Below are 72,089 nucleotides of genomic sequence, written 5' to 3' on the forward strand. Positions count from 1 at the left end.
CCAGTTCCAGCATCCCTCAAGGACGTCCAACGGTTTCTGGGGTTAGCCAATTTCTATAGAAAATGTATCAATCACTTCTCTCAGATTGTGCTTCCCATCACCGCCCTCCTGAAGAAGGATGCCAAGCCTTTCTTTTGGTCGGAATCGGCCAATCACGCCTTTATGGATCTGAAAGGAAGATTTTGTTCAGCGCCGATCCTGTCTCAACCGGATCAGGATCAGCCTTTCATTGTTGAGGCCGACGCTTAAGCCAACGCTTTGGGAGCGGTTCTCCTTCAACTTAAGAATGGCAAGGAACATCCTATCGCCTATCTCTCTAAAACACTTTCAACTAGTCAAAGAAATTATTCGGTAATAGAAAAGGAACTTTTAGCTCTCAAGGTCGCTTGTGAAGAATGGAGACACCTACTTCAAGGCGGTACCCATCCTTTTGTGTTACGCACTGACCATAAAAACCTGAAGGTACTCGGAAGTATGGATTGTGTCAACTCCAGGCAGGCCCGGTGGGCACATTTCTTTAGCCAGTATGATTTCAGAATAACATATATACCAGGCACTCAGAATCGCCTGGCCGATGCCTTATCCAGAAGTCAGTCTTCCGAGTACCTCATACATCCTGTCGGTAACCCTCTGTTTCCCCGAAACAGGATTGTGGGAATAGTTTCTTCCTTTCTGCAAGAAATCAAGATGGTAACCAGACCGGACTTAGTCACCTCAGTACCCGGAGTCTGCGTCCACAGATCAGTTGGTCGAAAGGACTTTTGCTAGTGGGACAACGTTTATATGTTCCCTCCAAGACCCTACAGCGGAAGGTCCTGGTCTGGGGCCATAACCACGTGACCGCTGGACATAGAGGAGTTAAAGGAACCACGGAATTGATCTCTCGCTCATTCTTTTGGCCATCGCTCTCTCAGGATGTGAGGCATCACTGCAGGACATGTATGGTGTGCGCACAAAATAAGTCTACAACCTGCAAACCATATGTGTTACTGACACAACCGGAATTACCCGACAGACCGTGGTCGCAAATCTCTACAGACTTCATTGTAGACTTGCCCGTATCCCAGGGGTCGACTTGTCTCATGGTTACCATAGACACATTTACTAAATTGGCGCATTTTTCTGCATTGCCGGGAATACCGTCGGCCACCCAGATGTCGGAAGTTTTTCTTAAGGACATATTCAGACTCCATGGTCTTTCCGATAAAATCATCTCTGACAGAGGTACTCAATATACATCTCGATTTTGGGGAGCCCTGTGCCATCGACTAGGGATAGAAAGGGCCTTATCGTCTGGCTTTCACCCCCAGACCAATGGTCAGACGGAGCGACTTAACGCCTCCCTCGAACAATACCTTAGGTGTTACATCAACAAGAATCAGGACAATTGGGTTGGCCTTCTGCCCACAGCAGAATTCGCATACAACAACGCAGTGCATTCGGCGACGAGTCTTAGCCCTTTTTTCTGTTCCTATGGGTTTCACCCTCGTGGTATACTTCCTGTAGTTTCCTCACCCTCAAACATACCTACTATTGAATCTACCTTGGATCACATAACTGCCGCACATTCTACTGCTCAACGGAGTTTGGCTTCCGCTAGGCATAAGTATAAGGTTTCTTCTGATCGGTCTCGCTTGCCCTGCCCTGATTGGAAGGAGGGTGATCGAGTTTGGTTATCAACCCGATTCTTGCCCAGATGGGTGCATTCGACTAAATTGACCCCCCGATTTGTAGGGCCCTATAAGATCATCAAGAAGATCAATCCGGTTGCTTATAAATTACAGCTTCCTAAGTCCCTGCACTGGGTACACCCGGTCTTCCACTCCTCCCTCCTTCGACCTGTTGATCCCCATGTTTCATTTAAGAAGGCTTCTGGATTGTCGAGTAAAGCCAAGGCCCTGCCCGAAGAATATGAGGTATCCGCTATCCGGGATTCCAGATATCGCAAGGGCAGGTTGGAATACCTGGTTTCCTGGAAGAACTACTCCAGTTCGGAGGACTCTTGGGAGCCTAACTCCTATATTCGTGCTCCCAGGCTGATCAGGAGTTTTCACCGGGCTCATCCGGGTAAGCCCGGGGGGTTCGGCCTTGGAGGGGGGCATACTGTCACGCTCGGCCGCCGATGGCGGCTGTGGAGACGCTGGCGATGGGGCGGCCATTGATTTGGCCGTCACGCTGCCGACGTCCGCTTGCAGCGGTCTAGTTTCTTTCGCCCCGCCTCTGTGGAGCCTATTTAGCGTCATCCAACCCGGAAGCCCGCGCGTTGCAACCCTCGCGTCAGGCTCTGGGTTGGTACGCTGATGTGTTTCCTTTCCGTGGCTTCTGCCGCCACATTTCCCCCTTGTGCATCGCTTCGCTTCCCTGGTACTTTCCTTCCGCTCCTGTTTTCTGTCCTCCTAGTCCTTCTCTTTGTTTTGTTTTCCTCTTCCTCGCTTATAGCTACTTGTGTCTTCTTCCATTGTGCCTGCTGGCTTCCGTATGTGCTTGGTCGCTCCGACCTTCCGATGCAGGCTCTCCTGCCTTGTTCTGTTTAGCGGACCTTCCAAGCTTCGCTACCGGCTTACCTCTGTCCTGCCCGGCAGTCCTGCCACATCCTTCTACAGAGACCTGCAAAAGAGGGGTTTTTTGTGCCTTCCGGGCTTTTTCCCCTACACCGGTTTACCCCGGTTCGGGGGCCCCCTTTGCCCCGAGTTCAAGGGGCAGGGTGGCTTCCTCTCGGGGTAGACCTTGTCATCAGTCCAGAGAGCAAGCTGTCTGGAAAAGGAGATTCGGAGCAGAATCGGAAGGGACATCTCAAAGTGAGCAGGAAGGAGGTAAAGAAACACGGGGGACAGGAGTGAAGTCAGAAGAAGGTAAGAGTTCACCTGACAGATCCTGGGAAAAGGATCTTCTCCTTCAGAGAGGGGGGAACTCCTCCCAAAGAAAAATGGGTCCCAAGGGATTCCAATCCAGACTGGGGAGATATGGAGACTGAGCTACCGCCGCCCATCATCTCATCCCAGAACCCACAATACCAAAATCCCCTGGTTCAAACCCATCCTGATGACTGCCTCCAAAAAGGGGGGGGCGGCCCAGAACCGGAGCCAGGGGAACCCACAATGGCTCTGATCTCCAGTTGCCAAATTTTTCTTTCAGATTCCCAAGGCTCTCCGCAGAATTCTGCCCAAATCTCTTCGCTAGCGATGTCCAAAACCAGAAAGTTAGCCCACCAGTTGTCCAAAAATGTGCATTATCTGTGCCCCCTTGAGGAGAAGGAGGGAAGATACTACGCCCCGGTACAAGTACAGGGGCAGGGTACAATTTTGGCACTGGTGGACACTGGATCTCAAGCTACCCTTCTGTCCAGAAGGGCCTTTGACGAACTGAATGCAGGAAGGGGAGAGAATTACCAAATTTCTCTCACCTCTCTTCCTGGACAACTGCAGAATTTTGACGGGAAGGAAATTCCCGTTGAGGGGAATGCAGACTTGGACATTAAGATCGGGCGACACAAGGTGAAACACCCGGTCATAGTAGTGACTCCAGAGGGCACCCCTTGTTTACTGGGGAATGACCTCCTGAGGAGGTTGTCACCCTTAATAGATTGCGTAAACAGGGTCCTCTGGACCCAGACTAGCCGACCAATAAAATTAAAACAGAGTGTCAACCATGTTAGTTTAAACGGCACCTGCCACATGGTTGAACAAAAATCTGACCAAGTAGAATTTCACTTCCAGAATAGCCAAATTCCAGACGTGACGGTAATAGCAGTAGGACAACAGACTGGTGATGGAGGGTCCTCTCTATTTCTGAAAATCAACCTGCCTTCCAGTCTAAAGTGGTACTCCACGCTGGAAGGAAACACTCTGAGATTCTATACTAATCCACAATCAGAAACTCCCACTCCTATAGTCCAGAAAGATGTGAAATCAGCTCAGAGCCTGGCTGATATTCAGCAAATTGGAGAGCAGTTGTTCATCCCTGTTCAGTTAAATGATGGGAAGGACTCTGTTCTCGCTCGAGTGTGTGTGAACAACGGTAAGAGCTTCATCAGCGAAGCCATGTTTCGCCAACTCCCAGAAGATCCAGCCATTCCCACATTCAAACTGATAGACAAATGGGAAATGGACCTGGAAGCACCCAATTCCAAACATCTCCTGCCAAGCAGGTGTATGCTCAAAATCTCCATTGGCAACAAGAGCATAGTCCACAATTGTTGGGTCGTGCGAGACGTCACTGCCGCTTTTTACTTAGGCAGTGACATTCTCAATCGCTTTGCCATTAGTTTGGACCTAATAAACTTCAAAGCTTGGTCCCGATTAGCGGATAATCCCATGGGCTTTGATGATCCAGAAAAAGCATTTAGGTCAGCTCAATTGCTACCTTATGCAGTTGAAATTCAGATCAAAGAGGAAGTCACCATCCCAGAAAGGACCCGACAATTGTCCCTGGAAGTGAAAGCTAAAAGAGGACAACATTTGAAAAACCCTGATGCTTACATACATCTAAACGCTTATCTCCAACAGCAAGGGTTGGGGGTAAACCCAACTCCATTAGTCAACATAGAACATGACACCATTCTAATAGAGGTGGATAACAGCGACTTAAAGAGTATTACTCTAGCCGCAGGCACCATTATTGGAATGGCGGTTGATGACCGACATTTTTCCATTGATTTAGGTAATGAACTGTTAGGGCCAATCCCCAAGGACTGCGTTGACAGTGACAGTGAGGACAATACAACACCAGACAGGATTTTTACCCGGCATGGGGGGAACCTCCTGGTGTACACTTCTTGCCCTTATGGTAAGGAAGATGTGACTTGTGACTTCAGGAGGGATGAGGTGATTTTCCAGGTCCATGAGGGCTGCCTTTCCCACCTGAAGCCTCCGGTCCAAATCAGCACTCTGACCAGGGACTTCTCCACCCAGCTGGAGGAGGCCGCGGAGATAGCCAAACCAGAAGTCTTTCGAGGCTTCAGGCAGATGGTGGAAGATAGAGTCAACCTAGCTGATGCCTGTGTGACTCTGGAACAAAAGCAAAAGTTGAAACAAGTTTTCTTGGATTTCCAAGATCTCTTTGCGGTAGACTCATATGACTGTGGTCGCACTGACATCCACAAAACAACAATCCCCACGGACCCTGGCATGACTCCTGTGTTTGTGAAGCAATATCGCTTGCCTCTCGCATCAATGGAGTCCCTTACTGAAATAATTAAGAACCTTGAGTCCCGGGGAATAATCCGTCCAGTCCACAGCACCTTAAATAATCCGGTGCTGGGAATATTGAAGCCAAACGGCCAGTGGAGACTCTGCGCCGACCTCAGGGAGCTCAACAAACGGGTCCATACTTCCCGATGGCCTCTGCCCTACATTGACCAAGGGCTGGCCCAGATCCAGGGGTCACAGGTATTCACTGCAATAGACCTGACCAATGGATACTGGACTGTGCCTGTCAGTAGGGAGGACCAATACAAGCTGGCTTTTACCTTTGGGGGCCAGCAATACACATGGACCCGGACTCCCTTCGGATACCTCAACTCCGGCAATGAATTCAACATTTTCCTACATAAGGCCATGCCCGACCTGGGTGCGAGGGGTAACCTGGCTTATGTAGATGATGTCCTCATCAAAAGTTCATCTGTGGAGGAACACATAGCGGAGATCTGTTATTTTCTGACACAGTTGAGGGCCGCCGGAGCAAAACTTTCCTTTCAAAAAGCACAGTAGTTCAGAACCCGTGTTAATTTCTTGGGGCATGAGATTACTCCTCAGGGTCTCTGTCCCCAGGAAAAGAAAGTGGAAGCACTTCAGAAACTGAAAGACCCCACAACACTGCGGGAACTAAGGAGCCTCCTTGGACTGACTAATTACAGCAGAAAGTTAATTGAGGGCTACGCAGAAATCACCAGACCCCTGATTCATCTCCTGAAGGGGGGGGTCAAGTGGGAATGGGGTCCAGAACAAGCCGAGGCAGTAAGACAACTCAAAAGAAGCCTCTCACAAGCGCCCTGCCTAGCTTACCCTGTCAGAAACAAGGAGTTCTTCCTGGAGACGGGGTTCTCTAATACGTGCTTGACGGCAGTATTATACCAAAAGCATGACAAGGTCAATAAAGTAATCTTCTATGCGAGCAAAACTTTATCCTCTGTGGAGGAAAAATTCAACAATTGTGAGAAGGCACTCCTGGCAACGGTGTGGGCATTGAAGAATTACCGCCCGTTTATCCTGGGGGAACACATCATAGTGGAGACTCCACACCAGCCTCTGTAATATCTCCAAAGTGACAGAATCCGGGCCGGAAATGTGAGTAATTCCCGAATTACTTCCTGGATTCTGTCAATGCAAGGCTTTCCTGTGGAGGTCCGATATGGCCAAAACAAGAAGAGTCCCCTCGCGCAAGGTCTGGCTGACTTGCATGATTGTGCCAGAGAAAACTGTCTCGAGGACGAAAGTCTAAAAATCAAGGACAACATGGAGGCATACCTTAATTCCCCACACAAAGTCTTTGAAGAGGACAAGTGTGAGGGAATGCCCACTGTGTATGTGGATGGATGCTCTTACCATGTTGACAACGACGGGGAGAAAGAACTGGTGGCCGGCGTAGGGAATGCATGGGTGAATGAGTCCCCAGAACCCTCCGCTGGATACAAAATTGGTCCCCGAAGTAGTCAGGTGGCAGAATTGATGGCTGTGCATCAGGCCATCCTCACTGCTGTCCAGCATCAACTCCACGAACTGGTCATAATCACAGATTCGGATTATGCACGGAACGGGTTCGTGGAGCACCTGGTTAATTGGAAAACCAGAGGCATGTTATGTGCTAACAACAAACCCTTGAAACATGGGAAGTTGATCCAAAACATTGATGATCTGGTCACCTCGAAAGGAATGACCATGTATTGGAAGAAGATCAAGGGTCATTCCAAAGTAGAGGGACCAGACAAAACTGGAAATGACTTAGCTGATCAGCTGGCCAAAACCGGGGCCATCCAAGGGGATCTAATTGAGACTGAGTCCCTGTTGGGGGAAATCCAGGTCACTGCTATCACTAGGTCCCAGACAAATGCTCACAACGACCTTTCAATTGCAAAATGGAGTAAGGAGACCCCTGATGCTGATTTGATTACCGCTCAGAAGGGGGATCCAATAATTAGTAAATTTTACCAGCACCTTGAGGACCCTGAGAACTTTCCCCTGACGGATACCGATTATATTGGGAAAGAGGACCTAAGAGTGTTGATGAAATGTCCAAAAATGTTCCGAATCCAAGACGGTTTGCTGGTAAGGAAATCCAAAGCTGGCCACGATCAGTGGGTGGTTCCTACCTCATTCCGAAGCCTGATGTTAAGTCCCGCCCATGATGCGGCCACCGCCGGTCATAGGGGGTTTCACACAACATTGGAAATCTTAAGAGAGGTTGCATACTGGCCACACATGGGGCAGGACCTTGACCAATACTTGAAGGGGTGTCTTGTGTGTGCACAATTTCAGCCATCATCCCTCACGCACCGTGCGCCTCTCCAAAAGAGGGGGATGACACTGCCATGGTCAGATTTAGAAATCGACTTTGTAGGCCCCGTGATTCGCTCTGCTAGGGGGAATAAGTACATGTTGACTGTGACATGCTTGTTTACCAAGTGGGTGGAATGTCTCCCAGCCCCAAATTGCAAGGCAGAAACTGCAGCTGCCCTGATGATTAACCACATCTTTTCCCGTTTCGGTCTACCTCAAAGGATTGAGTCAGACAGGGGTAGCCACTTCATCAGTGAGGTAATGACAAAGATGTGGGAGATACTGGGGGTCAAAAGGAAGTTGCATATTGCTTACCGGCCAGCTTCTTCTGGGGCAGTAGAGAGATATAACAGAACCATTGTGAGCATCTTAAAAAAGTTTGTGGCAGATTCTGGGCCAAGTTGGGATATCCGATTACCTCTTGTCCTAATGGCCATCAGATCTACCCCTTCATCTGCAACCAAAATGTCACCATTTGAGTTGATGACTGGGCGCAAGATGGTGCTTCCTCAGCATTTGCTCTACAGGACCCAAGAGCAGACACTGATAAATGCCTCCACAACTCATGAGTATGTGGAGAATTTAAGGAAACACCATCAACATGCTTTTGCTTATGCTCAGCGGAATCTAGAAAGATCAGCTGATAGCATGAAGACCAACTATGATCTGAAGACTTCTAGGAAGGAATATCAGATGGGGGACCGGGTCTATCTATACAATTTCCAAAGGAACCAGGCCAAACAGCGAAAATTTTTGCCTACATGGAAGGGACCCTTTGAGATTATAGACAAAATCTCCCCTGTGGCCTACAAGATCCGCATCCCCAAAGGCGGTTTGGCAGAGGGGGAAGACAAGTGGGTCCACATTAACCAGTTGAAGTGTTGCCATCCCAGGCACACTCTGCAACAACTGGAGGAATCCTCTGGAATCCTAGAGGGTACTGTCGCAGATTAATTCAGTTCTAACTTAAAAGATCCTACATATCGCCTATCAAATTCTGAGTTTCTCAATGTGGGTGTTTTTGTTTTTGAATGCAAAAAGAAATGTGCATGTTCATATGTTTTGACTATAAATTTATATGCCACCCCACTATATCAATGGTGGGGGAGAAATGTCCATGAATAGGTATTGCCGCTCTTCCTTTGTCGTCCTAGGAGAAAGAAAACCTGGAGACGGGCCAAGGAGGACGATCCGGAGACCGGGAGCAGAGACGCAAGGGGCCCAGGGTACCGAGCAATATTCCCATCAGGACCGGCGAGGAGAACCGATCGATCAGTACCGGATGGAGGAAAAGATGCTGAACTGTGCCATTTGCAGAATTGGAAGAAAATTATGCGGACAGACCAGTGCGTGGGTCAAAACCCTTGTGCACCCGACTCCCCATCGACTCAAATTCAAAGGGCAGTCACGTGGGGGGATCTGTTGGGTGTCCTGACCCACGTTTGAGCTATCATGCTGCAACATTTGGTGCTGTGGGCTTAGAAAATCCAAGATGGCCAAAAAGCCCACAAGTGCGCCAGAATCCAGGAGAACCACGCAGTTTGTGCGCACACCAAAATGGTTACCTAACTTGCCACCCACCAGTGTAAAGAAAGATCTTTGTTAACAAAATCCACTGCTACTGATGTCAAAAAGTTGCTGAAATCGTGACTCATTGGACCACTTTAAAGATTCAACCCTTTTGTGGGGTTCCACATAACCATCTTACTGTAAGGAGCCCCATCAAAACAATGTTTAGCAAGGATTATTTACTACCATGTAAGAACCATTCCTGTTTAGAATGCATTAATCCAAGAAAGATCCCAAAATTGCATGCAGTACCAACAAAATCCTCAAGGCGGCGCTAGCGGTCTAAACTCTGACAGGAGAACTGAGTGCAGTTGCTGACAAAGGGATTTGACTCAGCTGACTTCAAAGGCTGCATTTTAATTAAAAATTAGCCACCTGCTGTTCCCAGAGGCCTGAAGCCTGGGAAACCCTCTCACCTCAAGAGATTCACACCAGGAGTTAGAATCTCACAGGACCTCTTGATTGATAGAAGGCAGACTGGCTGGGAGCCTCCTGGAGACCACACAATAGGCTCTTGCAATTGAATAGGATATGTTGATTTTGACTGTTTCCTGTCAACAAAGGCCTGCCTGCCAGAAGACACATGTGAGTCACCCACCCAAGTCTTGGAGGCGGACTCCAACACTCTGAGAACTGAATTGAAAGCAAAATATATATTTTACAGAAACACTGATAACTCTTTGTAATCAAATGACAGAAATGTATAACTTTGAGAGCCTTAATTTAAAAAATGTACCTTCAATTCAAGCCCAAACTCCAATTTGTGTGATGTTCTGGGGGAAAACTAGCAGTTAAGAGGGTATTACTTAAAATGTCTGCATGTGAAAAGTCTGATACTTCATCAATTAATGCCTGCATGCCTTGCACACATTTGGGTAAATTTGAGTAAGAATCTGATATTGGTAACCTGATCAAAAAGTGAAATATGTTGCCATTTCTGAATGCAAGCTCCCAGGAAGAGCAGATTTGGACAGGGTATACCTCCTGTGATATGTGATGGGTGCATGTAATTTTAAACAAATGTGTACCTGTGCAAATATGTCTTTTGGGTCAAAATATAGATTGTGTGTAATTTGACAGGGCTGGGTTCTCTGTACCATAAACAGACCTCATCATGATGACACTTTATTTCATTCCCCCAATCAAGGGGAAGAGGATGAAGTGGCCAATGACAAGTGGAGAGGGGTAGGGCCTAGGAAGCTAGCCTTTCCACCCATTTTCAAAACACATAAAAGCAGACAGTCAGGACAGATAGGGACATTCTATTCCATCTGCTGCGGGACGCTCTGCCGGGAAAATCCATACTTTACCTCCATCAACCTCCAGAGAGCCAACATAGAGACTTCAATCTATCCACCTTCAGAGACCAAGACTTCACTTCAGAATTTGTAGCAGAGAGGTCAACTACAAGCTAAATCCCTCTTTAGCAGGCCTCAAATCATTGCCATTATCACAGCCAGGCGAGCTGTTTGAATTCTTTGCAAGAACTCTTGCCATTTGCCAGAGAGCAGTGTTGTATCCAGAGAGAGACCAGCTGAACCGGAGACCGCTGTATCCGGACCCACAGACCTGATCAGAACCAGAGACCCAGACCAGACCAGCAGAGTAGAGCTGACCCAGACGCTGTGCGCAGAGACCGTCCGTGGCGAGTGAAGAAAACCTGACCAGATCCATGGCGAGGCCCATTCTATTTCTAAATATATTGTGAGTACCTAGCAGAACTGTGCAGAACCAATCTCTTAGTTAAAATAATATAATTCAATCTATTTTAATCTAACCAGAACTATCTCCTAACTGTCATCTGTCATTTGCAAAGCTGTCACCTGTCCTTTCTAGTTGCTAGCTGTAACCTGTCACTTTGAACTTTAAAATTTCAAATCTGAAAAACGACCTTTACCATATCGCTCATATCTCCGTGACCGTTTGTCTTAGAGACTTGCAGTAACTTTCCTCTGAAAGCTGGGAATCTTGTTTTCCCAACCAACCTAGAACCGCATTGCTATTCCATACACTTTCGCCGCAATCGCGAAAAACGCACTCGCGAAATTACCGCGATTTGCAAATTTCTCCACGTGTGAAAACAGCAGTTTTCTTGCTTTCCTTGCTAAAAATTCGTTTGCCTCTTAAGAACCATCCGTGAATCATTGCTAGAGTGAGCCTGGACTAATATTAACTAGATACCTTTCACCCTGAACCTCTAGGGGGAATTAAAAGCATTTTAGCATATTTTTCACTTCATTGCCAGCACATATAAAAGCATTTTGGGCCTGTGTTTCAAACTTCTATAGTCTAAGCTTGCTGGGGTGAACTGAATTACATTTGATTGCATTTCTGAGAACTGTGTGCTTTCCTTCCATTTCCTGGCATTGCATAAAAGGGAGGGGATTGCCAGAGAAAAGTGATTACATTGTTTTGTTGAAATCATATTGAGTATTTTTTGTATTGCATTTTCATTCAACATTACATCCATCTGAACTTATATAAAGCATTCTCTACCACCTTATTCTTCTGTTCCTATTCACAAGTGTGCCAGTGCCATACTATCCATTATTGATTACTGCTCATATTAAGTGTCATATTCAATTATTAAATTATTATAAAGTGTGATATATATATCTATTGTTTAAATTATCAAATAAACCTTTTAACTTGCAAAACAGAACTACTTCTTGGCTCAGTGGGGTCAGGGGGATTCCAAGAGAGGGGTGTTATATAGGGGTAGTCATCCAGAACGCATGAACTGGACATAAAGATATATCAATAAGGGTTTCCATTCAGTATCCCCGACTAGGCATTGACTTAGCTGTAGTGTTGAATTGAATCCTCTTACAATGCATAACTATGACAAATTTGTCCCAATGGTATGTCAAGTTACCTTACGTGGACCAATCTCAAATATAAGTGAGCTCTTTTTACTAGGCCTAGGCTCAGTTTAATCCACCTGGGATTTAATACAGTCAAATGGCTGAAGGTGGGGTACAATGCTAGTTACTGTCAGCTTTGCCTTTCCAGCTCTGAAGATCTTACCTACATTATATTTGTGTGTCCAGCCTACCAGAAACTGCAGGAAAGTATCTTAGCACCCCTGTTCAACGACTTGGATCTTACATAAAGCAGACCTGTACTGGTCTATTTATTATCGGCTAACACTCTATTGGTAGCTTGAGACTGTATTATGCTGTGTGAGGTCAGCGCTGAGAAGAAGATAATGACTATTGAAGGAGATTAGAAATTAATGTATAGGATAGCTCTGTTTGCTTCACTATGGCTTATTTATTTTATGCATTCTTCATGTTAAATGCAAATGTATATATGGTAAGTGGAATTTTTAAATCTGGAATCATACATTTTGTATTTATTCGCATTAGTGCTTTGATGGATTTTTATGATCCGAATAAGGTTTTACAACAACATATAAAGACTATTCCCTTAGCTGCTTTTTCAAACTACTGCTTCATCCTCGGCCTAACAAGACTTTTACTATTTACAAACAGTTTCGATAGTTTGACTAATTTAGTGTGCAAGGCCAAATCATTGTATTTGAACCACCGATAAAATTCAGAAGAAATCCTTTTTCCAGAAATGTGCAATATTCAATTCATTCTTTTTAAGTACTACGTATTTACGCCAAGCTCAGTAAACAAGCTAGAGAAAACAGTTGAAAGCCGGCATATAGATACTCTCAGGAGAATATTCTTAAATATTACAAGGGCTCAGCCTGTGTTACAGTCATTACAGCAAGTACTTCATCACCATTGCTTGTGGAAACATCGTATGTGTGCATAATCTTAGGCACCACATCAACATAGTAGGACTCTTTCAGGGTAGGTAAGGCAATTATCACAAACTAGGCGAATGGCTGATTCCCAGTTTACCAGCTGATATGTCAACATTAGCATGCATCATATTTGTCTATATTATCATTGTGTATTAATTAATTGTGTGCACAACAATCCCTCCTTTTTTAAAGTATCAATATTATGAGAATTATATTGGGTCTATATTCGGTCTGTTAAATATATGAATATAACAATAGGATATAAACTGTAAGTGGGAGGTGCATGTTCAAATCGTCAGCCATCCAGACATACTAAATGTTTCAACACTTGGCTCTTCACTTATAATTTAAAGCAAGGTAAGTGAAGAGTCGTAAATTCTCCAGCTTTCAAGTTGAAAGATTGAAACGTGACCAGAACCTCTTTGTGATCAATTTAGACTTGCTGTTATTTTAAGAACAATCATGACTGTTACTAACCTTAATGAGCTACATAACAATAAAATAAATATGAAATGGTCTTCTGAAAGATGTCAGATGAGATCATTACTACTGTGGCAATAAGACCCTCGGCTGTGGGCCAATACCGCCCCAGGTAATGCCCCCGGGGCCGTAGTTACAGGCCCGAGCATAGCGAGGGCCTTAACGAATCCCCGGGGGGATTACCATGGGCGGTATTGGCCCGCCGCCCAGGGTCTTATTGCCATTAGTACGCCGGCACGTTAGAATGGGGTACTAATGGCATTTTTTACTGTTTAGAAATGCTGCCATGATTTCCAAACAGAAAAAAAGTGAAAAAAATGGCCGCCGGGAAAGGGAAAACCTAGTCCGTTTACCCTTTCCATGGCAGCCATCGGGAGCGGATGCGAGGCTCGGATCGAGTATTTCCTGATTTTGACAAACATGAGGTTTTAATTTGGATGCCTATTCTCAAGTTTGTAATCATTTTAAGAATGCAGAAAGTTTCTCAAATACCTGAGGCAGTAGAACCTACTCCCGCCATACCCATACAATAGGGCTCAACGTATCTGATAGGTATGTAATATGGATCAATATAGACCAATTTCTCTTCTGACTCAAATGCATATTTAACCAGGAAGATGTTGCATGGGAAACTGTAAGACTGGGCAACTGCTAACGATAATCTTGTCACGTCATCTGTGTTTTCAGAAAATGAGGCATACCACCAAGCAATGCTTAACATATTTAATTTTTTTTAATTGGCCAGACTTAATATATAACAAATAAGATACTGTATTGAGCTTTCATGATCCCCTGGTTTATAACCATGCATCATGGTTTTGTACACGCAAATGCCAAAGTTATGCCATCTCTGGCCAACTATGTGGCTCTTTCTCTTTGTTGCTCCTGCAAGCGACAGGCTCCCTCATCTGCGTGGCTGCACAAGCCAGCACTTCTCTCTCTCAGACTGTGTTGCTCTTCCACTGATGGCATTCAAGCGTCTTTATGTGCTCCCTGGTATGGGGAGGGAGATTACATTGGTTCCAGCTTGCATGACTGGGCAGCAATAAATACAGGTCAGAAAATAAGCAATCCACTTAAAAAGGGCCCTGTATATGTTTGCCCTGTTCACCTCCCATATAAACAACAACACCCTTGGGACTTTGGAGTAAATGGTCATCGAAGACAACCCCTGCTTGGGCATTTCTTGTCCCGAAAGGGAGGGTCACCCAAAGTGAAATCTTGTTTCCCCTGTTTCTCAGGGATGTAACTGCATAGCAGGTTCACCTCGCTAGTCTCCAAGGGAGTGGTTTCCCTGTGGGGAGAAGGGACAAATGATCTGGATTTATCGGAATTGTTATCTGTTAAAAATGGGGAATGTTGCAGTTATTGGACATGCTAATATTTGAGGTGCCAGGTTACCTGTAACAACCTCAATGAAGATACAATTAGTGAAGACAGTAGCACTCTCGGTGAGAAGGTTTCCCAGGGATCAGACCCCTGGAGCAGGGTGCTGACCAGCAGATAGCAAAATCCCTGAGTCTGCCTCTGGGACCCCCAACAGACCATGAGCCAAAGCGGTTCTGCCACCTATAACTGATAGAAGAATGATTTACGTTTCCCCAAGCCTGAGAAATATTGGCCACATACTCCCAGATCATTGTCTTCTACTAAAAAATATTCTGGAAAAACATGAAACCCACAACCACAAGAGAAATAGCAGGGGCATCTACTATACATCCAATCATGGCCAAATCAAGGTAAACCTCTGGAACTTTACAAGATATCTGTCTATTTTTTTTACTTTATTTGAAGAGACAACCCAAAGAGAAGCAGACTTAATAATGCTTCATTTGGTGTCTCAAACATGGCTCCCATACCCGAGCACTCAGAGACAGATTTCTGCTTCTTCAAGCTCATTTGGGTTCTTTTTTATTTTTCTCATTAGCACATTATGTCCCTACACTTGTCTGACCTATATCATGACCCATATCATGTTATTCTCTGTATACCAGTGCACTGCTTTACTTCATGACAAAAATATGTTTGGGTTGTGTTCACCAAAAGCAATGACACAAAATATATGCTGAATTTGAATTCTTTGACCTGGGCTTTATACAAAAGCTGGCATTGTGCTACTGTTGCAATTCCCAAAATCTCTGTATTCTTTCAATGTAGCAACACATTGTTTGATGAGCTTTTCTTATTTCCTTAATTCAGACCTAGTTTGATCTTCTTAGATAAACATACCGCACTTCAATGAAAGGGTTACTTTTTGTGACACTAACCCTTTTCTTGGGATGTCTACAATTTGACAATGTGTTTGATACTTGGCAGGAACGTATGCTGAACTAACATGCAGAAGGAGTGTCTAGTATAGATAGATTTTTCTTCAGATGTAGCAAAAACACAATTGTTTTGCCTCGCTCTTGTTCCCCCTTTTCACCCATTGTACATCCATCACCACAGGCATTATGACAATGTTGTGATGGCAATTCAAAAGTGTGAACTTAAACTGTATGGTGTAAACCTGGATTTGAGAGCCAAATTTGAGCGGCAATCCAAAATCTGTATCAGTTTGAAATGAAAAATAAAGATGTCCCAATGGAGATTGTGAGTACAGGCACACAGGTGCTCCAGATGAAGATGTGTCTCAGGGCGTGTTGGTTGAAAGGTTAGAGCATATGGGTAACCATCTTCAGGAATGTGTAATAAAACTTAGTAATGAACTTAGTAATGAAAAATACTGTGACTGATTTCATATGAATTGGAGCTGTGGAAAATTGATGAAGCTAAGGATGAACAAATAAATGCATTTGTAATATAAAATATCTCTCTGTATATCTCCTTACCTATACCTACATCATCCAACAGTACTTGATAGCCACCCTGATCCTCCAAATTTGAGCCGATCAGAGAATAACCCGTTGGAGGAATGTATTAAGGAACATGGTGGTGGTTCGGGACAGCTCCGCCATTGACTGCCAAGCACAAGCAACATACTCTTGAGAAAGATAGAAGAGTATTCCTCTTATAGTGAAATACATATAGAGCAATTAATCAGAGTTATCAAAGATTATTTTAATCTGATTTGGCTTAACCAAGGAAATAGGCACCTGCAGAATGTGCAGAATGTTAAAGAACATGAAGTAAATAAGTAGAGTAGAGATAGCAAATCTGGTAAAGTTGAAATAGATGAGACAAAGACAGTTGTTAAAAAAAGTTCTGAGTGATTTAGTGGAAAGGGGAGGTAGAGAGAAAGCGAGAACGTGGTGGGGTTAATTGTTAATGGAATTGCAGAATGCAAAAGGACAGAGAGATAAGTACAGATGAAATCCCAAGGAAAGGGGGGATAAAGTCTAGCAAAAAGCAGACTGAACATTTAAATATACAACAAGAATGATTGTATAAACAAGGTCACAGAAACAACTTGTGATTTATCGGAATATGTCAAGGAAATGGGAAGGATTATCATAGTAATATATAAGGAATTAAATTATTGAAAAAAAACTTTTGTTTTGGACAAATGGAACCTAAAGCTTTAGGTGTCCTATAAAGGTGTGGGCTCTGTAGTGAATTATTGCTTTTATGAAGTAAACGAACATGTCTTTAAGTTGGATGAGACCAAACTCGGAAAGGTAGTGTAATAGTGTTCATGTGTTTGTTACATTTCAAATAAAAAGATCCGAATATATATTGTTACATTTCATTAAATGCAAAATCGAGCATTTCTACATTTTCAAGCAAAGCTCAAAATGGCTGAACACAAGAAAGTGTATCACTTTGTCAGCTGATGAAACAGACACTATGCATCAGGAGGTGAAAGGAAGATACAGAGGGCAAAGTGAAGTGCGAGTGACCAGTTACATCGTGTCTCATCTAAACCCTGGGAAGAGAATTGCTCATAGGTGGCCTGAGTTTAAAGGTGTTACCCAATTTGGTCGAGGTTTATTGAGGTTGCTGTGGGGTGCTTTCTGCCATTTTCCCTGCTTACCTGCATTGTTCCCCTCTCACACTTGTGATGACTTTCTTCAAACACCTCTCTCTCCGATCTAAAATTGCAGACATTTTTTTTACCCTATTGTTGAACCAGCACTTCTAACCTTGAATGACAAATCACAATCATCTGCACTGAGTGGGATGCCCCAAGCATGATTTAGATATTGAAACTCATAGCTGTATTCCCAGGTATATTATCCACTGCACAATTTTCAGTGCAGCCCTGCACAGGGCTATTTAGAAGGACTGCACCGATAGTGTCCTTCAGACTTCTCTGGTATTCACTATAGCTCAGTAATTTGTTTGTGACACACCACTCATTTTATTGGCATGCCAACTCCACGTATGGTAATCCTGAGCTCCTGTCTGCAACAACAGGGAAATAAAATATTTCTTGTCTGATTTTAAACCACTGATATAGTTAGCTGGCAATGACTTGACTATGGGTCTTGTTACCACACGCTGATTTCTTGAGACAGAAGCATGCTGGTTATCACAGTTAAAAAAACAGTGCAAGAACACAGCCGGTGTTGCTTCTGATACTGGGTTGACAAAAGCAACATTTAATTCATTGACAATTATTTGGGTTGCTAGCAAACAGGGGTTTGAACATCCTTGGTGGGTGATACCTTTTAAAAGGGAGGGTCTGGTTCACTGAAAAAGCACCTGCGTAAGGGTATATAATGTTTTTTTAGATTGACAGGAAGACAGCTGCTTATCTGCAGCCAGTGTTCTTTAGAAATGCTCAGTTAAGGGAAAGTGTGCCAATTTATATGTGGAGGCACGAACTAATGTTGGGTTCGCTCTAATGGTTTTTCAATTTCAAAACCCAGAACAGTGACTTGCAAGGTCAAGTTAACAAAAGGATGTTGCTGGACGTCCAAAAGTTTCGTCCAAAAGTTTAATTCTGCTCGATCACTTGGTCATAACATCAACACACGTTTTCACCAGTGATCAATTGAGAGTAGAAAATGCACATGAAAGAAGGGTTCAATTCAAGAAACAGCTAAAAGCTTGCCAGCACATGACGGAAGGAATGTCACCATCACACTGCCCATACAGGAGGAGATGATGGAATGTGGCTATACTCTGCAGTGGATGCTGAGGTTCTGACAAACCTTCTAAGGGAGCAGAAGGCCAGTTTGCAGATTCTGCAATTCTGTTTGGCATAACACAGACTAACCATCTGATGGAAACCTGTGAATATTTCTGACGTGAAAACATCTGGTGTATTTTCATTTTGAATGGAGGGATCTCTACTAGTATCTACCGGAATGGATGATCCCATAATTTGAAGTGGGCAACTTTGCAGGCAGTTTCCAACTGTTTCCTGGTGTCTAGGAAGAGGAGGGCCCATTGACAGAGCCAAACCAAGTCCAGCTCATACACGTTCATGCTCTACACTCTCCCAGTTGAACATGGAATCCTTTAGCAGTGCGGTAAGATGTGCAGGCGCATTCCCACTGTTTCCTGGTGTAGAGGAGGAGGAGGACGCATTGACATAGCCACATGCAGTCAAGCTCATAAGATTTGAGGCTCTTAGTTCTACTCTCACCATGTTCAAAACTGCACCATTAAGTGGAGCGGGCAGTGGTGGGGGACGTTTCCCACTGTTTCCTGGTGTAGAGGAGGAAGATGGCCCTTTGACGCATCCAAACACAGCCATGCTCCTATATGTTCCCTGTTGAAAACTGGATCATTAAGTGCAGCTGTAAGCAGCACAGCCTGTTTCCCACTGTTAGCTGGTATCGAGGAGGACCCAGGAGGAGGAATCATTGGCACAGCCAAACGCATCTACACGCATATGTTTTCATGCTCTATGCTGTACGCTCTGCTACTTGAACACTGGAACATTAAGCAAAGCGGAGTGGGCAACGGCACGGGCTGCTTCTTGCTATTTGCTGCTGTTTAGGTAAAGAATGTGTTAAAACAATCTCTGACACTTATGATTGTGCTCTTCCAGTCTGATGCAGGTTATGGTCCATTCATTTACCTCGGATTGATGACAGTAAGTGAACAATTTTCTATGGGAAGTATTGTACACCTGTTTTGTTGCTGGCTGGTTAATGCAGATTGACTGTTTGAAGAACAGCTGTACACACCAACCTTTAGTCAGAAAGGATTAAGGAATGGGTTGTTGACTATGGTTAGCTGTTAGCCATTTAGGCATGTTAGGAATCTACCCACCTGCTACACAGTACCACTGTATGCACCCATTCATAGACTTAGGGCCTCATTACGACTTTGGAGGCAGCCATGGCGCTATTAGCGCCATGGCTGCCTCCAGAATCGTGTCCGGTCCGGTCTGGTGGAGTGGGGACTTACTGGGACATTCCGCCCTAGGCAGACCCGGTAACTTCCCATTCCAAATGCTATTCTCCATTCCTATTTGAGCCCCCGTAGGGCTCAATGGGAATGGGGAAGGCGCTAATTACGGGCCTGCTAATAGCAGGCCCGTAATTAACGCCCTGGTCCCTTAACGGGACCCGTAAAGGACGTGTGGTCCGATCACACGTCCCTTGCGGTTCCTGCTAAGGGACCTCGGAATTGGGCAGTAAGGGATTACCGGCACCGGTCTCCTTACCGGTGCCCGGTATCCCTTACCACCTAACTTGTAATGACACCCTTTGTTTATAGCATAACTGCCATGTGAAAACCCACAAATTGCCATGGCATTCAGTTACCTATTTTACTGCTGCAGTTTTGGACCTACTATCATGTTCCATTTCAGGTTATGGGTTAAACTAGCTGGTGTATTCTGGTAGATGTATGCTGTCCAAGAGTCAAAGAGCTTGGGGAGGCATACTAAATACATTCACCTGCAAGAAGCTGTTACAAGCTCTAGAGACATTGATTACATTCACCTGTTACAAGCTCCTGCAAGCTACTCTACCAAGAGAGGGAGAGGTCTTCATTTCAATCAGTTCCAAGCTACTAAAGCATGGATTGGGCTTAATTGGACACAGCTACCTTAGGCTGCAATCAGTTCCACCGTGTTTGGTGTGGGCTTGGGGGTGACTTCATGAGCTCACTCCGAGGATTAGTAAGTGTTCTATCAACTGCCTTTACCTAGAGTCCCGGTTTTATGACATTGTGAACCTTTCCATGCTATCTTGCTTTTGGCTAATGAATCATACCTGCTGTATCTGCTTTCCAGCTTCTGCCCTGCTTACAGGTAAAAGAGAGTCCTTTTGCTGAAGGTATTAGTGCTGCCTTTCCTCAAGACCATGTTTTGCTGTGAGGCCCCCTCCTTCTCCCCAACCAGGCTTCCTGATTCCCCTTGTTACTAGAAAAGCTGTTTACCTACTATGTCGATCTGCAATCCAAGTGTCAGGCTTTGCTATCAGTCAGCTCCTGCTCCTACAGTTCCTGTGACTATCTGTCTCCATAAGGAAAAACTTGGTATGTACCCATTTTCTTTTATTATTAAACCTTTGTTTTTCAATTGATGGTTACAATACATCACAAGCAAGGTACATGACATTGTTGTGTATATTATAGCAGTACAAGACAGTGTTATCGATTGCAGGTATTTGTTACAGCTCAGATGGGACTGGATGATGAGGAATCACTCTCTGCATCTTCCTGGGTGTCTTTGAGATATCGGCGTAACAGTGCTCTAAATGTCTTTTGGCCTGCATACGGATGCAATTCCTTTAACATAACTATCTTTGCTTTCCTGTATCGAGATCAAGTCTCCAAACCATGTCGGTATAGTCGGGGCAGTCTTTGCCTTTCAGCATTTAAGTATATTCCGTTTGGCAACTGCGCCTGCTAAAGAAAAAAGCCTGTACAATTTAATTGGAACTTTCACGATGTCTCCTAGCAGGTATTTCAATAGGGTGGCCGAGATTTGTACATGCAGTATAACACTGAGCACTGCAGACACATTCTCCCAAAATTGTCTGATAGGGGGGCATTCCCAGTACATATGAAACAAGTCTGCTGCCGGGGAGTTGTATTTGGGGCAGAGTACCTGCTTGGAGTGATCAAATGTTTTAATCTTGCTGGGTGTAATGTGTAAGTGGTTCCGCATCTTCAATTGTATCAATCTGAAATTGGCGCAGAGGCATATGGACTTGGTGCAGTAGCAATATTTCACCCATTTAGTATCATCTATAGTTATGTTCAAGTCTTTTTCCCATTTGCCCCTCATATTGTTTCTGGATGGGGTGTGCGCTTGCACCACTTTATATAGCGAGGTCCCCCATTCCTTGTGTGGGTCCAACATTTCGGAAGTGCTGTGTCAAATGTGGGTTTCATGTCTGGATAATGCCATAGTGGGGTATGTGGCCAATATAGTTCCGAGCACCCCACTCTATGAAAGAGAGACATCCAGGCTTGAGTTGTGCAAGCAACGGGGTACACCTCCACCACATCTCTCTTTGCCCTTGCAAAGATCATAGACTTTAAGGACGCGGGGGATGCTGCAAATTTTTCCGCTTGGATATGGGCATATAGTTCTGTGCTGTAGGACCAGTATTTCGCAAAGTGTGCTTGTGCAGCAAGGTAGTATAGTTGGAAGTCCGGGCGCCTGTGTCATACAGTTCATATAGTTTGGACCAGCTGATCCTCACCGTGCACCCTCCACATACAAATTTGGAGGCGAGTTTCTGTATTTTATAGAAGAACTGGTGGCCCAACCATATCAGAATGTTGCAGAAATAGTATAGCAATTTGGGCACCACAACGATTTTTAGCAGGACCACCCTGCCATACATAGAGATTGGAAGCTTGCCCCAGACGGTCAGTTTGCTATCGAGTATCGATATGTAAGGTTCTTAATTAGTGCCATACACTGTGTGTTTGTCCGTGGCCAGTATTATGTCGAGGTAGCAAGTTGTATTTGCAGACCATCTGAATTGCGCTGTGGCTGCTGATCCGATTGTGACTGGTGTTAGTGGGATAATTTCCATTTTAGTTTGGTTAATTTTGTAGCCTGAGAATTTAGCAAATTCATAAATGTCCTGCCTTCCCGGGGGTAGATTGGTCTCGGGATCTTTCAGGTACAGCAAAGTATCATCAGCGTTAAGGGATATGAATTGCGGAGGGGCCCTATTGCGAAAACCACACCATGAGTGTTTATGTCTCAGATCTGTAGCCATGCCCTGAATGGTGAGGGCAAAAATGAGGGGGGATAGCAGACATCCCTGTCTCGATCCTCTGTGTAATGAGAATTCTGGTGAAAGGGTTTTGTTCGTCTTCATTCTGTCCTTAGGGTCCTTATACAGTACTTGGCTAAATCTCAGGAATCCAGGTCCAAATCCCATCTTACGAAAATGGCGTACATGTGGTTCCAGAAAACAGAGTTTAATGCTTTCTCAGAATCGAGTGCAATTGCCACAGTTTTAACTTTTGGGTCTAATTGAGAAGTTATAGCGAAGAATCTGTGGAGATTCAGTGCTGTGGATCGTGAGGGGATAAAGCCTGATTGGTCTGGGCGAATCAATTTATTCATGTATGGAAGGAGACGGTTGGCGATCGACTTAGCAAATATTTTGGTGTTGGCATTCGTTAAAGAACAGGGGAAATATGATGAGGGCTTGTGTGGGGGCTTATGCGTTTTGAGCAGTACTGTTATGATGGTCTCTCTCATGGAGCCAGGGCGTTTGCCCAATCTCAGTGCCTCTTCCCACACTTCCAACAATTTGGGGGCTAATTCTGTGGTGAAGCTTTTATATAGGTCAGCTGGAAGCCCATTAGATCCGGGCGCCTTGCTGGCTGTTAGGTCTTTGATTGCCTGTAAAGCCTCTTCCAGGGTGAGGGGGAGTCCTAACAGTTCTCTCTCGTCTCTATCTAGTAAGGGTAAATGTAGCCAATACCGCTCAAGTTCATCGTTCGTTACCTGGTATGTGTTCGCGTATAACTCGGTAAAAAACTTTGTGAATACTTCATTGACCTCTTGGACATCCGTATGAACTTTGTCGTCAGTGCCTCTTACCCCCATGATAGGTCTCACTCAATTCTCAAATTTGATAACGTTGTCCAGGGTCTTGCTTGCTTTACCCCCTCCCCGTATCTCCTAGCATGGATCGGCTGTGTAGTGTACAATAACTGCCAGTCTGCTAGTGCTCTGAACCTTGTAAATTGGGCTTGTAATGGCTCGAGCATTTCGAACTCAGGTGAACGGGTGTGTGTTATTTCTAGGGACTTTAGTCTGTCTTCCGTTTGGTCTAGCTCTCTTGTTATTTCATGTATTTTACCCAGTGAAAAGGAAATCAAGTGACCTCTAAGCCAACCTTTAAATGCTTCCCACACCAATGACATCGAACCAACTGAGTCTACATTGTGATAAAAAAAATCTATTATGTCTATCCCTAATGGTTTGAATATCGATTCGTCTTTCAGCAATGCTGGTGGCATACGCCAGTTCCGTGAGTTCTGGCTAGTGTCTGCTGTGGTTATTTCTATTAGGACCGGGGAATGGTCTGACATTGTGTGCAGGAGTATGACGCATTCTTTCATCTGGGGGAAAAAAACGGGGAGCAAAGCCAGTAATATATTTGTGAACTGGAGTTATGTACATGAGAGTGGAATGCAAATTCCTCTTGGATGGGGAGTGCATGATTTGTAGAATGGTCAGGGCAGATTTGATATGGATTCTATGGCCACTTGAAGTTCTCTGTTTCAGCGGGTCTAAGATTGTATTCAGTTCTCCACCCCAGATTATCTTGGCATCCCCCAGTGGAGAAATCTGTGAGACTATCTGTAGGTAAAACTCTGGGGTGTCCATATTAGGGCCATAGGAGTTGACCTATCAACTCCTCTTGGTTCTTAATACTCCCCAAACAAGGACGTATCTGCCTTCTGTATCTATCAATGATTTAATGAGCTGAAAGCCAGTGCAATGATGGATGAAGGTTAGGACCCCCCCTAGCTTGTGATGACTAGTCAGTGCCTATGCGTAACGGTCCCCATTCCCGCTCAAGCGATTCCGTTACTTTCCTTGGAGCGTGTGTCTCTTGTAGGAGAAGGATGTCGATCTGATGTCTTTTGGTGTAGGTGTGCAGTTTTCTAGATTTGATAGGGTTTGCCAGCCGTCTAAGGTTCCACGTTAGGAGTCTAGTCCCCTGAATTGAACTGTGTAGTGCCATTTAATCCTGCAAGCTTTACCATGTCCTTTATATGTACCTGACCGTATATGTCGCTACTTTTGTTACCGTCAGATATTCCAGTTAAACAACCACCCCCCCATTCACCCACCAACACTCTTATTAGGCAACACACCGTCACACCACTGCCCCTCCCTCACCATCTCCCCAACAGGACGGTGTATACCCATAACTAGTGCACAAAGGCTGCAACTGCAGGTGCCACTGTGTAGCCAGAACTGTTTGCTACTTATCAGGCCACCCTTAGGGAGCTGCTGTACTGGTTACTTGCAGTTTGGATGAACTTCAAACTGTGCTTGTTTCATTGTCTTTTGCGGTACAGTCATGTAGCAGATTGGGAGGTAAAGTTACATTGGTCTGATGGGGCTGGTATGTTGCTATCTATGTATTACATAGGGTGTCCTGAAGAAATGGACCCATCCGGCGTGTTGCAGGCGGAGCTCTGCCGGGAATAACATGGAGTATGGGATCAATCTTGATCTGAGTGCCTTCTTGACTTGGTCGAAGGTGCGTCTGGCTGCCTGCACCCCGTTGGAGAAGTCTGGGTAAATGTGAATCCAAGGCAGAGTTGTAAGTTAGGGTGTCTTTCTCGCAGGAGAGGCAGAAGATCTGGTCCCTGTCCCAATAATTGAGGAGGCAAGCAATGACGGTGCGTGTTGGGGTGCCAGGTGTAGGTGTAGGGGTGAAGGATCTTTGAGCTTGCTAGATGAGGAGTTGTTGAGGAAAATGAGCCTCAGGCAACATTGTACTGATTGCCTCCTCTAGAAAGACTTTCATTGTGGTGGTTAGAGGTTTCTCCGGCAAGCCCACCACCCGAATGTTATTACGGCGGGTCCTGTATTCCAAGTCTTCGCACTTGTACTGTACTGCTTTAATCTTTTCTTGATGGTCTCAATTTCTTTGCCATGTGCCATAGTGGTGTCTTCAAGTGTACTCACTCTTGTCTCTGCCTCAGTCACTCTATGGTTGACTCTCTGGGGGTCTACTCTAATGGAGGACATGTTGTTCCTGATATCGTCTAGTCTGCTGTTCACTGCAGCAAAGCCAAACTGTAGTGCTGTCATGTATGGATCCATGCAGTCCACTGATTGTGTTTGGCTGGGTGGCGTGGAAGGACGGGGGACCCGGCTTCCAACTCTCCTGTATTTGTATTGGTGTATGCGTCCATGGGACCTTTATTGTGCCCCTTAGTCCTCTGTGTCATGATTTCACCCCACAGGTCCAGGTTTGTGCGTGGAAGCGAGGTGGCAGGGACTGCTCTTTGTTGTAATTCTTTGGCAATGGCGGAGGCAAGTGTGGCCAAACATTTGTGTGCGTCCGGTTATAGGTTTACCTTATATTCATAGAGGTCGGTAGGATTATTCTTCTTAGCAGCCTGCCATTGACAGGATGTCGCTGGATAGATCCCACTGTTGGACCTGTAATGGACACATTTTGCCTGGTTAATGAAGCCAGGGGGGGACTGAATAACTTTAATTGTTTATTTCTTGGCTTGTACACAGCACTCACCCAGTGCTGACTTATGTGTGTTTTTGGTGGTTATTAGGGTGAGATCGCAGGACCTAGTGAGGATGCACTCAGTCGGCCTTCTCCTAGTGGGAGAGGCCCATCACTGACACATATTTCTGTTGGACAAAACCATTGTTTCGGACCATGAGATTGGGTGAGTAAGTTATGCTTACTAAAGTTGGGCCGGCGCCACCAGGCTGTAATCCGCACACCTCCGTTTGTGGGAAGAGAGGAAGCAGCCATGTTCCCCGCCGCCTCCCCAATGCATGTGATGGCTGCTGTCTTGAGGCTGCAGAAGGCTGTGCAGTGTTGTCCATGCTCAGCGGGCAGGCTGCATGGTATCAGCGGGGTCTCCTTCGCTGCAACCTCATCCCACCCTGATTAATGCCCCATTGATTCAGCCGCAGCTCCCCCTCACTGATGCTCCAGTACAGGCGCATTAAATGAATGGAGATTGTCTGCTGCATGGACCCGAGACAATTTGCAACACCATACCGTCAGGAGTCATCTGCCAGCAGGAGTCGAGCAGCCCCACTCCTCATCATCCTCTGTCGCCAGTGTTTGGGAAGCTCAATCCGGCACCACGTCCTCCCGGAGTGTGCCCAGTCGCAGCCTCACCTCCTATATCTAGTGTACTGTGGTGAACACAATATCTTGTATTAGGTGGTGGTTAGCGGGCCAGTGAGGCCACAGGGGATGTCAGATTCCACTGGATGGGCTGTGCAGGACAAAGAATGGTGCAAAGTGCAAATGCAGGACGATCTTCAGGTTCTGTACTGCATTTTCACTCGGGACTGGCCCTGCCAGATCCACAGATGTTCCGATACCCGATCTGGGTACACCAACCCCTAAACATGCTCCAAACCGCAGAATGGTAGATAAAAGATTTCTGTTGCAGCACAGCTATTCACCTAGGCAGTCATCTTCCTTGGCGCACAAAAGTGCCACCCATGTACCCTTTTTCTGTAATATATATATATGTTAACTTTTGAGTCACCCAAAACTACAGCATTTACTCCATCATATTTATTTCTCTGTGTGCTCCTGACAGGGTGTGCTACTCACCAGACTGTTTCACTCCCTGTTTGGCGCTAACTCATATACACCTGCCATTTGATGTCCAGCTGCTCTATTTGGATTGTTGTTCTGATTTGATAGGTTACTAAGTGAGAATTAGAGAGTCCACCTTTCGACAAACATATACTAAGTATTCTAGAGATTTGGAGCTCTTAAATAAAAAACATATATTAAGCACAAAGCACTTTACCATGTATTTTTTGTGTCGTTATTTAGCTATTAGCTTAACATTGTATTAATGAATGTGTTCCTTTGATTGTTTGATTTCATTTTTCTAATGCACAGCATTTTTTGTCAGAAAGATTTCATTACTTCCCTTATCACCCATAACCAAGCAATCATCATCAATAGAAGTTCCGATTCAGCAAGAAAACAATTGAATTGTAGAGAATGAGGATCTCTTGAGAGGAACAAATCACTGCTAGTCTATTACCACAAGTTGTAATGCACAAAAATAGATCATATCTCTCATTCTGCTGTAACAAACTCCTTAGCTCTTAGTATGAGCTTCAGTAAGAAAATCCAACTGAATTCCCCAGCTGCTAAAAAGACTATTCCACGCCGATTAAATTGTGCAAGGCAAATTGCAGTAAAACAAGGTAGGATGGTCCTGGAAAAGGATGAGGACACTGACCAAGTATGAGTAGACAAGAACTGATCCACAAACAGGAGCCATGAACTATGCAATCCCTGTAGGGATTATTTCATTTTATCTGCAGCATAATTCCACCTCTACTATTTGGGAATATGACTTATTGATTACGTGAAGGATATAATTGAGTCACATTATTCCATTACACTAGCAAATATATTTACTATGTGGACTTCATTAAAGAGCAGAGGTGTTAACAGGAATAGTAAATCCTTGTATTCTCCAAAAACTGTTTCCACAGGCAACAACCATGTGGTGGTTGCCCTAAGTCTTTTCAATCAGGTTACAAAGACTCCTTGAGAACCTGCAACTATTGCCATTGAAATAGTATTTGAACAATGAATCTAATCTTTCCCAGAAAATTAAGCACTTGAAAAATATGGTGCGATGACTGTCACCAAATTTGCTAAGTGTGGCAGTTCCAAGCAAACATTTATATTAAGCCAACTGACAAATCCTCAATCTAAACATTAGATAATTTCCTCCAAGATCTTTTTTGCACGTAAAACAGAAATACCAACACCAGTGAATCTGGGTTTCCACATGCCTAATAAATACCAATCAAAATATAATGTGTGATTCACCTCTCATGGTCATAATAGCATGATCCAATCTATTGATCTTAGAAGCAATAGAAGGAAAACTGATAATTCCCCTTCTTCTGTCTAACCACAATTTAAGACCCAAAAGGTATGGTTTGTTTACAATAACTTCAGAAATTGGTCTAAGATCACATTCCAGGCAACACTAGCCAGCAGTCAATCCACACCCTTCAATCCCTCTTCGAACCCAATTAGGGTCTGAGGCAACACAGTCATACCCTTTGTTTGAACTGAGTTTGTTGCAGTTTGGGTTCAGGACACCGGTATTAAGACTTGATGTATTATTTTTCACAATGAAAGCACCAGTTTGAGAAAGGCTTTTGGTGCTTGCCAGTGACCCACACATCGAATTCTACCAAGAGCTGTAATAGGATGCTTTGCAGTTAACAATCGGTGTGCCAGAATGCAAGATTATATAAGTGCCTACTGGTGGATATGAGTGCAACTCAACTGATAAAAGTCTCTCTACCAGGCTGGGTTGGATATCCACATAAAATCCCGGTCACCCATTGCCATTGGGCGATTGTAGTGAGGGTATCAAGTGAATCCTTTTAAAAAATAGTGATACCGAGGCTGCCGCTCCATGTCTTTGTCATGAACCCCACCTGAGAGATAGCAATAAAAAGGCAAGACAGTATGGAGGCCACCAGTTAGGGCCCGATAAACATGGTCTAAGCCAAACCCACCTGGATCTGCCATTTGTCATAGAGGAATATGTTTAATACTTACTAAGTTTTTCTCTTTGCACAACTCAATATCATTACCCCAAAAGGAATTAAATTTAAAAGCTTCAGCATGGTCTGTGTTGAAAAAGATCTCCTGAAAGTGGCTTATTTAAATATCTTGTGTAACAATTCCATCCCTAGACTCCATTGGAGCGTCAAAGCTGTTAGCCACCATCGCTCAGAATTATTTGCAGTCTTTCCTAAGGACATTCTTCTCCAACATATCCCATTGCTTGAATGAATAGTCCTTCTTTTTTATTTTTAAGTAGTTTCTTTATACCATCTCATAAGAATAAACAATTATATTGAGGACACAATGAGTTCTTTAGTTGCTTTGTTTAATGAGGAGCTTTTCGCTCCTCTACATTCTGAGTCAAACCAGGGGACATTCCTGTTCCTGTTCATCTTTGGATGTTCCAGTACATCTTTTGGGCAAATGCAAATTGTGCTTTACATTTTGATCGAAATATTTTTCATCACTACCTTTCCTTACAGGTGATTCTCTTGTATGTTTTATATAATGTCCTTACATTCTGGTAATTGAGTTACAGACACAAAAAATAATAATTTGCACTAAGAGATGATCGATAAAGCTTCAAAGGTTACATTTCATGTGCTACATAAAACCATACTGGGTGACTTATCAACAAGGTGAGTGGAAAATGATCAGTATCTGGTCTACTCAGCAACTTAAAATTATCTACCCAGGGAAAGAGATACTAGTCCACTAAATATTAGTCAATAATAGATTCACTGTTTCTAGTTTAAAATATATAGCTAGGAGGGCTATCCCCCTTGCACAGCACATTAAGTTCAACTAAGGAAATTCCTCCATAAATCTCTCAAGCTCTCCTCTTTGCCCATCCTGTCACCTATTTAATCCTCTCCTCTGTGGAATTCGTCTGTCCCCAATTTTATTAATACTGGGCCCCATATTGGCATTAAAATCTCCAATAAATATTGTATTAATAGCCCTAGCTAGAATAAATATTTCTTCGGCCATAATCTTTAGGGTATCGTGAATAATTGTGTCTTTTTCTGTAAGGTGATAGTCATTAACAATTACGAAATTACACTGGCCTCTCACAGCTGGCAGTTCTATGCCACATCCCCTCTGATGTTGACTATGACCCTACCTTCTACTAGAGTGACTACTCCTTCACTGGCTGGACCTCTAGCACTTTTCAGTGCATTGCTTGAAAAACTGCTGTACCCAACTATGGTGTATTCAGACTCCGCCCAGGTTTCTTGCAGGCAGATGTCGAAGTTCCTTATAAAGGTTATCCTCTCATTATCACCCACCTTGTCTTTGATCAATGCAGAATTCCAATAAATGATATTCAAATGTAGCGCCTTACTCTTACTTTCCCCAGCCACAGCTGTTTTAAAGGAATATAGTCCATGCTGCGGGAAACTGTTTCCATGGCATCCCTAGAGATTTTCGTGTAATGTACTTTTTTTTTTGGGGAAGGCCTTGTCCCAGCTCGGTTGTTTGCATGTACAATATCAACTGCAGGATAACTCTGTCCTGCTTACTTTTATCTACTGAATGCATAGGATTACACACTGTACATCAAACTTTTGACACAACCTATCAAATGGTGACAATAGCAAATATTTAGCTATCCAATCTTTGCAAACAATGTATAAAAAAGAATGTGTTCAAGAGAGAACATTTTAGATATTTTGCACATGTTATTTCCAACACTTAGAGCCATGTTGTTCACAATGACACGGCTAAGAGGTTTACATTTAATTAATACATTCAAGACATGCACTTAAGGAACTGACGACACCACTTCAGCCGTACTAACACAATGCCTATATTTTTCAATTCTCCTCTCTATTTTTTACTTGGTCTATTCAACTGTCGAAAATGATTGCATACTATGATGCTCAATGTTTTTTTTTTTAATACAAAACGTGTAATATTCTACAATGGAATAATTGCTCATATACCATGATGCTGAATGTTTTGTAATACAATTCATGTATTAACGGACATATTTCTAATTAATGGGTGAACTTTGGCCGTGTTCTAGGTTTAATTTGTATATGGAAAACACAGTTATCATTGCTTAGCCTTGAAAAACCCCAGGCGGTGAAACAAATGTAGGCTATTTATATCTTTACAATAAGTCATTGTCAAGCATATTATTTGTGTATGCATACAACGGATGTGATATTGCAGTACACATATGACTTTGATTATAGATTATAGCCTTTCTAGAATTAGTATGACTTGCAAACTAGCATAACCTGTTACTTACAAGATTGAGACATTTGTTGAAACAGGGTGCTATAATCTGGTTAATACAAACAGCAAGTTAAGTGTTTCTAATCTAGTTGTGTTTTAGTTACAGATGTTTGTAGGAAGATGGAGAAAGAAACCTTTGGTTATCCCCAGTTTTGTTTTAATATTACTTGTTTTGTTATATTATTTGCCCCTGCATATAAAAGAACTTCTAGGCACCACTGAGACGTCACAGCTGTGTTCATGGTCGTAATTTGTTAGGGATTGTTTTACCTGCTACCAGGTCACTTTCACAACCAGTCGCTTCACAGGCCACCATTAAGAGTATTATCAATAATCCTACAAAGTACCACAGAAAGTATCCCTTGATGCATTTTTACCATTTTAAGCTTGCCAAAATGTTAGTTGTGCATCTCTATGTATTCGTTGGTGCATTTTGATAAAGCTGTCTGTCCAAAACGTGACATATATATTTATCCACATTTTAATAAAACGGCACAATCATGCAGCCAAGACACAGACAGGCCAACACTTGAAAATATCTTGTAATTGCTTCTCCCCAATAGACTGAGGCGGTAATATTCCAATATGAACCATGTAAAATCTCCAAGATGGCCGGTGCAATTGATCATTTGGTCACCTCTCCCTATTGGTTACCTCTGAGGACTGAATTGAAAGACATCTTCAAATCTACGTAACAGACATTCAAGGAAATCTAAGGGAATCTAAAAACGTGATCCTTCATTCCCACTTCTCTTTTAAATCATGCCTGGATATGAGTTGATGCAATATTCTCTAGATACCAGTTCTCCATTCTAATATGAATACTCTTCTCACATATTTTAAAATGTTTGCAACCTAGCTCAAGTATGCAAGAGAAATGTGTATATATTTACTAGACTTTAACCTATGACCCTTCATGCATAAAGATATACACTCAGACGTTCTCCAAGATTCTTGGAAGTTTCAGGACTTATCAATCAAATGAAATAATCTCTGAAGGAAAGAAGCCCATGTCATTGGTTCAAATACAAATATGTTGAATGTTATGTGGTAAGGACGATGTGCCTTGCCTATTTTCTGTGTCCCTATAGCTGTCGAAAACTAGTGCAAAGTTAAATGCAAAGCCTTGGTACACCATATAGGTTCTGCTCTAAGCACTTTCAACATTGTTACATTATCCACCTGGCATAGTTTACTGAAATTATTGTAACATTCATGCTTATCAATCTTGACTTCAATAAAGCAAGCACCCACTTCACACCTTAAAACAGTTTGCCACAAAGATTGCCGGTCCTCTTTCTCTGTTGCATCTTTCAAGATATCCCAACATTGAACTATTTCCTCCTGACGTTTATTACTTATCAATAATTTATACTGTTTCCTAAAATGTGTAATGAAGGCAGGGTCAACAAAAGTTCCCCTTTTCAGCTTTCAGTACTTCTCAAACGAAGAATCAACAGGTTTTTCATTGCACTTCAAATTAATGGAATCACCTGCTCCCAGTCCAGAGATTACCAATTCACCCAGCGTGAATTATTAGAACTCAGGAAAATGGTATTGCTGAAAGTGAACAAATGAATGTAAGTCATCTAGAAGTGAGTTAACACTACTAATACAATGTTAACGGATAAAGGTGAATACACAACACTATAAATGGCCTTAACATCTCATCATAACCTAATGCAGGACATTGGTGAGCACATCGTCTATAAGGATGCCTCCATTATGTCTGTGTAATGTATTGCTTGATGATATATCTCCCTTGAATGTTCAGGTACATGCCCTGGGTCCCTTAGTATTAATGCATACGGCTCTCAATACAGCTGACCTGTATTGTCCCACAGAGTTTACTGTTGCAGTATCTGTAAACCTCAGATATAATGTCCTCCACTGGCTGGGAGGCTTAGATTGTGCATTAAAGTCTCCCATTACAAGCATTTGTATATTTACCAAACCATTATACTATCAATTTCCTTTGCTAGGAGCCATTCTGGCTTATTCATAGTTAGATCATTTGGGCAGTTCTACAAATTAAATACACATCAACACAAATCCTTGGACAAATTAATACTGGACAAGTGGATATGCAGATCGCCCCTGTCCTCAAACTTTATCCAACCTCGGAAATCTACCACTTTCCTAATATGCATGTCTACATTGGGTTGGTCATGCTCTCATTTATTCAAATTGATTCTTAATTTTCTCTAATGTGTCTTACATAGCACATGACAGATTAGTTGAAAAACTGATGTTAAATCTGGCATTCCATATCCATCTTTTGGTGCATAAGGATTGCAGTATTCTAAAATAATAATCTCACATATTTCACAAAAGCAGTATGATGGTCTCCTTTCTGACTACTACACAATTTGTGCTGGACTAAGATTTGTTCAGATTCTAAATGTACACAAATCACTTTTTCATCCTAGGGCATGCTGGCTTCAAAACTAGGGTGTGGGCTACATGGCGTAAAGTTTGGCTTGGACAGATGGAAATACTACGTTTACAACCTAAATTAGTTGCTCCTTGTTTTGTCCATTATTTTGAAATGTAAGGGTTCCATATAAGTCTTCCACGGATCGCATCAACATTATTGATTGAAATGATATTGCTTACAGTACACTCAAGAAGATAGTGTTGCTTAGTTCAAGCAGAATATTGCTATATGTATTACTGGATGCATGTCTATCGCTTGAAAAAAACAGCTTGAGATCAATTTGCCAAATACTGAATTGCTATGGTCACCCATACATTGTAGATCCAAGATATTATGTATAAATGGCTTATTGGTTCATTTCCTTTATTCGTCAATATGTCATTAGGCATACATACAAAAACAGTAGGATATACAATGCACAGCTTTACAAAAAAGCAAACAAAAATGCATACAATTAGCTATTGGCATATAACATATTAAATAGTTCATACAAATATTTAAAGCAATCTTAATATAATACAAGATAGAACCATTTAAATGAAGAATTTAAATAGACACTGCAAGTTAAAAGACACATAGCAATGAACATTTAAGATGTACATATGTCTTTCTATGGATCCAGGCGCTATATCATAATTTGGTTTCTGCATGTACCATTGCTTAATTAACTGTCATTTTTCAAAGAGTCATGGTAGCCATAGTGTTCCCAATACCAAGCTCAATAAATATATATTTTAAATAAAAGATAATGCGTCTACAAAACTAGGGACACATTAGCATGAAGTGTATTTTAATTTCTATGTAATTTGTACAAAAGGAATATGTCAGATAAGGACACATCCGTGATTTTATACTGTACCCCTGACAAACCTAAATATAATATAAAGGCAACATATATACTGAGTTTAATATAGTCAGAATAGCCCTCATATATATGTATTTATTTATTTATTTATTTGTGACATTTGTTTAATGCCCAAACCCAGGGATATCACAGCGTTTGTTACTGGCAGTGAGTGAATCCGTGAGTAGTCATAAAGTGATGCGGTAATCGCAAAACAGAGGTTAGTCATATTTATCAAAAAGCCAGGTTTTGGCTATTTTTTCAAATTTGTTGTATGATTGTTCATTTCTCATTGAAGAGAGTAGAGAGTTCCAGCAGGTGGGATCAGAAACTGCAAAGCTGGAGCCTCCTGCCATTTTACTTTTGCAACGGGGAGTGACAAGAGAGAGGCTGGCCCTGGATTTTATGGTGTGACTAGGTGTTTTACGAGTGATACAGTTATGCAGGTAGGGAGGAGCTTCTTTGTAGATGCATTTGTGAACCAGGGGGAATATTTTGAAGACAATCCAAGCTTTGATGGGTAACCAATGGGCATTGTGTCTGGTGGCAGAGATGTGGTCTCTGTGTTTTAGTCCAAGGACGGCTTGAAGTCCTTTGTTTTGTAGAAGCTGCAGTTTGGATGGGTAAGAGGATGATGTGACCAGAAGGAGCGCATTGCAATAGTCCAGTTTGGATAGTATTAGCCCTTGTGCAAGTGTTAGGCAGTTAACAGGTGATAGAAATTGTCTATTCAGAGATATGAGTCTGGAGGTGTAGGCCGCGGAGGAAGATAGCATGTTAATCTGTTTGGACATTGACAGCTCGGCATCCAGGTAAACTCTGAGTGTTTTCACCTGTTTGAGGACTGGGATTGCTATGCCATCAATGCAGATGGAAGAGTAGCTGCTGCCAAGTGTTTTAAGTCGAGAGGGGGAGCCCACAATGAGGATCCCCATTTTGTCATCATTTAGACAGAGGCTGTGTGTAGCCATCCAGTTTTGAATGCTGCTGAAGATTTTGTTGAATGTGGTGATGTCCTGAGTGTAATGGCCAGTGATGGGGATGAGGATATGGTGTCATCAGCAAAGTTTGTGTATGTGATACCCATTGAGTCTAAGAGGTCAAGTATAATCATTGTATAGAGTGGGTGAGAGGCAGGAGCCTTGGGGGACTCTGGGTGGCACAGGAATGGGGTTGGCTGCCTATTCGACGATGAAGACTCTGGTGGTATGATCGGATACGAAGGAACAGGTCCAGAATATGGCTTCAAGTGAGAAGTGAAAATTGTGGAAGAGGTTTTGGCACAGTTTTTCATGGTCAACTAGGGAGAATGTGGTAGACAAATCTAGAAGCAACCAAATGCTTAGGTTTCCAGAGTCACGTGTGCTGTCCATCTGGATTTTTAGGTACAGAAGGGCAGTTTCCATGCTGTGTTTGGGGCAGAAACCTGATTGTTTGGAGCCAAGGACGTGGTAGAGCTCTAGGAAGGAATGGAGTTCTGAGTATGCTACACAATCTATTATCTTCAAAAGGAAAAGGACTGTAGTAATAGGTCGATAGTTGGTAGGAATGAGTGGGTCGAGTGTGGGTTTCTTGAGGACTGGGGTGATCCACATTGCTTTGATGTTTGCTGGAGCAAGGTTGGTGGTGAAGGATGTGTTAATGAAATCAGTGATGATGCGCGTGAGAGTGGGGGGCTATAGTTTAACTAAGTGCGTGGGACAGGTTGATAGCACCTGTTCTTGCGATACCTTTGTGAATTTGAATGGTGGAGTGTCAGGGGGGGAGGACAGGTTTGCTGCAGTCAGTTTAGCTAGCTGGGCGCAGTTTGGTTGTGTCATGCACCCTGATTTACAACCCTCCAATGTCCCACCTGTACACTTACCTTCTTCCAAACGAATAGGGCGGCAGCGGAGTGGGAGCTGGTGGCACTACCCATGGAAGCAAACAGCCAACAGGGACCATCTGAATCGCCTGCACCCATTCCTCCACTGGCAGCTCCCTTAGCGGCTCGGAACGGGTCATGTGGGGTGCCGGCTCGATGTTTTTCCACATCACGTGACTCAAAAGAACCAACCAACTGTTAAATCTACAGAGCATGTGACGCAGAAGCCCCGATTACGTGCTGGAGACACGCATTATGTGACACAAAACGAGATCACCTGACAACCCGGCATCAGGATAAAAACGATGAGTACACTCTGTCCAGTGCTTCACAGCTGTACTCTTTGGCACTGTTTGGTGTACTTTTGTTTTTTGACTCACGGCTTATTTGGACCACGGATTTGCTTACCGGACTTCCTTCGCTTCATCCCTGCATTGTTCTTCTCGCTCCTGCTGGTATACCGACCCTTGGACTGCCTTACCTGGACTCCTAATGGTACTTTTTCGGATTTGTTGTTTCTTTGAACTCTTGACCTCAGAACCCGTCTGGCCTGTTTTGGATTATCTTTCATCATTGCAACGCTTTAAGACTGCGCCCGCAGTTGTCACAGGTATTTCCAGTGTGTGCTCTATCTGCCGCAGCACCGGGCCCTGTCTTCCTTCCGGCTGCCGCCGACCATGCACTAAGGGTGCCTTGAATGCCTCCCACCTTGCTTATCCCACGATCCCTAATTGGTTGAAGTTCTATCCTTCGCCCATTTAGGTAAGCCTAGTAGTGGGTTATAACTCACGCATCTGTTTACTGCTTAATTGGCCTTGTAGTAATTATACGCTTGCCTTACAGCGGTTGGGGGTCTCCGGCGTTCCTGGTTCCTGGTATTCCATCGCCAATACATGTGGCCTCAAAGATCGCACAGGGAGTTAAATAAGTATCTCCCTGTGTGGTACTTGGGGACAGAGGCTGTCATAATCTTCACGACCATCAAGTCATAACAGACTGTGAAGCCTTTTTTTGGTCGTCCAGATTATGGAGGCCTCAGCCGAAGACCCCGTGGCCGCTTTAGTCCAAGCAGTCTCCGTCCTCAGAGCTGATATGGCTGCAGCCACTACGGCTCTCCACCACCGGCTTGACTCCTTGCCGAGTGCACGCCACCCTCTTCCCACCAATCTAGAATTTAGGGATGCACCACCACTGGCTTCGGCTCCTGCCAGTACCCCTTCCATTCCTGTCCCGGTGGTGGTTCCTACCCCTTTTCCATTGGCCACATCCGAGAGATACCATGGTGACCCCAGAAAATTCTGCACGTTCCTAAACCAGTGCAAACTCCACTTCCTTTGCAGACCCCTGGCATTTCCTGACTCTACCACCAAGGCCGCCTTTATGTTGTCCCACTTGGCCGGCATCGCTTTCTAAGGAACCCTTAGAAAACGATCACCCGGCCCTCTATGATTTTGATCTGTTGGTGAGTGAAATGTCCAAAGTATTCGATACGAGACATAACGCCCAGTCTTGGGATTTAGAATTGCTTGATCTCGCCCAGGGTAAAAACCCCCTTATAGAACACATAACCCGCTTTAACCAGCTGTCGGTGGAGACCTCATGGCCTGAGAGCAAGAAGGCTGTGGTTTTCTACAGGGGATTCAACAACCAGATGAAAGATGCCCTTTCTGTTGTACCATCCTTACCTGCGTTATACCCCGCTCTTGTTGATCTGGCCTTACAAGTAGACGCTCAGAGAGCCAAACGGAAGGCCGAAGCAGGGTTTTCTGGTTCACAAACCCTTCTTCAACCTCCCGAATCACCTAGTGAACCCATGAATGTTGGGGGAATATGTAGCCCCATAACCAACACGGAAAGGGAACGATGGAGAGCGGACAATGCCTGCTTTTATTGTGGCCTCAATGGACTCTATATCAAAGACTGCCCACGCCGTCCAAAGCACAAGAATCAGGGTTTTCAGAAAGCTCGTCCCTAAACCCAGGGGCTAGGGCGAGCACTCATCAGTCCCCCGCTGATACCGTCCCTGCATTTGGATGCATAAGACCTGTTATAGTATGTGCTCTTCTGAAAACAGACTCAAACACTTCACATTCAGTCCAGATAGTCATTGATTCAGGGGCTACAGGTACATTTATTGACATAACCTTGGCCAATACTCTCAATTTACCTCTGGTAACCAAGAAATGCCCAGAACCGGTGCAAGCCGTGGATGGGACATCCCTCACTTCAGGCCCCATCAGGCAACAGATTTAGCCCATTGAGGTGATCATCCAGGATACTAATAGGGAAACCATTACGTTTGATCTCATATCTACCCCCCAGTTTGGAGTTATCCTGGGGATTCCCTGGTTACAATGACAAAACCCACTTATCAACTGGGGGACGGGTCAAGTCCTTTTTGAATGTCTGCCAACAATTTTGTCTCATAGAAGCCGAGGGGTTGCCTTCTCCATCACGAGCACTAGGAGCCATCGCACTACTTGCTGTGATCACAACCAATGAGCCACTCGCACCAGTCCCACATACGGTAGGCGCAGTTATGGCCAGTGTCCCCGCAGTCTATCACGAATATCAAACAGTGTTTGATGAAGGAACCGCGGAAGGTCTGCCTCTGCATAGGCCATATGACTGCCCTATAGATCTGGTCCCTGATTCCACGATACCCCAGGGGCGGGTCTATTCCCGTTCCCCTTCCGAAGATCTGGCTCTGAAGGACTATATCGCAAAGGCGTTACGTTTGGGCCACATTCGGCCCACCATCTCACCCGCCGCAAGTCCAATCTTCTTTGTCCCAAAAAAGGAGGGTGATCTCCGCCCTTGTGTTGACTACAGGTGACTCAACGCAATCACTGTTAAAAAATCGTTACTCGATTCCACTCATCACCCCGTTGCTGGATCGATTAACTCATGCTTCTATTTTCAACAAGCTCGACCTCCGAGGAGCATATAATCTGATCCGTATTCGCGAGCGGGATGAGTGGAAGACGCCATTCTGCACACGACACGATTGTATGAATATACAGTAATGCCCTTTGGACTGTGCAATGCACCAGCCACGTTCCAACGATTTAGGAACAACGTATTTAATGATATCTTGGACATCTATGTCGTTGGCTACTTGGATGAAAATTTTGTGTTTTCTTCCTCTCTTGAGGAACATGTGTCACACGTAAAAGAAGTCTTGTCCCGGTTGCGCAAGAATGATCTCTTTGTCAAACCACAAAAATGCCTGTTCCATACCAAGGAGGTAGAGTTCTTGGGCTTCCATATTTCACCGGGAGGATTGTCCATGAATCAGTCCAAGATCCGTGCTGTTATAGATTGGCCCGTTCCTGTGAATCTCAAGTCCTTACAATCGTTCCTTGGTTTCGCAAATTTTTACAGGCGGTTCATCTCAGGCTTCTCCTCTATCGTGGCTCCACTCACAGCCCTAACTAGTCCTCACGTCCCTTTCTCATGGTCACCCGAGCATCAAGCCGATTTTGAGTCCCAGAAGTCCGCCTTCACTACGGCTCCGGTTCTCCAACATCCGGACCCGGATCTGCCCTTTGTGGTGTCCTCTTTTGCATTAGGGGCTGTTCTTTCCCAAGTCTGTTCATCTTCTGGCCGTCTACACCCAGTGGCATTTCACTCCCGCAAATTCACCATCACTGAGTCTCACTGTACTGTCACGGAGAAAGAACTTTTAGCCATCAAAGAAGTATTCCAAGTCTGGAGGCACCACCTTCTGGGGGCCAAACATCAAACAACTGTATACACGGATCACCGGAAACCTACAGGACCTGGCTTCACTCAAGTGCAGCAATAGCCGTCAAGTGCGATGGCACTTGTTTTTCGCTGCTTATGACTTTCAGATTAAACACAGGCCGGGTGTGACACACAGCAAAGCAGACACATTGTCCCGCTCTCCCGGCGGGGTGTCCCTTCCGATCTTTCCAGAAACCATACTCGACCAAGGTCACATTGTTTGCCTTTGTACCCCTTCGCAGCCTTTATTGTCCGCCATAAGTCTCTGGGTCTCCCAACACCCACACCAAGTGTCGGAATAGGATCCCGTTTATTGTGATGGTCTGCCTTTCGTACATGAGAGGTTAGTGTTGCCCACTAGTAATACTCGTAATTTAGCACTAGAATGGTCCACAATGCTGTCATCAATGGACACCCTGGTCAAAGGCGTACCCTGGCTTAGCTTAAACGTTGGTGTTGGTGGCCCTCGATGAGGCGCGACGTAGAAAATTATGTCAACACTTGTTCGGTCTGTGCCCAATGTAAGAACTACGGGGGTCGCCCTTTGGGTCTGCTTCAACCATTACCTATACCCCCAAAACCCTGGCACACCCTCACAATGGACTTTATAACAGACTTACCTCAGGTGAAGGGTGACGACACGGTTTGGGTGGTGGTTGACTTGTTCACAAAGATGGCTCACTTTATACCTTGTTCCCGGGGTAAATTTGGCACCCGCCCTGGGCAGTTTGTTTTTTTAAGTCTGTTTTCTGTTTGTTTGGATTTCCTCCGGTCTTGATTTCTGACAGGGGTTCACAATTCACGTCCCGATTCTGGCGAGCTCTTACAAAGCTGCTGGGTATCGATGCCCGATTCTCATCTGCATATAACCCAGAAACGGACGGGCAGATGGAGAGGGTGAACCAGGCCATGGAGCAATATTTGCATTGTTTGTCATTGCAGCACCAGAAATCATGGCTCAACCTGTTACATCTCGCTGAATTTGCCTACAACAGAGCTCAGCATTCCTCCACTGGCTTCTCTCCGTTTTACTCCCTCTATGGCCAACACCCCAGTACCCTTCCTTTTCCTGACATTTCACTTTCATGCACTGCCGCTGCCTCTACTGGCATCCGTGACCTTGCCACTGTCCATGCCCACACCCTTGTTCACATCCGGGAGGCCCAATCTTCCATGAAAGCGACAGCGGACAGGAAGCGGGCATGGGCGCCCGTATACTCTGTCGGGGACCATGTGTGGTTGTCCACCCATCACCAGTACCTGCCTGGGTGCTGCAAGCTTCTTCCCCGGTTTGTTGGCCCCTATCGAGTGTCTGAGGTTCTAAACCAAGTAACCTACCACCTCTCGGTCCCTTGTAGTTGGAGGGTGCACCCAGTGTTCCACACGTCTCTGCTGAAGCCTTGCCTTGGCCCGACACGTCTTGTGTCTCCTCCTGCTCCTGTTTCTGTCATTGCCCCCGATTAATTAGAGGTTAGCGCCATACTGGGTTCCCGCCTCTGTAGGGGGCAGTTGCAGTATCTGGTGGATTGGTTGGGGTATGGTCCTGAGGACCGTTCGTGGGTTTCGGCTTTGGATGTCCACGCCCCTCGTTTGGTTGCCAGTTTCCAACAGGATTATCCATCCAGCCCACGGGGTCGTGGGCCTTCGGGGGGGACTCTGTCATGCACCCTGCTTTACAACCCTCCAATGTCCCATCTGTACACTTACCCTCTTCCAAACAAAAAGGACGGCAGCGGAGTGGGAGCCGGTGTCACTACCCATGGAAGTAAACGGGCAACAGGGACCATCTGAATGGCCTACACCCATTCCTCCATTGGCAGCTCCTTTGGCGGCTCGGAATGGGTCATGTCGGGTGCCGGCTCAATGTTTTTACGAGTCACGTGAATCAAATGAACCAACCAACTGTTAAATTTACAGAGCACGTGACGCGGAAGCCCCGATTACATGCTGGAGACACGCATCATGTGACACAAAACGAGATCACCTGACAACCCGGCATCAGGATAAAAACGACGAGTACGCGCTGTCCAGTGCTTCACAGCTGTACTCTTCGGCACTGTTTGGCGTATCCTCTAATGCAAGACTCCTATTAAACGCCATCAACCTTGCAGCCAATGACAAAAAAGATACACAAGGCTATGCGGCCATTGCATTAGATGCGGAAAAAGCTTTCGATCGTGTCGATTGGAATTTTATGTTTCAAACTCTACGGTGGCATGGTTGTGGTGAAAAATTCATTTCACTGGTCAAACTGCTTTACTCTGCCCCTAACTCCGCTATTTACTTAAATGGTCAAACTTCCTCCTCCTTTCACTTACTAAGAGGAACGCGTCAAGGTTGCCCCTTCTCACCATTACTATATATCCTCTCTCTTGAACCACTTCTAGAATTAATAAGATCTACAAAAAACATCCCGGGAATTCAAGTCGGTGCTTCAATAAATAAAATAGCTGCATATGCGGATGATATTCTTATATTAATTAAAAACCCCAAACTTCACATTCCCAACCTCTTGAGTATTTTATCACAATTCGGTCAAGTATCAGGATATAAATTAAACACACAGAAATCAGAAATTATGCCCTTAAATCCATACTGCCTTAAACATGATATCGTCACTTTTGGCCTCAAATGGTGCAATAGCTCAGTCAAATACTTAGGTCTTCGTTTTGCCCCAACTATCCCAAATACGATCAAACTCAACACTGAAACACTACTGGGCACCCTCAAGGATCTAACATCCAAATGGTCTCCACTATACCTCTCCTGGTGGGGGCGCTTAGATACTATCAAGATGATGCTCACTCCCATAATACTATACTATTTGCAACTTCTCTCCGTCCCATTATCCCTTTCCTTTTTCAAATCCATTTACTCTATACTACTTAATTTTCTATGGGGAAAAGGAAAAAGTAAGAGAATTGCCCTGACGAAACTGAAAGCCCCCTATGATATGGGGGGAGTTAGATTCCCTGACTTTAAATCATATCATCATGCATTTCTTATAAAACAATCTCGTCAATGGTTCATGGATCCTACATCCGCTGATATCCCAACCTGGTGTACATTAGAAAAACAAGTAGTTTTACCACACGAAATTACGGACTACATACACATTTTCAAACATTCAACTAAAAAGATCTCAGACCCTATCAAAGCCTCAATATCTGCTCTGCAAACCTTTCTTTTTCCTCACACTATAACTCCTAATAAGCATCTTTCCCCACTATTATGGCATAATAAGAACATAGTAATTAATAACAAGATCCTCAACCGAAAAACATGGATTCAAAAGGGTATCAGATTCATCCAACAGAAAAGCCTATTTCTATAAAGAAATCCCTGTCCTTTATGGGGTATGCTAAACATGGTGCCTTTACAAGATATTCCTTCAATCTATCCACTGCATCAGACTGCTCTCTTTCCCATCTCCAGGGAGTATTTAGTTTAAGCAGTTTAGTTAATGGTTGAGTGATTTCTGCATAATTCTCAATGAACTTTCTGTTATAGCCTGTCATCCCTAATAAACTTTTTACTCCTTTCACATTTTTAGGATCTTTTAATCTTTGAATGGCCTCTATTTTCTTCCTTTGTGGATTTAGCCCATGTTCAGTCACTTCATGCCCTAGAAAGTTCACTTTTTTCTTGCACCATTGTGCTTTTTGCAAAGATACTCTGGCGCCTGCTTTCTTCAATTGGCCAAGTATATGTCTTATTTCATCAAAATGGCTTTTAAGGCTTTCATTTTTTATCAGGACATCATCCACATAAACTATTGTTCCTCTTTCCGCTGCATTCGGCATGGCCTTTCTCAAAAATACGCCAAATTCACTCCCACTATTGATGTACCCGAACGGAGCTCTAAGCCAGGCATATTGAGTCCTGTCAAATGTAAAGGAAAATAAGTGTTGTATCTCCTCTGCCAATGGCACACACCAATATCCAGAGGTGAGATCTAATGTGGTAAATACCTTTGAACCATGTATCTGAGCTAGGCCCTGATCAATGAATGGTAGTGGCCATCTAGATACTGGTACTCTTTTATTTAACTCTCTTAAGTCTGCACACAGCCGCCATTGACCATTTGGCTTTAACACACCTAAAATAGGCGTATTGGATGTGCTATGAATGGGCCTGATTATTCCCCGTGATTCCAAATTTTTAATAATCTCTGCCAATGATTCTAAACATGCCAGCGGTAGTCTATACTGGCGTACAAACACTGGATTTCTGCTACAACCTTCTGGTAGTGTGGCCACATGTAAATCAGTTAAACCACAATCATAAGCATCTTTTGCAAATACATCCTTAAACTCCATAAATATTTCCCTCAGGTCGTCTCGATCCTCATCGCTGTCACATGCATCCGCTAAGGAGATCTGCTCTTCTACCATTCTGGAAAATTCTGGAAACTCTTCTGGTAAAGGAATCTCAGCGCTTTCCTCTAACTGTGTGGCTGTGTCTTTTTGTAGAGCTGCCACTTTTAAATATTTTGGCATATCAGCTTCCACTTCAATGGGCTGATTTCCTGTTTCATTTTCATTTAAATTAAATATTATGCAATCCTCTTGATGGCAGCACACTGTCTCATTTGAATCATAAGGATACACAGAATGAATTTTAAATATTCCTTTGGGCTGAGAGTCCAGGTGTTCTGGCAACTCGCCCTTGGCATCTACATATTTTTCAGGAATATTCCCAATCACCATGTTATTTAAATCTGCCGTATAATGTGATTTTTGTATGGCCATTCCTAATGGGGAGTTTTCCTCTAAATGAATATCCTGACAACCTTTATTATTTACCATGATTTTTACAGATCCCTCACCAATGTCTACCAATGGAATGTATTCATAATCCAGGCCTTGCTGTTTTATGGATTCATTCAGGCATACAAATGCATCAGAGCCTTTCATCTGCTGCCCATTTTTGCATTTCAGTGTTATTGCAAACTGTTTTGTAAATGCAGGAACAATAGTATCTTTCCTTATTTGTAATTCGACTGCATAAGGAACTAGTTGTGCACAATGATAAGCCCTTCTTTTGTCTTCAAATTCAGGTGCCGGACCACCTAGGCGTGACCATATTTTTTGATTAAGGAAATCTAACACCATACACATTCTGTGCATGATGTCATTGCCCATGTAAAATTCATTTTGTGCTCCACTCACTATCCATACATTATGGTAAATTATTTTCTGCCCAATGCTAATTTTAAGCATGCATCTGCCTGCAATTCGGTTTTCAAAGTCTGGACTGTCCAACCCAGAAACATATTGGTTTTTAATCCTAAATTTCGGGATTTCTTCCCTCTCCATAATTTTTTGCAACAATTTCTCATTAATGAAACTCCTTTCATGTTCAAGCGCTAAAGTGGCTTTTATTGTTTTAAGATAATCATTTATACCAACGTGAACCCATGGTTGCTCATCTTCCATGTGTATTTCTGCCAGAGTGGTAATGTGTTTTTCTGAATCTGTTTTAGGAACAATATTCTGTTTGCATGTATTCTCTTTTAAGTAAAAACGTAATGTGTGCTCATCTATAGCAGTCTGCCAATCTTTCCTTGGGTCCAAGTATATTTGTACAGGTAGTTTTTCATTGTCGCTCTGATCTTTGTCTTGACACATTAATATAACAGTGACACTAGGTATGCAGCTATTCTGGAGATATACCTCCACAGCATCATTTGTTTTGGCAACGGTGTGACATTCTTTTATATTGCTGTTTTGTGATTTTAGTTTCTTAGGCCTCAATGGTTTTTTGGTTAAGGACCACAGCACTCCATTCACCCCATCTATGAGAGGAGACAATCTTTTCAGGCAATCTGTCCCCATCAGAAATGGAATTTCACAAATAGATGTGATCAATACCTCTTGTTTCATTCTGTGCTTTCCTATTTTTATGTCAACCTCAGTTACACCTATGATGGGCACCTCCTCCCCATTAAAGTTATGCACTGGGCCTTGATTTGCCTTCACTGTGATCTGACTCTGTGGAGGCCTCCCTTCATTGATACTCTTTACCAGCTCCTTGGACATAATTGTGGCCTGTGCGCCAGTGTCAATCATAGCGAAGGTGTGGCATTTTTCTTCTACAGTGATGGGTGCATAATATCTGTCCTCAACTTCCTCTAATACACATAAGAAATGTGAATTCTTACTGATTTCAGGGCTCACCTTTCTCAGGTCTTTTTCACTTTTGGCTAAGCACATTGGTAAATGAAAAGACATTTTTCCCTCCTTTTTACCCATTTCTGTGCGAGATATTTTATTCATTTCTCCATGATCAGAAGTTTTTTGGAGTGTGGCCACTGTTCGCCCATCCATCTGGGTAACATCAGAGACCACATTACAACCTTCCAACTGAACATGTGTAACAACATCATTCAGCAATTTGTCATTTTTTAATTCTGTGCATTTGTGATCATTTAGTGTAATACCAGCCCTTGCAGCCTCTTCAAGAATATGTGGCTCAAAGAATTCTTCAGGTGATTGACTTGTACCCTCCTTGTGAGTATTTCCCTTTTCTGTCTGTGTTTGGTCATTGTTTTGCTTGCCCAGGGAAGGAGCTATGGCATCCCCACTTACTCCCTGTTCACTGGTATTCCCCATGCATGAGTCATTTTTCTTAAATCTGTCCCTTTGTTCTTTTGGAATTCCTAATGTTTCTTTTTCATTTGTGCAAATCTTTACTGTTTTATTTAGCTCTAAGTTAAACCGTACCTCTTTTTTAGAAGTATTTGCACTTTCTATCACAATTTCATTTACTGGTACTTTCATTTTTAATCCATTAGTCACCTCAGAGTTGTCATGCAAAATTATATCAGAGCAATCTGTCATTTTGGCACTGCGATTATCATGAGTACTTAGTCACTTTTCGGAAGCCCCCCGGTCATTGCTATGGCCATCAGCCCCCTCTTTGGAAGGTTGTTTTTGCGCTGTATAGAGCTTTCCTATTTGCTCAGCTAACATTTTCACTTGGGCCTCAAGGCACTGGAACCTTTCCATCTCTCTAGGATCCTCTTTCTGTGGCCTAGGTCGATATTGGTTGTTTTCCCCCTGATTGGATCTATTCTGATACCTCTCAGGTGATTGATACCGGTTGGGATGGTTTCTGAACTCTTGATTCATTTGTGGAGGGGAGCGGGTTGCACCCATCCTTTGATTATAGTCCCCTGGTGGGGAATCATTGTACTGGCGTGGACTGTAGTTCACGTTTTGCCTCATGTCCTGTCTCTCAGATTGTGGGTACTGGCCCCTATGTTGATTTCCATTATCAGTAAATCGATCCACATATCGGGGCCTATCCTGATTACCATATATCATGGTGTTGGGATCAAACCTACTCTGTGTCCCCAATGACTGGTAGGGACCATCATTTCTTTGATCTTGATTTTGTCTCTGGTTATTGTTCATACCTGCCATATCAGGCCGATATCTTACCCGGGGTCTATCCCCTAAATATCTAGGGCTGATGTAGCTCTCTCTATTACTAGGATCATGTGTTTGGAACATTGGTACAGGAAATGGCGATCTTTGTTGATTACCCCTTTGTTCAGGTGTCACATTATTTTTACCTTGGCTTTGAGCAGACTCAAGGGACATTTTGGCTGACCTGATTTCCATTACTGTGGCTGAGGGTTCTTTAGATTTAGGCCTAGTATCTTTCATTTTATCACTTTCTCTACCCTGACAATAGAGTACCTCATATAGCTTGGTGCTTTGATGTACAATCCATTCAAGGGACTTGTCACGGTCAAATTCACGGACCAATTGGGATATGATGTCTTTCTGTAGCCCATAGAAGTATGCGGTTTTAAACTCATTGGAATTTGAGTCAAAAGATACATCAAAGCGAGAGAATGCTCTTTTTAAGTCTTGTAAAAATTGGCGAGGGGATGTATTAGGTCCAGCAGTAATAGTGTACGCGACTTTCTTTGCCTCCTGCAATGACTGAAAAGGAGAAAAATGACGCCTAATTTCTTTTTCAAACTCCAGCCATGTCATATTCTGCTGTTCATTTAATCCCCTTATGATGCTGGCCGTCGGGGCATCTAAAGTTAAATGAAAATATTGTCTGTACTGTTCCTTAGGTATCTGGAGTGCTTTAAAAATGTCATGTACCGCTTCTAAGTGATCCTCAATGCAGCATTCACCTCCCTTTTTAAATGGTTTGATCAGGGCTTTAATGGATTTCATTATTTTTATGGGGCTACTTGTTGCAATGCATGGAATTGCACTATTTTGTGAGTCAATCCTGTTTTCAGGTGTATGAGATTGGTGACTGCCCCCAATGGGAGTATCAAATCCCCCAAGGGCGCTGCAACCAAGTTCAGTCACCGGCCCAGTCACTGGGGCACTAGCTCTTTGGGCAGAGCTAGAATTCACCTCCACTCCATTGAATGTGGTACCCTGCCGCCTCTCTTGGGACCTGGGAATGCACATTTGCTGTTCTAAGTCCTTACACTTTTTAAGGAGTCTGGTTGCTTCATTCTGCAAATAATTATTTTCATCGCTCATTTTATTAATCGCCTCCTGCATGTCGCACATTTGCATTTGGCATTCATTGAACTCTTTATTTCTTTTGTCTCTTTCTTGAATCATTTTAATCATTTCTTGTTCTGCACTCTGGAGATCACCTTCTTTTTCACAATGTTCTTTTTGTAAAATCTGCATTTCTGAAACAACCTCATCTTTATCCTGCCTAATGTGATCCACTAAGGCTTTTAAGTGTGTCAATTCTTGCTCACTATCTTCAAATTGTTTCTTGCTTTTGGATAACTGAGTATCAAAGTCTCTGCATTTTAATTGCATGTCTTTTTGGCATACATCCAATTCTGCTCTCAACATTTCCTGATTTTTACTTGCCCCATCTAATTCAGTCTTTAACCTGTTAATTAGCTGAGTATCATTCTCTTGCATTCGCAGGGACTTGTTTAAAATAAACCATATTTTGCCGCATAGCCGTATTAAACAGTCTTTCTCTGCACTTTTATCGGCTGCATTCAATAATCTTGTAAGGCAGACCTGAATTATGCTGCCTTCTGCAAAAATATTGTCTAGTTTTTCTTTCTGCACCTCACCCTGAATGCGGTTACTCCATTCTAACGTGCTATTCGAAGACCAATTCCCATGTGCAAATAACTTTGCCTCTAAATATTGCACTAGATCTGAGAATGTGGTTTCCCTTTGTGACATTCTGAAATTCGTTTTTAGTGGCACACTGCTATTATAAAATGGGTTCCCTTTAATGTGCAAATGGCAGTGTGAGACACGCTTGCCACGCCCAGTAGGTACTCTATGATCACTTTCCCGGCCTGCAACGCACCATAAATATGTAGGGTATTTTGTGGAGATTTGGGGCCTGACGGTATTTTATTACCGCCGAAAAATAACTTAGCAATAATCACTCTTTGTATTCAGATTTGGCCATGTGCAACAATAATACAATGGACATGCATTATTTCAGCACCCAGACCTGCATATTTGGTATACGTGGTTGGTGGTATTTTGGTGAGCATAATTCCCTTGTTTTATTTGTGGCCCCAATGTCCAGAATCCCTTATCTTTGCTTAGATTTTTCGTGTGATCACTAGAGAGACCTCAGACCTGCATTCTAGGAATACCACATTTCCAGTGATAGTGTTGGTGTGCCACCATGGGCGAACTCACTGACTTATTTACGACAGAGAGCTATATGTGGTAGTCTTGTGGTAATTTCCACTACCTTATATACGGTAGGGAGCTATGTTCAGAGAGTCTCTCTTCCCGTTGGCTCATGTACCTCCAACAAGCTATGCTACAGTCACTCACAATTATTCATACTGATTCTGACATGCACACATCTGTCTTAAAATGACCATTGCACTGTTTAAAAATCTCCCCACATCATCGGCATTGTAATGGTAAATAGAAAATAAAACACCCGTCTGTTTTCAAATATTTTCTGTATTATAAAAGCTGCATTTAGACACGATCTCATTCTTTACAGAAATAAATAAAATGGTACAGTCAAAGCATTGTCTATGACACACTGCAAAGAGCGTGGCGGAGAACAGAACTCAAATTGCAACATTGGTATTTGATTAAGACACGCACAGGAATCCTACACTGACTGCATATTACCGTACACACTCAGCTCCCACACTTCTCATTACCTTATCTTTTTAGTTGTTCTCTTTGTGAATGTGGCTCTCTTGGATTAACTCCAGCAAAAAGGAACGCTTGCCTTCTCAAGCCGGGGTCATTGCCTGGAATTCTCAGCTTTTTCAGATAGGAATGCCTCAGCAAGTGGAAAGGTTTTTCTTTCAGCTCTCCCCAATCTCGACTGCAGCAGGACACAGGAATCTGCATTCAGTCAGGACCCCACAGCCAGGTCTTCTCCCCAGTAGTGCAGAAAGATGTCTGCCTGTCTTTTTCCCTGATACTGCCCACTAAAACTTTCCTCTCAGCCCTCTGTATGACGTGTCCCAATGAAATCCATCATCTCTCATCCTCCTACTCTTCAACAATAGCTTCGCTTATACATTTGCAATTGTTGCAAATCTGACTTCCTTCTTCCTGCAGTTACTGTGCACAAAAACACGGAGAATCAGGCAGAGAAGAGAAGAGAAAAAAAATCTGCACACACATTTAAATGGTTTTCAGAGTATGCCTAATTCTGCAGTGGAGAACACATTTTATTAGTGGGTTATATTAAATAAGGTTTTATTAGTCAGGTTAATGGTTAATAGGTTAGCTGTTAATTTTCAAATGTGTCTCTCGCACCATAGGCATTTCAGGTGAAAAATAGTGTGCATTTTTAAATGAACACGTGTGCTTTTAACTGTAAAAATAGATTTGCATCTTATATGTTAAAATCGTTTTTGACTGAATAGCCTGTCTTTCCTTGTTAATCTGCTAACCCATATAGCAATGCACCGCACCCTTGTGGTGGTGGTGCTGCAAAAAAAATGTTTCTACTTGTGCAGTAGCGCTGTACTCTGTACTGTAACACGCCAAATATCCTTACAGCCCCTTTGCCTTTGAGTCTTTGCCTTCCTCCCTGCTGCACCTGTGCATACCCCTAGCTTGTTACATTGTGCGCTGTCGCTACACTCTGCGGTACTCACCTAATATGAATTCGCTGCTGCTGCTCCTGCTGTGCTTCCTACTCACCTCACCCTAGGTTTTCACCATTCATACTATAACTTCCTCCTTTCCTATCCATATCACACAACTCACATCTCAAAACTCCCACCACTCCATCTCACTTGAACCTCCTACATCCAACAAACCAAGCTGACTAGTTTAGCATGCCTCTCATAAAACCAATCCATCTCGCCTCGCTTCTTCTGAGACTCAACTTCTCTACTCTTCCTTAACACTTCAACTGAACATTGCACTTTGGAATGCTCAGTGAGTATGAAAGAGAACTTTATCACTGACTACTTTCATGCCAGCTCTCCTCCCCTAGATCTCCCTGATGCAACTGAAACCTGGATTTCTCTGTATGACACTTCCACCGTGGCAACCCGGCACAACTCCATACTATCCTTCATTCTCTCTCCGCATCTGACCGTCAGAGGTTGAGGCGTTGGACCCCTCCTCTCTTCCCACCTCTGCCCCTCACAAATCTCCAATGCAACATCCACTCCACCTTTTCTTTTTAATTCACCATCTCTAATATTTCTCCATCTTTCTCTGTTCACATCATCTCCATCTATCACTCCACTAGCCCCACTGGACAATTCTTTGATAAACTTGAGGAACTCCTTGGTTCTCTTTCCACTAAACATGACCCCATTCTCTTAGGTGACTTTAACTTTTCCTCTCCAATCACTTCTCAGAAATCTGAACATCCGTTTTTTCTTAGTGACTACACTCTCCACGCTATCCATATACTACCTACCCACCTTTGGCTCTCTTTTTGATCTTCCCCTCTCTCTCAGCCACTAATACTACTGTCACACCATCTCTATTTGATCATTACATTTTTTCCACTGCCATCACCTTTACAGCCTCTGACCCCTCCTCACCACTTGCCTCACCTATCACTTTAAGCACATTTAAACCTCCAGCCTCCAGCCATTAGCCATTATTGCTTTCTCTTAGACCTACATGTCACACTCTCTGACTTCACACAGGATTCCTCTTCCACTAACAATGCCTTTTCTAGCTTCCAATCCCTACTATATGACTCATATGACTCATTCTCCTCTCACTTCCCACAGCTAACTTTCACCTCTAAGTCTCAGTATCCTCAACAAGTCATATGCTGTCTCTGCACAGACATGCTTTGACTACTGCACAAATGGAGGAGTACCCACTCTGATACCTAATTCTTCACCTTGATATTCTAGTTCCATGATTTTTACATTCTCCCCTGTGCAAGCCTGGATGCAACTTTTTGGCACTTAACTGCACCACAATATCAAGAAAGACCTTCGCTGCTACCTCCGTTTGCTGAGCCTTGCTGACTAAGATGAACCTCATTGCCACAGACATGGGAGCCATAACAGGGGCATGAGCGTGACTAAATTCAGTGTATGCGGTCATGCTAATCCTACAACATGATGTAATGTAATGTAATTTGTAATTTATATAGTGCCTTTTCCCATCGGTATGGTCTCAAAGCGCTGTAGGTAGACAACCTCGGGGTACCAAAGCCCAGGTGTGGGGAAATTCATCAGGGGAGTTTAGAATAGGTATGTGCATTTTAGCCAATGCAAAGGTGGGAATTGTAGGCTACCTCCGTTTGCTGAGCCTTGCTGACTAAGATGAACCTTATTGCCACAGACATGGGAGCCATAACAGGGGCATGAGCATGACTAAATTCAGTGTATGAGGTCATGCTAATCTTACTACATGATGCAATGTAATGTAATTTGTAATTTGTATAGTTCCTTTTCCCATCGGTATGGTCTGAAAGCGCTGTAGGTGAACAACCTTGGGGTACCAAAGTCCAGGTGTGGGGAAATTCATTAAGGGAGTTTAGAATAGGTGTGTGCATTTTAGCCAATGCAAAGGTGGAAAGTGTAGGAGATTTTGTCTTATTTGGGTAAATTTGGTGGTGTTTTCTTACCGTAAAAATATTGGTGGTAATTTGGCGGTAAATTAGTCACACTATTTTAGTGACCATACCTTGTCAGGTTGTATTGGTGGTAATTTAGTGGTATCTTGTTTTGTGGTATTTTATACCTGTGGTATAGTGGTGAGCGTGGTTTATTTTTATACTATAACCCCACCATAAAACAAACCTTTCCTTTTTATTAGAATACCTTCTAGTTGTCTGTAGAGAGACCCACACTTAACACATCCAGTAAAACACAATGATTGTATTCATAGCGCCACCTACAGTTTGCGGCTGTTGTTACTGGCATATGTAGATCCAGTAATCTATGTGCCATTAGGCATTACTGGTTTATATACATTCAGTAATCTATGTATCAGATTAGACACCTTCCCACCAGCATGCAAGGAAGGGCTCACTCATGACATAGCACACCCACCCTTTACCTTGTTGATATTTTTTACTGCCTTTCTCTTATTTGCTATTTCAATTACAGGGGTAAAATAGTAGATGCACTATTGCAGTGATATAAACCTCCCTTTTGTAATTCACTTATGTAATTAATTCACAGATGCATGAATGACACAAAAATCCCATTTGTTTTTATATATGCTTTTTGTATTGCATCTTATTTACAAGTCACAAAATCTTACAATGTTATTTAGAGCATCATCTGCAATAAAAAAACAAATAGAACACGCAGGTATTTTGTAACATGGATTAATGTTCCCACATTCTGAAAATAGAGAAAAATAAACATGCAATGATTTCCTAACTTCCCTACACTGCAATAAATCTTAGTCACACATAGAGCATTTTATCTGGTCCTCACTTGGCACTTTTCTTACCAAGGTCGGTAATTGTTTGAAGTCCCCGCACAAACTCGCTGTGTTCGCAGATGCAGACCCAGTGTCAGCGCGAAACTCTACAGTAAGCTTGTGTGGGGGAGTGCCAGCTGATTAGATCCCAAAGCCAGCGCTACCCCTTGGAACCTCCGTCTGTCTCCTCAGCCCAGCATGAACTAACTGCTCTCTTCATTTCTATTTTTCAATAAAACCTTTGCCCGTCCCTTTATTGACGTGGCTTGTCTGCCTACATTTTCTCCCAATCAGGTTAAAAAGAATGTTCTCTGTGCCACCCTTCATATTTAGAACAATGAATGCTACAGGCCTGGAGTTACTGTTTCACTTTGCATCCTGCAGCTTGCATTATTCCTGTTCTCCACAAGCTGAAGAAAACACCAGTGTGCCTTTAAAAATGAATCTCAGCAGTGCCACCAAAACATGGATTTCACCTCATTTTGCATAGAAAACTACATTCTCATGTTAAAAGTTAGCATTTAGTAGTTATGTTAATAATGTTAGTCAGTTATGTATTCTAATGTAGTCTCCATGCATGAAGCATCCAAAATACATGGTGCACTTCATTATTTGAACCTGGCAGCACAAGTTTTTCTATGTGTGCTCTGAATATCTTCAATTTCAAATTGAGCCTGGCTGTATTATAAATCCTGTACTTTGCATGCTACCAATAATGCTATATATTATACTGGCAAAAATAAAAAACCTACATTACATACTGGCAAAATGCTATTATCTGCTGGCACTAAAAATGCTACCTACTACATGCTGGCAATAACCATGTTATATATATCTTTACAGAAGCAGTGGCCAAGTCCCTACTATCTACCCATATCGAGTTGGCATGTCGATGGGTGCTTTGAGGTCATCTGGAGAGTATGCAAGTACAGGAGGATCATTGTGTGTCCAGGTACACCAAATATGTGTGCTGCGGATAGCTGCATTCTAATGGTTGAGGTGATTTGCGATATGCCATGAAAATGGTGTGTGATTACAGGTGCGTGCAGGTGGGCAGCCTTGCCATCAGCGATCGTCCATAAGCATGGAGTGTTATTTATTTATTTTATATATTTATTACATTTATGTAACACCCAGAAACAAGGGTATCTCAACATTTGTACAGAGGTCGGGTCACAAGTCAGTTTAGTCATATGGGATCCTAATTCAGCATCTTTCAACATGCAAAACAGAGAGTCACATTTGTTGAATAACCAGATTTTGACAGGTTTACTGAATGACTGATTAGAGTGCTCATTCCTGATGTTGGGTGGGTGAATGTTCCAGAGAGTGGGTGCTGTGACGCAGACGCTCAAGCCGCATGATCTTTTGCTTTTGTATCTCGGGGTGACCAGGACAAGGCTGGAGTAAGAACATAGCAGGCACGCATGGGGTCACAAAGTGATGCTGTTGCTGAGGTATTGGGAAGCCTCTTTGCATATGCAGTGGTGCACAATCATCAGTATTTTGAATTCAATGCAGGCAGGCATTGAAGGTTAACCTGTGGACATCATGTCTGGTATATGAGATGTGATCTGAGCGTTTTAGATGTAAGGCTGCTCGAAGGGTTTTGTTTTGAACAAGTTGGAGTTTGGCAAGGTTTTTGGCAACGGTGCCCACACAGAGAGCATTGAAGTAGTTCAGTTTGCTGTTTATGATGGCTCTAGCAAAAGTCAGGCACTTGTTCCTGAGAGAAATTGTCTGCTCAGGGAAATATGTTTGGATGTGTATGCAGTGGAGAATATCAAGACATGTATATCTTTGTTCATGGAGAATTCAGCATCCACATGGATCCCCAGGGTCTTGATACGTTTCAAGACTGCTATGTTGGTACCATTAATGGAGAATGAAGAGTATACAGGGTCGTGGTTTTTTAGTCTGAGGGTGGAATCCACAATGTGTAGCACAGTGTTGTCACCTTTGAGGCAAATTTTGTGGGAGGCCATTCATTCTGGATGATGCTATAGATCCCGTTAATGGCATCAGTGTCATGTTGGTAATTTTCTGTGATGGGGAGAAAGATCTGAGTGTCATCTGCAAAGTTGGTGTAGAGGATACCGAGGGTGTCTAGAAGGTCGAATGAAAGCTTGGTGTAGGTGTTGTAATGGGTTGGGGAGATTCATGAGCCTTGCGGATCTCCAAGAGGGACAGCTATGGAGCCTGCTGCTGAATTGCCAATGAATATTCCAGATGTGCGATCCCCCCACAAGGATTTACTCCATCTGAGTCATGGAAGTTATCTAGCTAAAATTTGAGGTCTAGGATGACTGTTTCCATGCTGTGTTTTGGAGGAAAGCCAGATTGTCTTACACTCAACAAGCAGTGTTGTTCTAGGTAGCTTTGGATTCGGGAATAAGCCATGCAGTCCAAAATGTTTAGGAGGAAGGGCACAGAGGTGATGGGACAGCAGTTGGTGGGGAAAGAGGGGTCATGAGAGGTGGTGTAACGCACACTGCTTTGGGGCAGGTTGCGGCAGGGTTGGATGAACAGGAGACCTTAATGAAATATGTGATGGTAGGAGTCAAGGTTGAAGTACAAAGTTTGACAATGTGAGCTAGGCAAGTGTCTCCCTTGCAGTTAGATGTGATTAGAATACAAATGGTTTCGATGACATCTGAATCGGTGACTTGGGAAAAGCTTAATTGATGGGTTGTTTTATTTGAGAGGAGGCCGTCAGCACATTCATCAATGAGGGTTTCACTGTGAGTTTTTTTTTTTTTTGCGTTGATTTTAACTCTTGGTGTTTCAGGTTTGTGAGAAAAGGCGGTTCGGATGGTGGCATACCCAAATTGGTCTGAGTGAGCCTGAGAAGGGCAGGAGACAGGGTTTTCTAGCACTTTGTGTATAGAGAAGAGTTCTTTAGAGTTGGAGCTGACATGTTCTGAGATCAGAGTCTCATCTGCTGACCCTCAGAGACCTGTGTTCACCTGACTGGAGCAGGGGAATACTCTTGCTGTGGGTTCTTCCAGGCAACCCCAGCTGTCCCTGGTCTTGCCTTCTGGCGGTCTAGCTCCCTCTTCACAGGGCAGTCTCTCCTGGACACACAGGGGCAGTGCCAGGGTTGTTTTTTCCTCCTCCAGGGCTCCCAGGGTCTTCGTCTGGCTTTGTGCACCTTCCAGCACCCCCAACTTGTATACTTCCTGGGAGTAGTGGTTGCATTAAGATGTGCATGGGTCTGAAGGGAGGCCTGATTTTGCCTGGTCTCATTGGTGGGACAGTCTGATCCAGAAAGGGGCGAGTCTATCTTCCATGTCCATGGTTCTCTGTTGTTTATCCTCATCCTCCCAATCTCGCTCCTCCTCATCCCAGTGGTATTAGGGAAAACAAGTGTGCAGGGATTGTGAGAGTTGTAGTTTTTCTGAAGAATACCGGCAAAACCATGTGGGTTTTCATCAGGGTGAAGGCGGTAACTGTAGTGTTGTGTACAAATTGGTTGTTATAGGGCATGGGGTTACAAATGTACTTTCCTTCTCCCGGTTCTCTTATGCTTCCCTTCCGGTTTGGTATCTGTTAGAACTGGAGGTTGGGGGAAATGGTATGGGTTCTGAAATGGTGTATGGTAACAGAGGGAATGTTGGGTAGGGAGGTGTTAATCCATTGTCGCTCACGGTGAGTTGTTCGTGAGAAAGTGTCTGTGTCGGGAAAAATGGGAGGTTGCGGTTCTAGATACCCTACTGGGTAGGATGGGGAAAAGGTGTCATAAAGAAAGTGTGTACTGCTTCTCGCCATCGGGTGCCCTTATCCTACTCCCCAAGGATTCCTTACTCAGGTGATCCTCCCGCACTCGTCCATCTCCAGGGTCTGGATCCAAGGACGATGGCCGTGCCCTGGCTATCTGAGAAAGGGAGTCCCAGGGTTCAGACAGTAAGACACCCTCAGGTTTCTGACAAGGTTTGAAGGCATTGCAAAGCTGTTGATCGCAAAGGTTGATCGAGGGTAGACCTCCCTTGACTGACTTGTCATTATTATATTGTGGGCTACAAGGGAATTGGAGTTCCCATTCTCAACTGCCGCCAGAAGCAGGTGAACTAGGTAGCAGCAGCAACGATGACCCATCAGGCACCCAGGACGACAACCATTCAGCCGCTGCAGGCTGACCAACATGGACATAGCTTCATATCACAATTCCACACTTAAAGCTGACCTCCATTAAGTGCAGCCCATGTCTCCTCTGCGCATAGTAAACCTCCTGGCTAGTTTTCTCATTGCTACACTACGTCTGGGGTGGATGTGTCTTTCAAGTGCGATGGTTGGCTGTGCTCTGCTTCTCCCCCACCTCAACATTGAACAACTATTCCTCGCCATATCTGAATACTACTTCATAGCCGGTGAAGATACCCTGTACTGCACTTGGACATAAGAAGCTAAATGTATGTAACAACAGGTATGTTTATTTGTATGCTTCATTTAGGGTCACATAGAGTACAGCAAGTGAATAAAATATGAGCAACAACCAGTCCAACCACACTCCAGCCAGCTCACTCTCCAAATGCCAGCCATGGTACACTTCGACTGCACCACCCCATCAGTCCACACCATAGCTCCACTGCGACATCACAGACAATCGATGCGCCATCACTCAATCAGAACACAGGCAGATTACTACACCTGCTCTTTGTACAATTTAACCAACAAAGCATAACATTGTATCATCCTTACAGAGTCTTCACACTTACTTTTCTATACCACTATGGCAGCCAAGCCCAAAGGGAAACTGGAGAGAATCCCAAATATAGCATTCCTCTGAAAGAGCGCTCTGCTTGACATAATGGAATACCCCAGCAATACTCGTCTCCTCGCCCTACTGTGAACTGTTCAGCTTTCTCCATAATCATTTCCCATAGCAACAAAACATGCTCACCACTTGGTCATACACTTGACACATTTCTGCTACTACTCAAACATATGTACCTTAGCCTGAAATTGTAACAGGAATGCTCTCAGACAATGCATAATCACATTCTCTTTGTAAGCCTCCATATTTGCATATTTGCTTCTATGAGTTGTTACATTGCATTCAAATGAGAAGACAACATGTTCAAAATGGAAAATATTCAGCACTCATGTTAGTATAGGGCAACTCTTGCCACCCTATAGTTTAGCTGAATCATATCATACATATGAAATGCAAATGTTCTATTCTTGTATTTCGAGAAATAAGGTAACTGGTCTGTGCCCCACAGAAGTGGAACATTTTGTGAAAATCTGTGTTAGGCCGAATTATATGCAGTACCCTTTGGGAACACCACGCACAATTAAGACTACAAGTGACAGTACTAATTCACCTTTGGTACAAGCCTGTACTACACAGTAAAAGTGGTAGTGAAAGCTGGGCAGCCAGACTTATCTCAAGAGCAAGTTAGCAGTATCAATAGTTACACAAAGGACAGAAATAACTAGGATTCAAACAAACACTGAATCAAGGTTTCTGAGTAAAAGAATAAACATTTATTTACAAATCAGTTGTATAAGATTTCACTAAAGTAAAGCAGTTCAAAGAAATCACACTCTTAATATACCACGACACTACCAATAGTTTCCAGACAAGTTAAGCTCACAAAATGAAATGGGAGCAAAATGGCACTCTAGTAATTAATTTGAGCAGCACCAACAGGTAAGTAAGCAGGGCAATCTAGAAAGAGGAACTACAGTAATGGAATCAAATCAAATAGGCTTAGGGCCAAAGTCAATAGGACAAAAGTCTTTTGCTCAAGATCACACAGTTCAGGGTAGTTCGCGGTTAAGTTCCGGACGAAGTTGGTCGGCAGAAAAGTTAGTTTGAAGAGTAGAGAAGGACAAGCCCTTGGATTGGTGAAATGTTTCACACACCTTCACTGCGGCTGGACGAAACAAACAACCAGATTTGCACAGTACCTTTAAATGGAGAAGACGCTGTAGCTGAGGTGGACGTTCCTGACAGTTCCTGCAAGCTCACGGTTCCTGAAGCGACTTTCAGACTGACATGAAGTAGGAAGACTGGAGGGTCCTGTACTGCCCAGGGAGGAAACCAGCAGCAGAGCAAAGCAATGAATAAAAGGTGTGCTCCTTAAAACCCAAGCAGAGTCCGACCTTCCTGGCTATCCGGCCCACTGTAGCTCTGTACAGTGAAATTGACCAGAGGAGGGAGTCCTGGCTTGCAGTTTGGGTCGAAATTGTTGGTCCCACCAGCTCTGCGGAAGAAGATTCTGGGAGGATCTTCTCTGTTGTTGGAGTTTGAGGATTCAGACCTGCAGCAGGGCTTCACCAGGTGGTTCAGTCGTGGTAGGGGTCCTTTTCCGTCAGCCCCTCGTCGGTTCTTTTGTTCCACTGGCGACTCTGCCTTTCTAGACCCAGAGACCTGCTTTTTCCCCATTCACACAGCCTAGCTGTCAATCACACATCAGGGTGGCTGTCGTGGCCGGACAGTCACCAAGCCAATCAAACAGGAGTGTGACTTGGGTTACCAAGGGAACCCATGGCAGGGGTCCTAAAACCCCTTCCTCACATTCTGTCTACCCAAACTTGCAGGCACCTAAGGAGGGCTTCTGTGTAGAAGCCCGCGATGAGACGGTGAACAAAGGAAACTAATCATGGTTTGGCATGAAGAGAAAAGCACGAAAAAGACATTTTCCTAAAGAAATGGTGAATAAACCCAGCCAGAACCATATGAAAACTTATATGGTCTACAAGGTTTAAGTTCGAGGCTACCAAGATAACCTAAAACAATACCAAGGTTATTTAAGATAACCGCGGTAGGAAAAATAGGTTAGTTACCACTGCCAGTAGCCAAGTCTTGGTGAAAAGGGAGCAAAACAATGCTCCAAGCGAAACAGACAAAAAGGGATAAGAATTAACTCTTTCCAATACTCCATGTAAGATGGTTTGTGCTGGTTCTGTGGATTTAAAAAGACTAATAAAATCAATGGCAACTTTACATGTTCTGGGAGACAGTAGTCAGTCCCAGAAAATGGAGTCTGAGGTGGGAAGTCTAAAAGACAAACTTGTGTCACTGCACTGAAAATCCTGAGGCAGCAGAGGATGGCATATCTCAGTTGGGTACTGAATCCAGTTGCTGACATGTACTTTGTTTGAGACTCAGGGAATTAAACAAATGACAGATACTAATTATGCATCATTTCATGCATTGTCACAAAACTATTGTTTTGCAATATGTAACATTCAAATGTTAGACACAGAATACACGTATGAACTTAAAAACTCTTTCCATGCACCTTCAAAATTGTTTTTCGGAAAATACATTACATTTTACCTACATCTACTTTGTGAACATCTTTGCAGTTTTCTTCTTGTTTTAATAAATGTTCTTTTCTTTTTGTCTTACGGTGTGTCTTGCAGGTTTCTTTGTATGAAATACAGCAAAGGGAGGCAAACAAACACACATGGTATACCATATTTGTATAATGTGTTGACTATGGATGTGTAAGGTTGTTGAATTGTTTTTTTTTTCCCCCTGCAAATTCTTTGATCTGTGTGCTGTCTGTGCAAAGGCCAGTCATGATAACCAGTGTTACCCATCCTGGATAGGACCGAGAGAATTCTGGCAGACTTCAGTCACCCCTGTGTGTACGGACAAATAAAAAAAGGTGAGACGCTTCTGAGGATTCAAATGGTGTGAATCACAGTGATAATATTCTCTGAGTTTCAGCCTTTTCATAACTCACTATTGTCAAACACTGATGTTCATTTCCTGAATTGGGAAAGTTTTGGATTTTGAATTTGGCGGACACATGTCCATTGATTGTTCGGTTAATTGAAGTTTTACTTCAGGCATGAAGTTATTCTACACTAAAAAATACTTAAAACACTAAAAACAAGGTTTATGTTATTCTCACACTAAGACAAAGTTAGTACGGGCAAGAGCGGGAACGTGCACAGAGCGATGGGAAAATGAGGATAAGGAAATGTAGAGAATGTGAAAAACTAGGCTGTTAAAGGGATTGTGGGCAGAATGTTAAATCCCCAGACCAAAAAGAAGCTGTAAAATGGCAGACGCTGCGATGTGTCCCTCTTGTGTTCTTTGAAGCAACCGAGTTGGGGAATCTTGAAAAACAACAGACACCTTGCTTCTGGCTTTGAGCAGTGTTCAGCTCAATTTCAATGTGGATTTGTAGCAGTTAGATTATAATATTTAGTTACAGAACAATGGCAATGTTCCCATAGGGTTCCAAGTGCCACAAATGGGACCAGATTGAGATGTATTTATTCTACTCAAATACACAAACACAAACACATCCCACTGCTCTTATTGCAGAACAACCCTCACGAGAAGCTGTATGCATTAGACGAAATAGTTAATGAGGTGAGTTAAAAAATATGTTTGAACTGACACTAATTGGTACCCCAGTCATTTATCTCATCACAGTTGAATATTATATTGATCTAGAAATTGTATTAAGCAATCATTTTGATCAAAAGTGAATTGAATGTCATGCAGCCAACTATAGGCTAGCCCCACCAAGCCTGACCCAATGGTATTTTCAATAGTGTTTGCAATGTTGCCACACTTTAAAGAGTGGTATGCTCAAATACAGGCTCCTGCCAAACTGCCAGTATGTGAGAGTGAAATGGAATAAAATATTCCGACACCGTGTTATGGTCGATGATAATAATATGGTGGACTAATGAGGCCTCCGTAGGGCAGTGATAGACACTGCTGCGAATTAACAGCACTGCCACGTGTCCTGAAGTAAAACAAAGCAAACAGACGGGTTCACAATACTGTTAATGGAAAAATAAAACGTGCTCTGGTTATTTCAACCACTAGGAGGACATTATTTAATTAACTAGGGCAGCAACATTGCTTCATAAACTACCCTGAAAGGAAAAGATCACTGAGAGGAGGGAAGCAGTGACCCAGCAATGAGGCATCATTTTGAGTAACTGTATAACTGCTTCTACACTTCACTTTGGAATGACACAATGTGGTTTACTTGAAAAAGTGTGATTTCCTCCTGGAGAATATGCTAGCTTGCAAAACAGTTTTCTGCAGCAGACAAGGTAAACCTCACTGGCATGCACAGAATTGGGTGGACCTTACTGCAGAGAGTGAGGCATCCAGTCATCTATACAAAAGTCACACACCGCCACAGAACCACACAAGAGTCTTAGAACAGATGAACCGAAGGTAATAGTATAGGAGGCTGACAAATGTAAAGTAAAGCCATGTGGAATTAGAGCAGAAACGGAGAATATAAAAAGAGAGACAATGTGCGAGAAAGATAGAGATGGAGAGAGAAAGCAGGACAGAGCTAGAGAGAGGAAGAGAGAGGGATAAAGGGAGGAAGAGAGGGAGATATGGCATAAATAAGGGTACCTCAAATGCAATGGCTCGGGTCGTATACCCTAGTGGCAATGTGCTCATCTTGGAAGCAAAACAATGCAGAGCAACAGAGGTTCGAATCCCGGGTATGCACTTAGAAACCTCTTAAGCTTGTTATAAAAAAAACAATTATAATGATCACATCAGTGCTATGAGCTAAGGCTGGTCTGTAGTAATAAATTGCGTTTTACCGTGCCTTGGAGTGTGTATCGCCTTACTGAATGTGATGGCATTTTGTTGCCCGCAATAATGTGGCACACACATATAGCCAGTCCTATTTTGCCGGTATAATATGTATGTGGCTGGAGACATGCAACGTGCAGGATTTATAATACAGCAAAAAGCTCAATGTGAAGCTGCAAAATTTAAAAGTGCACCAACATTTTTTTTTCTCTTCTCTGGAATACCTCATGCATAGGAGACTACATTATTTATATGACTGACTGATTTAATTAACAATTATGAATCACTAGTGCTAACTTATTAACATTATAATGTAATCTCCATGTACAAAATGAGGTGAAAATACAAAGCAAAAAAAAGAGATGATGGCTGGAAGCTTTAGAATTAATCTTAACCACTGGCATTGCTCTGGGCAACCCTCCAGTCCACCGTTCTTCGCCTGCCAAGCCATTACAGAAGGGGAAAGACCATATGCAAATCAAGCTTGGCCCCACCCCAAAAGGGGCAGTCCAGCACAAACTGCTAGGTCAGATCCCTTCTGCACGAGACAAAAGCATCCCCAAACATGTTTTGCCCTTGTTGGGGCTCATCAGTGAGGAGTAGCTTGGGTCTCTATGCCCAGCAGGCACGGGACCCACGTCTGAGCATAACCGTCTCACTCGGGGTGACAAAGCAAAAACAAAGAGGTGATGGCTGGAAGGTTTAGAATTAATCTTAACCACTGGCATTGCTCTGGGCAACCCTCCAGTCCACCATTCTTCGCCTGCCAAGACATTACTGAAGGGGAAAGACCATATGCAAATCAGGCTTGGCCCCACCCCGAAAGAGGCAGTCCAGCACGAACTGCTAGGTCACAAATTCGTTTTTTCAAACGTGCACTGGAGTTTTATTTTTTTTCATTCTCTTTCTGTGTTTGCAGCAAGCAGAGAGCCTGCATACCAGGAAATGATATTAGATACAGTTGCTTCCTAGGTAAAGAGCCCATTGGGCAGAAGTGAAGGCTGATGCTACCTTTCAACCTGATTGGAGCAGAGCATCTGCAGATTTATTACTTAGGCAAAATGGGAAGGTACAGAGCTCTGCTGGGGGAACACTGTGGGAGGCAGAGGTAGTTTGGTTTTGCTGGGCTCGGGAGACAGATGATCTTGGTGTTGGCACTGGCTTGGAAGTTTCGCTGTGCATATCAGACACCAAGATTACAGAGGCAATTCATGCTGACTGGGCCTGTTCTTCCAAGGCGAGTGAAGGAAGGTCGTGTGGGAGAGAGCTACAAATCTTCAGTAAGCAGTTAAGTGAGGTCACTGTGTGCTTTCGTACGAATGAGCAATAGGAATCTAAAAATAACAGGCAGTCAGAGTAGAAAAGTAAAAAGAAAATCCCCTGCATTTTCATTCGTCCTGTTTAGAATCATAAAATGTGATGCCTATTTTTGAAAAGGGTTTATTTGCACTGTATCTGTTGTTTTTTTTCTCTTTTTTTCTCTTCTTATTTTATTACAGGTAATGCTGAAATGTAAATGGTAAGAACTGTATCATGACATTGGCCCTCATTACAACCATGGCGCTACTAGCACCATGGTTGGTGCCGGTGTTGTAACAAGTCCACCATGGTGGAATGGGGAAATACCACCCATTCCAAGGTTGGCGGGACAGTAATTCCCCATGCCGCCATGGCCCTTCCCCATTCCCATTTTTGCCCCATAGGGCTCAATGGGACTGGGGAAGGCGCTAATTACGGCACCATAAATTACGGTGCCGTAATTAGCTCCTAGGTCCCTTTGCGGGTTGGTTTTTTAACACCTGCTAAAAGCAGGCGTTAAATTGCCACCTGCAAAGGGACGTCGTAATCAGGCATTAAGGATTTAACGGCACCGACACGTTTTACGGCGCCGTTAACCTCTTAACGCCTGGGTTGTAATGAGGGCCATTGTAATTGTCTGCAATATAAGATATATATAAACAAATGCTTCAGAGTTTTCATTGCTTAGGGAATTGCATATGCAGACATGGGGAAGATTTGTGTTCTTTGGTAATACATTTGCCAATTTGCCCATACAGATAGAATAACAAACAGTATAAGCAGTAATAAATAGGTGTATGTATGTGTTCCGCCTTGCATGTTGTATGGGGGATTATAATACAACACATAGATTACTGGGTGTCTATGAACCAGTAATGATGCCTATGGGCGCATAGATCATTGGTGTAAATAAATCAGTGATACTGGCCACAGGCTGTAGGTGGCACTCTACATAAAATTGTTGGTCCCCTTGTGCATAGGTCCAAGGCCCTCTATAGATCACTATGAGGTATTCTAATAGAAAGGAAGGTTTTGTTTATGATGGGGTTATAATGTAGGGAAGGAAAATTATGCTCACCAATAAATAATTTACTACCACAAAATGCCACCAATGGTAAATATTACTAAATTCTCCAATATAGTATAACAAAGTATGGTCACTAGAAAGATGTGAGGCCAAATCCAATCTAAATGCAAGGATAAGTGATTACCAAACTGCCACTATTCTTTTGGCGGTAAGAAAATACTGCCAGACCCCAACATTACACAAAATATCCAACATATATGGTGTGTTGGCCGGGAAAGTAATTATAGAGCACCTATTGGGTGTGGCAAGTGTGTCTCGCTGATCAAGGCCTGGCTCAGGTGCATGGCTGAAAGGTATTTACTACATTAGATCTCACATGTGGATATTGGTGTGTGCCATTGGCAGAAGATATTCAGAATTTATTTTCATTTTCATTTGATAAGACCCAATACGCATGGGTTCGAACACCATTCGGGTACGTCAATAGTGGGAGTGAATTTGGCATATTTTTGAGAAAGGCTATGCCTGATGCAGCGAAAAGAGGAACTATAGTTTATGTGATTGATGTCCTGATAAAAAATGAAAGCTTAAAAAGCCATTTTGATGAATGTAGACATGTTCTTGGCCAATTGCAAAAGGCAGGTGCCAAAGTATCTTTACAGAAAGCACAATGGTGCAAGAAAAAGGTGAATTTTCTAGGCCACGAGGTGACTGAACATGGACTAAACCCACAAAAGAAGAAAGTAGAGGCCATACAAAAACTAAAAGATCCTAGAAGTGTGAAAGGTTTGAAAAGCTTATTAGGAATGACGGGATATAACAGAAAGTTTATTGAAAATTATGCTGAAATTACTCAACCATTGACTAAACTACTGAAGCTGAATACACCCTGGAAATGGGAAAAGAGCAATCTGAGGCAGTGGCTAAATTAAAGCAATGTCTTATAAAGGCACCATGTTTAGCATACACCATAAAGAATAGGGATTTTTTTGTATAGAAATAGGTTTCTCTGAACATTGTGTCAGCAGTGTTATCACAAAAACATGATTTGAATCACTAAACCATTGCTTATGCAAGTAAGGCATTTTCACAAGTTGAAATTAAATTCAGTTGATGAGAAAATGCCCTTCTGACCACTGTGTGGGCTTTACAGCATTTCCGCCCCATTGTTTAGGGAGAAAAGGTAATCATTGAGACAAATCATCAGCCATTACCATTTTTAGAGAGTAAGAGAATTAGGTCAGGCAACCTAGCACAGTCCAGAATTACTTCATGGACACTGGCAATGCAAGGCTTTCCTGTATAAGTGAGGTATGGCCAAAATAAAAAGAGCCCAGTTGCTCAAGGATTGGCAGATCTACATGACTGTGCAGCTGAACATGTATCAAATGAAGTAGAAGTGGAATCTAGTTTACAGGAGTTTGGACAATCACCACACAAAGCTTTTGATGAAAAGACATGCAAGGATTTGCCAACTGTATATTTTGACGGTTGTGCTTTTCACATTGAAAATTACAGTAATAAACAATTGGTATCAGGAATAGGAAATGTCTGGTTGAAATGTGAAGACATTCCCAGTATAGGGATGAGAATTGGGGCTAGGAGTAGTCAAGTAGCAGAATTGGCAGTCATGTATAAAGCAATTACTACAGCAGTTGATAATAAATTTAGTGATATTGTCCTGGTGACTGATTCTGTTTATGTACGAAATAGTTTTGTGGAAAGCAAGAGGCATGATTACATACAATAAAAAGCCTCTCAAACATGGAAAAATGATACAGGCTATAGACAAATTGGTGTCAGAGAATAATTTGACAATATACTGGAGGAAAATTTGTGGACATCTAAAAACTCCAGGAGAAGATAAGGAGGGAAATGATAAAGCAGATCACTTGGCTAAAATTGGGGCTGTGATGGGAGAGTTGCTACCTATTGGAAACTTACTTGGTGAAATACAGATTGATGCAATTAGACGTTCTAAGGCTTCAAAAGAGGTAGAACAACCAGTAGTGCAATGGAGTATGATACACCAGATCAAGACCTGATTAAGGCACAAAAAGATGATCCAATTTTGGGAATCTATTATAATCATTTGGTAGACCCTGAACAAAATCCTATAACAGAAAATGATTTTGTGGAAAAAGAAGAGTTGAGGGTGCTATTAAAGAATAAAAAACGAATCAGACTCCAGGATGGACTCATGATTAGGGAATCCATAATAGGACAAATACAGTGGGCGGTACCCCTTTCATTCAGAGGGCTAATGCTACACCATGCACATGATGCAATAACTGCAGGGCATAGAGGTTCACAAAAAACATTAGAGATACTGAAAGATTATGCTTACTTGCCTCATATGTCACAAGATGTGGAACTATATACTAGGGGGTGGCTAGTATGTGCCCAATTTAAACCTGCTTCACCAATGCATAGAGCCCGATTGATGAAAAGAGGCTTAACCCTTCCATGGTCAGATTTCCAAGTAGACTATGTATGGCCTGTAAAAAGGTTGAGCAAGGGGAGCCGTTATATTTTAAGTGTGGTTTGTTTGATGACAAAATGGATAGAGTGTATTCCTGCACCAGATTGTAGTGCACAAACAGCAGCTACACTATTGGTTAATCATATATTTTCAAGATTTGGGTTACCACAAAGAATAGAATCAGACAAAGGAAGTCATTTTACAAGCGCTTCAATGAGTAAGGTGTGGCAGATACTGGGGGTGAAAAGAAAATTGCATATTGCATACCTCTTCTGGAGGTGTTGAACATTGCAACAGGTCGGTTGTGTATATATTGAAGAAGTTTGTAGCAGAGGCAGGTCCCAGCTGGGATTTACGTTTACCTCTGGTTTTGATGGCAATCAGATCAACTCCTGCCAAAGCAACAGGTATCAGCCCTCATGAAGTATTGACAGGTAGGAATTTGGTGTTGCCGCAACACGTGTTATACAGGACACATGAGCAGACACTTGTAAGCGCATCTACAGTTCACGAATATATGGAATATATGGAAGAACTCAGGAGGCATTTACAACATGCATTTGCTTTTGTGTAGCAGAATTTGGAAAGGGCTGCTGAGAGTGCAAAATCATATTATGATAAAAAGACATCTGTGAAAGAGTATAGTGTAGGGGATCTTTAAGTATTTGTACAAAGGACCTGGGGTTTCACCCTAAGTGTGTTGGGGTAATGAAGACATGGACAACCTGCTCTCAGTTCCAGGATAGTCGGCTGGAATTCACTGATAATGCTCAACCAATTGAGACTCTCGCAATGGCATATTCTATGGGTAGCCGAAGGAAGAAGTGTATGAGAAAACAAAACTACTTAAACACCACCTTAGAGGCAGTTCTCATTGAAGAACACATAAAAAGGGAAGACAATGTCAACACTGCGGAATGATGTAAGAAAGCCTATGCACAGTGCCTTTATTTTTGTTAGTTTACTTCCAAGCGAATGGAAAAGGAGGTGACGTGCAAATGAAGGTGTTGACCAAATTTGTGTGGTTCATGTCTTCAGTGTTAAAGTTGCAGCTACCTTTTAATTAAATAAACATGACAAGGAGCACCATGTAGATCATCTATACATAACTCAACCAGTTAGAAACTCTCACTTCTTCTCTTTAGACACCAAGAAAGTATTGAATCCAGGATCAAGACACAGTAGAAGCCTTGTAATCATTCTTATGGATCACAGTTCTCTATCCAATCATAAAACATGGAATGGAGGCTGCTTTACATGTTGGTTCATATTTGCATTTGTGACAAGCTAGAGGCTACATCTGCATGTGCCCATATTCCCCACCACTTCCTCCTTTCCAATCCACCAGCAAAACGCAGGAGCCTACACCTGAATAAAAAAAAAACAAAATTGGGATAAGGATCTGAGGTCAGGGTCTCATCTGCTCACCCTTAGAGACCTGCGTTCACCTGACTGTTCCAGGGGAAGACTCTTGCTGTGGGTACTGCCAGAAAACCCAAGCTGTCCTTGGTGTTGCGTTCTGGAGGTCCAGCTCCCTCTCCACAGGGCAGTCTCTGCTGGATACACAGGGCCAGTGTCAGGGTGGTTTTCAACTCCTTCAGGTCTCCCAGGGTCTCTGCAGCTCTGTTGGTCTTCCTCTGGCTTCAATCACCTTCCAGCATCCCCAACTCGCTCAAAGTTATGTTATGTTATGTTATGTTACTTGGCATTTATATAGCGCCTTATGTATCATTGGTATGACTTCAAAGCCCTGGTAGGTTGAACACCCTCGGGAACCGTAGTCAGTAGAGAGACAGAGTGTCGTATGGTGTGTGGGTGCACCGGATATGTGTGCAGCTGGAGTGGTTGTTGGATGATAGCTGCTTTATAGCGATAGGTGAGGTCTTGATTAAATCAGTTGGATGTGTTCAGTCTGGTGGGTGGACACCTAGATGGGTTCTGGCTGCGTTAGGCCCGAGGAATGCCTAAGCTAGCAGAAATGTGCTTAGCTAGCTGTGTTTAATTAGGGTGATGAGGTGTTCATGGGATTGTGTTCATATGTGAACAGCTAGGCCAAATTATCAGCGTGTAGCTGTGTTCTAGTTGAATGATGGTGTATAGAAGATTTTAAGTATATTGGTGTTCATGATGGATATCAGTACCAGTGCCTGAGACCGGGCACGTGAACAGGACAGTGGGGACGTACATAGCGAGATACATAAATATAGTGTCAGTTCCATCCACTTCTTCCGTTCCATCCACGGCATCAGTTTCATCCACTCTGTCTGTTCAATTAACTCCACAGGTTCCATCCTTTCCATCCACTCAATCCACACTTCCACCGGTTACAACCATTTCATCCACACCCATCAGTTCAATCCGTGTTCCCTTTTATTCGCACCAACCGTTCCATCTGCACCAACCATTCTATCCGTACCAACCATTCTATCCAAACCTACCGTTCTGTCTGCACCAACCGTTCATCCCTACCAACAGTTCCATCCACAACAACAGTTCCATCTGCACTAACCGGTTCATCCGCACCAACCGTCCTATCTGCACCAACCATTCCATCTACACCAACCGTTCCATCTGCACCAACCGTTCCTTCAGCATCGACCGTTCTATCCGCATCGATTGTTTCATCAGCACCAACCGTGCCATCCATACCAACCATTCTTTCTGCACGAACCGTTCTGTCCGCACCAACTGTTCAGTCCCTACCAACCATTCCTTCCGCACCAACAGTTCCATCCGCACTAACCGGTTCATCTGCAGCAACTGTCATATCCGCACCAACCCTTCCACCCACACCAACCGTTCCATCTGCAGCAACTGTTCCATCTGCAGCAACCGCTCCATCTGCACCAACCGTTCCATCTGCACCAACCATTCCTTCGGCTTGCACCGTTCTATCCGCACCAACCGTTTCATCTGCACCAACCTTTTCATCTGCACCAACCTTTTCATCTGCACAAACCATTCCATCCGTACCAACAGTTCCATCTGCACCAACGGTTCCATCCGCACCAACCATTCCATCTGCACCAATAGTTCAATCCGCACCAATCATTTACTCCATCCGTTGCATCCACTCCATCCGTTGCATCCACTCCATCTGTTCATCCCACCTCATCCGTTCCATCCATTCCATTCATTCTATCCACTCCGTCCATCCCATCCACTCCATCCGTTCCTTCCATTCCGTCCGTTCCATCCATTCAGTTCATTCTATTCACTTCGTCCACTCCATCCATTCCATGCGTTTGATGCATTCCATACGTTCTACTCATTCCATCCATTCTTCCATCTGCACCGGTCGTATCATCCGCATCAACTGTTCCACCCACCTCAACCGTTCCATCTCCCCAAGCATTCCATCCGCCCCAGGCGTTCCATCCACCCCAGGAGTTCCATATGCACCAAGCATTCCATCTGCATCAGGCGTTCATCTGCACCAACCGTTCCATCCGCACCAGGCGTTCATCCGCACCAGGCGTTCATCTGCACCAACCGTTCCATCCGCACCACCGTTCCATCTACACCAATCGTTCCATCCACACCAAATGTTCTATTAACTCCTTACGTTTCATCCACTCCTTCGGTTCTATCCACTCCTTCGGTTCCATCCACTGCTTCAGTTTCATCCGCTCCTTCAATTCCATCCACTCTTTTGATTCCATTCACTCCTTTGTTTCCATCCACTCCATCTGTTGCTTCCACTCCATCTGTCGCAACCACTCCATCCGTTGCTTCCACTCCATCT

Source organism: Ambystoma mexicanum, chromosome 8 (genome assembly GCF_040938575.1).
Source record: "Ambystoma mexicanum isolate Mex_15411 chromosome 8, UKY_AmexF1_1, whole genome shotgun sequence".
Lineage (NCBI taxonomy): Eukaryota > Metazoa > Chordata > Amphibia > Caudata > Ambystomatidae > Ambystoma > Ambystoma mexicanum.